Consider the following 72,089-nt stretch of genomic DNA (forward strand, 5'->3'; position numbering starts at 1 on the left):
ATGTTGAAGGTAGAGCCAAGCGAATTTGCAGATGGACTGGCTTTGTGGTGTAAGGCTCTTCTAGAAACACTTTCTGTCTTGGTTTGCAGGACAGTGCTCTCTCCTGGTGGTACCCCTACCATGCCGGCCACTCCTTCTCCCACTTCTTTCCTGAGTCCTCATCTTATCAACACCTACCCAGGGAATGCCCTGGAGCTTAAGTCCTCACACCCAGTCCTCGATCTGTTCCTTTCTCTAGCTGGTGGCTCTGCTCCCTAGGCAGAGGCAGCCGGTCCGTGGCTTGGATATCATCTCCAGACGGGCAATTCTCAGATAGACATCTGTGGCTGACCTCTCTCCTGAATTCCAGACTCAGTCATCTTCCTGCCTAGCTGGCATGCCCACATGGGTGTTTAATAGCCGTCTCAGGCTAAACACGTCCAACTCCTGCTCTTTCCACACTCATCTACACCTCAGTGAATGGCAACTCTGTTCTTGCAGTTGCTCAGGGCAGAGCCACTGGAGTCCTTCCTTGCTGCCTTTCTCTGCCTTGCTCTGTCAGCAAATCCTTTGAGCTCTACCTCACAGTATACCCAGATTCTAGCCTCTTCTCACCACTTCCACTTCAGCCACCCTCCTAAAAGCTTCCGACATCTCCCACTTGGCACATGACAAGATCTCTAAGGATTCTCTGCTTAGGCAGTGGCCCATCGCCCTACCCCTGTCTGTTCTTTGATCATGTAGCAGGTGGAGTGATCCTTCAGGACTTCTCAGCTCTGGTCATTCCCTTGCTAAAACCCTTCTGTGCTTCCCGTCTCCGCTGAAATAGAATCAGAATTCCTTACCGATCCTTACCAAGTCTTCATGTGACCTGTCTCCACCCACAGCCCTCAACTGCTACTCCACGATGCCCACTCTGTCCAGATAATGCTGACCTCCTTGCTGAACTTCAAACATGCCAAGCATGCTCCCATCTCAGGACCCTCCCACTTAGACTTCCCTCTCCCTGGTTTGCTCTTCCCTCCTCTGACCACTGGCTGCAAATAGCACTCCACCCTAACATCACTCTTGTTCCCCTTGCACTGCTTCGTTCTGTTCCATCGCACAGATTACATCCTGGCACATCACGTAGTTATCTTTTTTGTGTGTCAGGTTTGTAGTTTTTTTTTTTCAATTTTCGTGGGATCGGGGGCTTCGTCTTATTTTCTACCATGTCCATAGTACTAGTACAACAGTTCATAGGTAAGGATTCAACAGTGGTGGAATGAATGAATGAACGAATGAATGAATGAATGGATGGATGAATGAATGAATGGGGAGAGGTGACATGTGTCAGCCTCATAGTCAAATTAGACTTCTGTAAAAAGCACCAACGTTGGACAGCAAGCCTCGAATGTGCAAGTGGGCCTGTCCTGAGCCATTTGCACATTAAGGACTAAGGATACAGTCAGAAGAGGGAGAAAGCTAGAATCCTTGACTTAGGATCCAAGCAGCAGGATTGCTTTTAATACTACCATGGTCTGGAGAGGGTCTCTAAGGAAAGAAAGAAAGTCCTTACCAGTCTTACCTGTAACTGGGCCTAAAGCAGTGATTGCCACATCAACCAAATCCCACTCCTTCTCACCCCCAGAGATTTTCAGTTTAGCAAGGGAAGTAGAATGTGTTTGCAATGACCGTATATATGATGGATCAGAATGCCATAGGTATAAAGGAAATTCGGTATTGTGACTCGGTAGTGGCAGATCTTACCATTGCTCAACAGCCTACAATTTATATAATCTTACATCCTTCAACACAGTTGATTTTAGATCTTCTCAGTGTTGATCTGAGCACCTGCTGTATGCCAAGCTGTGCACTCGATACCGGCACACGCATTACGTAACTTAACCTCTCAACCAGTCTGTGAGAAGTGCCCTTTGTGTGGCCGTCTTACTGAGGCAGAAACCTAGGCCCAAGGAAGTGAATTTCGGTGTGTAAGACCAATCAGCCAGAAAGTAGCACCTGGGATTTAGGGACAGGGAAGATGAAAGCCCCCTCACTCAGAAGAAAGGTGACTGTCTTCTTTTTAGAAAGGTTATTATTTACTCTCAGAAAATCCTCTCTGGTTGGTTTTGTTAGGCTAGGAGAACACAAGACTCCAAGCTTATGCAGCTCTCATGCTCTTAGCATCAAGGAGAAGAAAAGAGCTCTCACGGTTCTTAGGAAAGGTAGCCTACTGTTTTCTCTTACGCTTGAGTTGTTTTGTAAAACACCACTAGACATGGGTCATAAATACAGCTAATGTGACAATAAAGATAATTAAAATTGTATCTGTTTTGGAAAAAAATCATGAATAAAAGGAACAGTTTCTTTTTTTAGGTGCATTGTTACATAAAATGTAAATACTGCAATAGAGACTCTGAACAGTTTGGGGACCTGATGTACTGGTATCATTTTGTTGCAACGGTTTTATAAAGAGAGTCCTGTCTGTAGGCTTTCCTTAAACCATGACACATCAGTTACCTCAAACTTTATTTACTGTTACCTGTAATTCGAGAGTTTCCCATGAATTGTCAGTAGATAAAATATCAACTTTAATATAGAAATTAAGAAATGAAGAGAATAAACAAAACTCAATCATGAATTCAACACTGTGCATGTGTCCCCTGGCCTCAATTTTCCACCCTTCCTGATTTACTTGGATCCCTGAATCAGATGCAGCCCATTCCAAAGAGCCACAATATAAAAAAACCCCAATTACTAGGCTGCATCGAGTCTGAAGTGATGCTTCATCCAAAAATTGCCTTTATTTATTTTAAATTACCTCTATTTCTTGTATATAAACTGTTACGGTAAATTAGAGTACTCAGTAGATATCATTCCTAAAATAATGCATTGATGTGACTTGGGTGAATAATTCTGGGATAGTATTAATATAGATACAGATAATACAATTGTGTCAAACAATGTAGATGGAAGATGGTATGCCCTGAAAAATAATTTTAGCTCAGAAGTTGAACCAGATGATATAAGATATTGATACAATGATCCATGAGCAAAAGCTTAAACAAAATTGTTTCATGAAATAGGAAAAGGCAATAGTACAGAATATTTTGTATATGATTTCATGTATCGATGTATAACCAAATTGCTGAAGTAAATATTGAAAGCTGGGTTCCCTCCTCCCAGATTACTATGTTTCTCTAGACTATATAGTCAGTCAGAGCCACTGGAGCCATCATTTCTCATTTCACCTTTGCCTCTATGAGACTCTCATTACCACTCAGTGCTTGAGGTATTTGAAGTATTTGGCTTCTTCCTCCACTATTCTTCTGCCTTCGGTTATTCCTGTTCTTCACCTGCTACCTCTTATGGTGCAGGCCCTCCTGGGACTTCTGGCGGTGGGGCCTCCGGGGGTGGTGGGGCCTCTGGGGGTGGGGCGGCCTCCGGGGGTGGTGGGGCCTCTGGGGGTGGAGGGGCCTCAGGGGGTGGGGCGGCCTCCAAGGGTGGGCCTTCCGGTTGGTGAGGAGCCTCCTGTGGTTGGGGGGCCTCCTGTGGTTGAGGGGCCTCCTGGGGTGGGGGGGCCTCCTCTGGTGGCAGGGCTTCCTTTGGAGCCTCTTCTGGACCCATGTCTGAAATATCCGCAGGATTCTTTCCTAAGTTCTGTATTTGGAGCTCCTCTGTGTCCTCAGTAGTCTCTGTGGACTCTGAAGTCTCCTCTGAGGAGCCTCCTGGCGTCTCTATTGACTCAATTCCAGCGTTAAGGCTAATGGAAATTATTAAAATCAACAATAATAGTAAAAGCAATGCGGGGAGTATGAAAATTATCTTGTTAAGAACATTCATTTCAGTCTTACGTTTAGTAGGAATGACACTTCCTCCTGCAATTAGATTTTCCTCAGGTGATTTGCTGGGGGTACCACTGTCCACACTACCCCCATTTCCTGGAGCTTTGCAGTCAGGGGGGGCATAGCCCTCCTCACAGTGGCAGTGCCTTAAATCGTTGCAAACTCCTCTCCCATTACACATTTCTTTTGGTTCACAGTCGTACCTAAACACGGCATGATCAATGCAGGAGTAATTCATGCAGACTTTGTATGGGGCACAAAGGGTACCAGTGTCCACATCTCCATCATCAGGGATATCAGTAAGGTTATAGGCATCCATGCTCCAGCAGAAGTCTTTTTCATGAGGGACCTGGATCACTGTATGGTGGCGTTTGATTGCTGGTATCTGTCTAATATTTGTACATACAAGTTTCCCACAAAATATATTCTCATCAGAACACTTAACATATTTTGAACGAGGTGAAGCCCCAAAGCCACAGTTGCCAAACCGGTCCCCTCTGGTGTTCATGGAAATATAACAGTCTTCTGGGGCAGACCTTGCAGGGAACCCATATATATCCATGCACTGAGTATCAGGGTTCTTACACCGGCCCATAAAACAATAGTGAATTACATCACACGCTGTACCATCTTGCTTATAGTGGTCTCTGGGGCATACTCCAGAAGTACCATCACAATACTCTGGGAGGTCACACTCTCCAGAAGCAGAGCGACACATGAATCCCTTATGTCTCAACCGGCAATTAAAACAGCATAGTCCTTCACTACACTGTGCATGCTCCTTCAGCCTACATGTTTGGTCACAGCATGGGTTACCACCACAGTCGGGTCCACAGTCACACTCCTCATTCTGCTCCAACACGCCATTTCCACAGGTGGCTTGCCTACGCAGGCGACCTTTGGGCCGAGGCTTGTTAAATAGGCAGGCCCCTTTGTGTTCCCGGAGGAACTGGTAAAAGTGGTCAGAGCTGCAGTTGCTGAAGCCACTTTCTTTAGTGATATTCTCATGCATGAGGCAAAAGCGTCTATCTTTACAAATGCAGGCCGAGTGGTCGTGCTGAATACCCAAGTTGTGCCCAAGCTCGTGGACCATGAGCGCTGCAAACAGGAGGACATCTTCATGATGGAAGGATTCAACAGCTGCTGCAAAGCCTCTTGAACAGGCACCATTGAGAAACGCCTGTCCCACATCCTCTCCAGGATGATGTCCCACGATCATGTGGGCAACATCGTGCTTCACACGATGGAAGAGCTTCTCCTGTCGCCAGCTATTGAAATTCCTGAGTGTAACTCGCAAGTCCGCTGGGACTTCTATGAGGTCCCCCTCGGTCCAAATCTCCATTCCAGCCAGCACCAGCTCGGTGTTTATTCCCCTAGTGAAGATGTTGGCCAGAGCGGTGATGTCCATTACTCTCTGGACTGTCTCATTGACGTTACTGCCCCACATTTGGAACCGCTGGTTGTTGACCACGACGAACATCTCCACGTACTTGGTGTGTGACCAAAAGGAGGACAGTGCCTGTAGACTGCGAGGCTTCCTGCTCCCTTGTTGCCGGCTGGTGGACACCGCTTGGCTGCCTTTGGAAGTGACACTACAGGAGACTCGAGCTTGGTGTGCCATGGTGTACAACACATGTTCAAACCGTTTTGAAGTGTCCATGGGCTCAATGCCATAGGGTTTCCCCTCCTTAATCAGGAAGCCCCTGAGGCCTGAACAGGTGTTGAGAGAAACAAAAGAACCTGGGACTCCTTCTATGTAGCCTTCATAGTGACAGTCATGGGAGACGAAAGGCATTTCTTGCCCCAGGACACCATTGTGGTAGCTGAAGACTGGAAAGTTATTCACAAAATAGTCTCTCTTCACCCTCAGGTGAATCACCTGTTTCTGGCCCTGCATTAATAGCGTATAGGATGTCTCTTTCACTGGGGTGTCCCTTTCCTGGACAGTCAGCTTCTTGGGGATGACTATTTCATAGAAAGTGTAATCTATAGAACCCAGATTACAGTACAAGCTTGGCAGGAAAATCACCAACAGCAACACAATCCCCAGCCTAACATATGAAGATTCCAGCACTGGCCCCAGCCTGAAGTCCCTCTTTCGCGGAGCCCAAGTCTGAAATGTTATCTTACCCTCTTTCAAGGCCCCTTGGTTTTTCCATAGCGAAGGCAGTATAGAGGCAGAGTTTCTCAAAGAGGCTACCATTGACATGGCCATTTGTCAATCAGTTGATGCTGTGTGGCCTATGTCCCACCGCAACAGCTCTCCCTGGCATGCTGAGACTCGGAGAGTCAGGTATTAGTCCCAGATCTAGGCTGGCTCCCTAAGGGGTGGCTGCTGTGCAGCTCTTGAGTAATACAGACTTTGGGGCTGTATTTCTATTGCTCTTGGCCTTTGGTGGTTCCCTTACCGTACGACTTCCTTCCAACAGAAGCTCTAATGTTCCTTGGGTAAGTTCCCTTTACCTTCACAGATATGCCATGTAAGCAGGCTGTAATGATTCAGACAGTACTATAACTCATAATTTGCCTTAAGTATCCTTATTCTCAGCCTAGGCCACACTACTCCTGATATCCGTTAATCTGCTCATTCTTTGAAACCCAACATTCTGGCAGGAGGTAGGGGGAGGGGACAGGGATTCTTTAGGAATCTCTGAGCAGAACAGAGTTCTCTGTACCCACTGCCTCTTTTCCTCATTTCTGTAGTATTCAGGATACTGTTTCTCAGCCCACCCCTCCTTTGTCAGCCTTTGTTCATAAAAGATGAGTTTAGACATTTTGTATCTGTATATAAACATAATTCTTCCCTACTATGAAATTTTCCTAATGCACATACTAAGTGATAAATGAAATAAAGCTTAGTTTTACCATAGAAGTACACAAGTGACTAGGATCAACATTCAATTCCTCCCAACTGCCCCAATATAAAAACAAACTCTGATTAGGTATCTAGTTACCATTTCATGAAGAAAATACAGAATGGACTGTATAAGAATTTTTTTAAGATTTCTTCACTCTTGTAACTAAAATTGAACTGTAACGTCTATATAAGTCCTTGGATTTGGTTTTGTGTCAATTTCCTGGCGTATTTAGCAGTACTTTCAAAAGGAAAAAAGAAGCACTACCTATCTACTTCCTTGCAGTTATTCTCCTGTACATTCAATGATGAACTAAAATAAGACTGTACATCTTTTATCCTGCACAAAAATTTTGTATCAAGTCAAATATTTACAATATAAAACCTTTAAAATAAAGGTTATGACTACAAGTAACACTAAAAAATGGGGATATGCCCTATCTAATTCAAAAAGGAATGGTACAGAGGCACCTGGGTGGCTCAGTCGGTTGAGTGTCCCGACTCCTGGTTTTGACTCAGGTCATGATCTCAGGGTTGTGAGATCGAGCCCTGCATCCAGCTCCGTGCTCAGCGAGGAGACTGCTTAAGATTCTTTCTTTCCCTCTGCTTCGGCCCCTCCCCCCACTCGCACTTGCTCTATCAAACAAATTAAAAAAAAATGGCTCAGTACCACAAGATCTCAGATATAAGCAGGAGAGCAGATCAACTCAATAATATTTAATTCCTAATACAGATTTTAAAATTTATCATTAGCATCTGGCAATAAGAACTGGTACTGTCATATCACGAATCTATTTAAAAATGTATAGCAAAAAAGGTAAAATGATTTCTAACTGGATTTCTTCTTGTATTTTATATTAGAGGAGAAAGCCTCTAAAAATTATATAATTTGGAAATTATCACAGATTTAAGGTATTTCCCTTATTTTAACAACAAACAGGCAGGGCAAGTTAGATTAAGTCATTTTGTAGGATAAAATAATCAAATCAATAATGAAAGAACACTTCTATTTTTTAAATAAATAAAAATATAACTGAGCATATCCAATTTTCCAATTTCAAATTGAAACATGTTTTCTTCAAAAAATACACATGCACATAAGCGTTCACACACAAGATCTGATTTAGATCAGTTGAGCTCTTTAAGCAATAATTCTTCAATTTGTTCTTTCTCACATGAATACAACAAGCTCTTTTTAAAAAGCTGTCTAGCTTTTTAAATTTTTTGTATTTAAGTAAGCTCTATGCCTATTGTGGGGTTTGAACTCATAACCCTGAGATCAAGAGTCTCTGGCTCCACCAACTGAGCCAGCAGGCACCCCTAAAAAGCATATCTATGTTTAGCTTTGAAGAGCTAAAAGCAGGGCACCTGGGTGGCTCAGTTGGTTAAGCATCTGACGCTTGATTTCTGCTCCGGTCATGTTCTCAGGGTCGAGGGATCCAGCCCTGTGTGGGGCTCAGCACAGAGTAGGCTTGTCCCTCTCCCTCTGCTCCTCCTCCTGCTTGGACTCTCTCTCTCTCTCAAATAAATAAATAAAATCTTTTTTTCAAAAAAAAAAAATCTATCCTCTTATGTTTCAAATAATAGATTTCTGACAGGTATTCTCCTATGCTCATACAATATATTAACCAGGAGATACACAAATTGTTTTACATCAAGCAGCTCTGTAACTATGGTGAAGTCGATAGGCATTTGAGTGAAAGTAATGGTTTTAGTTAAACAGAGGGTTGGCAAATCATGTGGGAAAACTGGGGACTCCAACCTCCCACCTACAAGAATTTTTCTTCACAATGTGAACTTCCTGCAGGTATAGGCATTTAGAGGCTGGAAGAGATGAGGACGATTTTGTTTCACCCCCAGTTACATGTAAAATTTGCCTTATCAGTCACCATGACTGGCATGTCAAAGAACAATTTGCTACTAGCCTACAAACTCCACAAATAAAACTCCACTTGGAAGACCAATAACAGTGTTGAGTCCTTTGGGAACTATTGTTTTTTCAAGAGTCCAGAGTAGGACCCACTTTTGTATTACAACAACTGGACCATCCTCCAGGGCATTCACAAACTTCCAGCATGGTACTCTCGTGTGGATGTGTCTGGACATAGTGCTTATTTTGGGGGCCAGATTAATTCAGCCTGCTTAGGCTAAGACACAGGCAACTGCTGCTCTGAGTAAAAGGAAGCACCATTTTGAATGTCCTTCTAGATCATGCCTAAAATTCACCACACACTAAAGGAAAAAAATCATCCTGAGCCTTTGGAAGACACTTAAGTAACAAATTGAGAAGGGAATGGTAGACTGGGCATACCAGGAGTTTCCTCTGAAGAAAAAGAGTAACAAGGCTAACTACGGCCTTCCTCTCTCCAGCCAATACTTCTGCCCTGAGAAAAACAACAGGTAAACATTCAGTTGTTCTAGAAATAAGTGCAGAGTTTTTCCTGATTGCAGTAAGCAATTTGTAAGACTCCATTTCACTAAAAAACAGTAATTTGATTCAACACTTAATTCAACTCTCAGCTAAGTCTTCTGACCAGTAAATAAGAAAACCTTTTGTTTTTCTCTGCTGCCTAACTCCTAGATTTTGCCATGTTTAAAAGTATTGAAGTCTCAGGGTGCCTGGGTGGTTCAGTCGGTTAAGCATCTGCCTTCGGCTCAGGTCATGATTCTAAGGTCCTGGGATCAAGCCTTGCATCGGGCTCCCTGCTCAGCGGGGAGTCTGCTTCTTCCTCTGCCCCTTCCCCTGCTCGTGCTCCCTCTCCCTCTCTCAAATAAATAAATAAAATATTTTAAAAAAAAAAGTACTGAATTCTCCTTATACAGTATCCATTTACAACAGTTATTCATTGCCTTAGATTAGGAAGCTTTACCTCAAAAAAAAAATCTATTACCCAATGTAATAAGGTAATTCTCACAAGATACTTTGTGTTTTTATCCTACATTTCCAGTCCATCACATACATATGGGGCATTCTAACAACACGTTATCCTGAAGACATGCTCAGCAAAGTAGAAGAGTTACAAAGTAAGTGAGCTCTGTGAGATCAATTTCAATTGAAGAGAATGTGATGGGATGAAAGTGAACTGTGCCTATAGATCATCTCCCTCTGCTCTGTAAATTAGAATTTGCCTGCTAGCCCCTCTATTTACCAACGCAGGCACCTACCAAAAACTGCTACAATAAATAAACAAATAAATAAAAATGGTTTATGGAAGCCCATGTGCACAACAGAAAGCTAAAAAAGCATCCAGCCTTGTTTTCTATTCAAACATCTGATCTCTGGGCCAAAACCACCCTTCCTGAAAACGAAGGGTACTGAACAAAATAAATGTAGCCCAGGGATGCCAACTTGAAGCGCAGGCCAAAACATTCGACACTAAAAGGGCAGCTTTAAGAGACAAAAACTGGACCACCTTGGGTGCTAACCCAATAGTTCAGTTTACATGATATAAAAAGAGCCAGGAGAACAAAGAAAAGGAAGGAAGAAGCAATGGAGCTTGTGAGGCCTGCGGGGAAGGGAAGAGGACTGAGCGGGACCTCAGATGAACAGAAAGAAGCTCTGGTTCTGCATGAAAAGAATAAACTCAAAATCCCACTAGATTTAAGAAACACACCAATACCTTTTAAAAGATATGACAAAAAAGAAATGTTACCACTTTTCACGAAAGAATTAGGGACAAAAAAAAAAAAAAAAAATGAGGACTTAGCTCCCTGCCTCTTCCATCATAGGAGCTGGCATCCTGTGGGTTCCAGCAGGCAGTCTGCAGTATGGCTCCACAAAGGTTTTTTGGCACCAGAGGTAATCTACCCATAGTGCAGAAAACAGATACACAGGGCAAGTGAAACCAGATTCCACAGTACTTGATTCAACTGTTTACTGAACAGAGAGGTCAGTATAGTCGGTCCTTTGTCTACCACTGGCAAATGGTTTTTGTACACTTTATTACAAATAAAACAATCTTGTTTGACAATACCGTCTGTCATCTTATAAACATATGAGAAAACAGTCCTAGAATAATAGTATATCTCTAGGAACTGAGCTTTTCTTAAAAACAAACAAATGAACTATACTATGAATAAGTCCTGTATCTAAATCTATACAGCGTCTTTAATGTGGAAATGAAATTATGATTTATTAATTTACATAAAAATTACTTTATACATTAAAGAATAATTTTTCAAATTGTTAAAAAAACAAAGTCTGAATCTGTCATTATTGGGATTCATGGGACATGGTTTGCTCTTCTATCACTTGCTTCACAATTTCTGCCAGTTTTAGTCGATCTACTTTATCTGTGAATCCACGACCTGAAATGCAAGAAAGAAAAAAGTCAGTCTCCAAATGTAGGTGAGATTCTTGACAGGGACCCAATTAGGTATCCATGTGGTATATGACAGGGGCTCTGTAGGTTGAATCTGCAGCACCCAGTTCATCTGAATTCTGGAAAACAAGTGAAAGGGCCAGATGTCCAGATATGCCTGTGCAGTTAATGTAGGAATAACCTCTATCCCATCATACCCCACTCATTCTCTAGCCTCACTTCACCTCAAAATAGCCCCAGCTCAGCCCTCAAAGATCCTCCATGTTCTACACATAATCACTTCTCTGTGTCCGTGGAGAAAGAAAGAAGTATTTTCCTACCATTCCAGCTGAAGCTTTGCAGAGTATCTCTTAAGAGTTTGCATTCCCGGTTATACTTCCAAGCCTCCTGCATTACTTCATTCAGCTTTTCATCTTCATTCTCTCCTGTTGATAAAGATGAAGAAGTTGTGTTTTCCAGTGGCATCATGGGATTTTAAGTGTCAGAGATGGAAGGACACAATCTCCAACTTCTTGAGAAGTGATGAGTAAAGGTGCAAACTTTTGACAGTGCTGTCACTACCAGTCCCTACATTAATGTAGGCCACTTCTGGGCTTTGCACTCTTCTACTCTGACAGCCTCACACAAATCCTCTGATGTCCCTGGGGTTTTACCACTAGGGAATGGGAAGTAGGCAGAGTCAGACTTTGCTGCTGGGCAAAAACACATGGTTAATCTAAGAGACCAAAAGAAGGGAGAACAAGGCTGAGTGGACCCCTTTCTTCCTCCTAGGCTCATTTCTTACTTTGGAAGCTATCTAAATACACTATTTGAATTCTCTGAAAACCCAAGAAATTTGGACATTTTTCTGGCTTCTCATTCATCTGCTGAGAAGAGCCCATTACACCCCACTAAGTGGAGAGAGACTATACTAAAAGGAACCTCTCACTCAAAAGGAGACACGTACAAGTCACACTCTGGCCATGATACACATAGCAGCAGGGGCCACTTCTGAACTTCTGGAAGGTGCTCTCTTTTATATTCACAAGTTAATGACAGCCTTGCACTCTAAAGGCTCTAGAAATGTCTCCTGACCTTCACAAGCTGATCCTGACCTGTCGACATCTTCCATTCTTCATCTTCTGTCCTGTGCCCTTGTTAACAAACTAAGAAAACACAAAATTGCATGCTGCACTAGACACTGGTAATTAAACCTCCACTAGCAGTTTCACAGAAAACCAAAGGAGGGGCAGAACTTACCACTTTTCTGAGTTCCCACTGCCCTCTCTTTTTAGTGGGCACAGAATAATTTATATAATGTACTTATTTTCTCATAACACAAAGGTGAGAAAGACAACCTCAGATTAAACTGCTCCTTCTACCATGTGCACACACACGTGTGCACGCATGCACACGCACGCACACACACACACACGCATGCAGAACATTCATAAATGGCGTGACCTTTACCAGCCTGGGGGAGAATACACTGAGCAATAACATCTCGGAGCTTTTCCAAGGCAACATTTGAATCCTCTGCTCCATTCTCACGGTCGTGGATATAAACACCGTCTTTTGGCTTGGTGCTTTAAAATTTTGGAAGAGAGGGAATAACAAGGTGAAACTCAAAAACCAACTCTTCACAGAAGTTAACTCTAAACATAAGGCAGCACATTTTTCAGATAAATAATGAACTACAGAGTGTCTCCAACTTCTGATGATATTTAAAGGGCTTATCCTTTCCACCCTCTTAAGAAGTAGCAAAAGGGCAAACCCCTGGCTGACCTTTCAGAACCCTGCACTCAGCCACACCAGCCATGAAGGAGAATCCACAGAATAAGCTCAGTTACCCAAGTAATTTCCTCTTCCTCAGAATGGGGTTGTTCACAGAGTGCAGGGGTTTGAGGCTGACTTTCAGATCCTGGATTCTCATGTTGGCCAACTGTTCCGCGTGAGCCTGCTGGATTCCTGCAACCACCGCCTGAATGTAAACACTGTCATCAGTTCTCACGCTCACTTCGGGGCACCTAAAAAGCTAATCTAACAAATTGTGAAGGAGAAGCTCCAAGAACGAAGAAGGCAATTTCACTGTTATGCTGGCAGTATACAAATTTTGATAAGCCAGAGCATTCTTCTCCACGATCAGCAAGCCCAGGGAATACCAGACAAACCAAGGGCCATACAACAGCTAGCCCTTCCTCTCTGCACAGGGACAGAAATGCAAGTAAGAAATACTAACAAGACTCACATTCACGGTCATTGGCAAGAGCAAGTGTAAAGAGAGGTCTTCATGTACACCAGGGAAAGGCTGGTAAGCTGCTGCCTAAAAAGCCTCCCACAGTGGCATTTATTCACTGCCCCCACTGTGTGGACAGTCATTTCAGTCCTGATGACTCAGAACCCCAACCAAGTCAGTCAATTAATTTACAATGAGAAATAACTGTCATGGAATCTAGACCTTTTGAAGTCTGTGTCTTTATGACTGACCAGTGCGGGCTCTTATTATGGGCAGACCAATTAAGGAAGGTAAAAAATCAGCAGAAAGCTTTCTAAGAACAAGATGATCCCATGTTTATATTTTAAAAAAGGACAAACTGTGCGTATATGTGTGTCTCCCAGGAAAAGATGAGGAAGGATACATTAAGCCAGAGATTACCCCATCCCTGAGGAGTGAGATTGAGGCAGAAATGAAAAGGAATTCATGCTTTTTTAAAATATATACCTCTGTATTGTTTTAATTTCAACAATAAAATTTGACAATTTTAAAAAGTAGTTCCCCGTGAAGCATGCGATTAGATCAGGTAGTGTTTGATCTCATTTAAAGGCTCTGGCTCTGGCTATGCTCTACCGGATCCTCACATCACCCTTATCAGTGATGGCACAACTGAAAAGATGAAAATAGCTCAAGGTTGTGAACTCAGGCTCCATGTCCTAGGCAGGGCTAAGATGGACACTGTTCAACATCTGCATATGTGGCCATTTTTCTACCCTTCAAAGTTAGCCAACTCACATCATGACCCCATAATTTCTTTAAAAATGGGAATACACTGTCAGCTTGCAGCTCCACCTTATAGGCCTAGGGGTCACTCTTTCTCATTAAGAATATTATGCATATCCATATTTGGCTTCATTATATACTAATTCTACAGTAACTCCAGAAAGGAATCTTATTTCTTCAATTCCAAGATCTTAAGGGAAGCCACACTGCAACCCCCATGTGCTGATATAAGCAATCCCTTAGGATTTTGGACTGAGCAAACCAATTTTGGACTACTAGACATATTTAAATCAGAAAGAGAACCACACACAAATGAGAGGTGGCAGAGAACTCTGTTCCTTCCAGCTCTTTCTTTCCCATACTCCAGCAAAACTAAGGGAGGTCTTAGCATTCTTTTTTCCTGGGACATCTGGCTCAGTCGGTTAAGCATCTGATTTCGGCTCCGATCATGATCTCAGGGTCCTGGGATTGAGGCCATGGTAGGCTCCCCACTCAGCGGGGAATCTGCTTGTCCCTTACCCTCTCCCTCTGCCCCTCCCTGTCCCTCGGCTCCTGCTCTCTTTCTCAAACAAATAAATAAAATCTTAAAAAAAAAAAAGAATTCTTTTTTCCTATTCCCTTACTCTTTCTCACACTTCAATCCCCCTCCCGTCTAAGTGGGTAAAATGTATGCCTGTGTCCCTGCGTTTACCTCTCAGCCACACTATGGTCCCACACAACACATCTCATTCATCTGCATGTCCGTCTAAGCAATATCTAAAACCTAAGACACTTCTCTTGACCTAAACCAGCCTCATTCCTGATTTCCCTCTATTTGTCAATAGTATCAGTGAATATGATACCCATTGTCTCCTTATTACCTAGTAAGTCACCCAAAATTGTAGAAATTTGTCTTCAAAAATATTGAACCTATTCACTCATCTCTACTACTCTGCTCCCAGAGCTGCTCTTGGGCTTGCCGATTACTGTGTAAGTCTTAGGTTGGCAAATCTGCAAGTCTGGCTGACTGTCCCTAAATACCTTCCCTTGTGGCAGATCTCTTCCCCAAAATTGACAATGGCTTCTCAGTTATGTCCTACTAAGACTTAAGCCCCTCTGTGTGCTTTCAAAGCCTGGTCCTGCCACATATATTTCACTGACTTCCCATTAATGAAGCCAGGTGGTTTTCCCCACAGATGCACTTTGGTCTATAATTCTTTGCTCCTGTTGTTCACTGCACTTGGCCATGTATGTTGCTTACTCATTTAAAGCAGTTCATGGCTAAACATGTGAACAGATTAAAAACTGCCATGCAGTAATTAATAAATATGAGGGGTTTTGCCTTCTCTTTGGGAACCCTTCCCTGATTACAGCCCTTCAAAGATGTTCTCTTTTTCTGAATTCCCACAGCATTTGTAGAAAATGTAGCATGCAAAGCTCTGATGTCTGAAAAGTTCCCTCCTTATTTCACATGAATTAGTCTTTCCAATCAGTCTTGTTTAAGCCCCTCAGGGGAAGGGAGGTTGTCTCATAGTACTCTGTGCCCCCCCAACCCTGAAGCACAAATATGGAAGATCTGAGTTTTCACTTAGTGCATATTTACTGGGCCTTGATCTGGTCTTTTACTCAAAGAAGCTTTTATTTCAGAACCTGATTTTCAGGAAAGCATGGATGTCTCTCTGGGAAAGACTGAGTTCTTTGCACTGCTCTGCCTTTGACCCCTCCCTGAGCCTTGTCCCAGCATTCCTTCTCAACACAGCCTTCTGATGAAAAAAGTAAGCATCATTCAAAACCTTATCCATCATCAGTTGAGCAGAGGGTAGCACATTATCCAAGGCCTCAGTCGAGTTGAGCCACGGGTGGTCCAATACTCCCTCGATGGTGAGTCTTTCCTCTGGTTTGACCTTCAAAAGCCTGTAGAGAAAAGGCCAACAGGGCTGTCGTGCACAGTTGCTTCCAGAAGGCCAGGAAGTTCCTGGGTCTGGTTCTAACCAGGTCCAACTTCTGACTTTCTACCTACTCCTACAAGCCTAGGCTTTCCATCTATAGGCAGGGGTGGGGATCTAGTACCTAACCCCTGGTGGTGAGGGCACTTTGTCCTTTGGTAGTCCTTTCTACACTAGACAGAGTGAGATAAAAATGGTAGAATAAGGCTTAATCCAGTGATACTTCGGACTGAGTTCAAGATTCAATAAGCCTGCATACAGTTTATAGCTCCTGAGACTTGAATCTCCACATCCATGTCTTTAGGACAGTGGGCTCCAATTTCCAAAAGGGACTCAAAGTGCCCTTTTGGCTGACAGTGTCTACAAAATTAGTTAAGGGGTCATGTGGTTATGAAAATCCAGGTTGCTAATTGTGGTAAAACTGTTAGATGTCACCAAATGGCAGGAGGTGAACCCTTTATTCTAGAAACATTCAAAAGCCAAAAATCTAAAGTCTCTGGTAAGGGGATGGCATTTCCTTCTAAGCCGAATGTTTTGCTCTGTACCATCTACTTTTTGACCCTACTTCTTCACATCTCGTCCATTCATGCTGATGCAACTCTTGGCCCACCTCAGCATGTACCCGGGCTTTTTAGTCCCTCTTCCAACTACACATCCTCCCACTGTAAACATCAGTCAGGACAACATGCATACTTGCTCTTTCAGGTTCTCCGTAACCTTCTGGATCATTCTGAACAAACAGCTTCAGATTCTGAAGAAATGATTATTTAGAAAAGAATCCCAGGGGTGCCTGGGTGGCTCAGTCGGTTGGGCGTCTGCCTTCGGCTCGGGTCATGATCCCACGGTCCTGGGATCAAGCCCCATATCGGGTTCCTTGCTCACCAGGGAGCCTGCTTCTCCCTCTGCCTGCTTCTGCCTGTCACTCCCCCTGCTTGTGCTTACTCTCTCTTTCTGGCAGATAAATAAATCTTTAAAAAAAAAGAAAGAAAGAAAGAAAAGAATCCCAATGCTGAAAGAAGATAACCAATATTGCTCTAGGGACAAGAAATATATTCTATAGAACTGACAAAGAACCACTTAGAGGATATTGATGTTTTGGTTACGTAGCAATACAGTGTGGAAACAGCATGGGAAGACAAGTGATGCTTTAAATATTACCCCTCCCCTCCTAAAAACTTTCACTTGTATATTTAAGAAACTAGTCCGTCTTTATATACATAGATCCTTAACCAACAGGACAAGCTCTCTATTGAAAGGGCGTAATCTCTATAAAGAAATGGCTGTACTGTTAGGAGAAAGCTCCCAGGCACTCCCCCTTTAAAGCTTATCTTCATCATATTACAGATGAAGAAACTGAAGCCAAAAGAGGAAAAATTACTCAGTGAACACCAAGCAGTAGGAGTACCAGAAGAGTGCCCAAATCCCAGGCAGCTGAGCCTCCCACACAGGTGGGCAGGAAAAGCGAATATACGTCAAATTTAGGTCTGACTTCTTACCTAGTCCTTCAGCTACCAAAGGACTCTGTCAACTCTCCCTCACCCACTCACTAGCACTAAATCTTCTAAATCTATCTTAGCAGTGGGGAGGCTAGAGGCCCACACAATCAGCCACCTACCCCCCACAGCAGCCAAGGAATGAAAAGCCAAAATGTCATTGTCATCTTAGCCTGAGTTCAGTTCCTGATGCCATGTCTGTTCCACATGACTGGCTAACATGCAGGAAGGGCGCAACATGGGGCTTACCAATTAAGGTCCTAAATTAATACTCCAAGGTACCTGGGTTCACAACCCTGGGGACAAATTCTAAGAATGCAACAAGAGGGAGCAAAGCTCCATTTTCACCAAGGTGTGGACATGAAGCGCTCTCATCTCAGGCTCCAGGGATAAGATTTCTACGATGTGCCAACGGGAAGGAGCATGCCTGGGAAACTAATGACTTTTCCCTTGTGATCCACCACCTTAAGGCCTCCTTGGCCTCCCCACCCCACAGCCTGGGGACTCACTTCCTCACAACATCTTTGGCCATCTCTGAAATCTGGCTCCACTCTTCTTCTGGGAACTCAAAACTGCCTGTCATGATCTTTCTCCGCATATCCTTTGGGATAGTCCGGCTGTGGTGTTTGGAGTAAAAAGGAGGGTATCCGCACAACATCACGTAGATAATCACCCCTAGGGACCACAAGTCACAGCTCTGAAAGGAAAATGAAAATAGTCACTTACAGCAGAGGCACAGCCCCAAAATAAAGCCCCCAGAAACAGCAAATAACATACACAGGCGGGTATCTCCAAAAATCACTTAATAGAGACTGGAAAAGTTTCAGGAAGTCTTAAGGGAACCAACCTTTCTATCAGAGGCTTTCTATGCCCCCAACACTACATATATGCACACCAGCATATGATGCCAATCTAGGGCGAACTAAACGGTCACTTTTATCCTCACTGCTCAGGCCCAAGCTACTAGCTGATCCTTGGGTATAGGTACAGGGTACTTCATCTCCAGCCAGAGGAACGACAGATATAAGCCAGCTGGTTGGGAAACATGTACACTGTCGATCTGGGCAGGGTTGAAGGTGCAGGCACAAAGCAGCTGAGACACAGGTAGGCTGACCCCATAACACAGCATAAGTCATTTTGCAAAGACCAAAGCAGTTTGACACAGATCAGGAAGAGGCAGGAGAGGGAAGAACAGGAGGTCTAAAAGCACTCCTCTGGCCACAGATGATTCACTACACCCATTTGCAGGACCAGACACCATTCTTGGAGAAGATACTCTGAAAGAAAGAAAACTGCCACCAACTATTTTGTCTGTGGCATTAGGTGCCTTCATGGGCTACGGTCACAGCATGATTATTAATAAAGGACTCCTAATTTAGTTAAATGCAGCTCTACCTGCCTCAGAAACTGGATCCTCAGAAGCTTCAGATCAAGCCTGTCTTGAATCACAGGACAAAAGCAGAGTCTGCCTGAGAAAGGCAGCAGGGAGCCTGCCATTACGGCCACATCTTGTGTCCTGCTGATAGAAGCCTAGAAAATGGGAGGTCTCAGGTACTCCCACCCATGTTTTGGCATCATACTAATGGGTATTTGTAGATGACACGACCCCGGCTACAAAACATAATTATAAAATTATAGAGGTGAGGTGCCTGCATGGCTCAGTTGGTTAAGTGTCTGCCTTTGGCTCAGATCATGATCCCAGGGTCCTGCTCAGCGGGGAGTCTGCTTCTCCCTCTACCCCTCACCCCGCTCATGCTCTCTCTCTCAAGTAAATGAATGAAATCTTTAAAAAAAATTACAGAGGTGAAAGTAATATTAAAAACAGTTCAAATCCCTCACTTTCCACATGAGGAAACTGATACTACAGTTTTTAAATTAAGATTGATGTATTATTTAACTTTTACAAAATTTAATTACATCCTATTACATATTTTTGTTAAAAAAATTATGTGCAGGGGCACCTGGGTGACTCAAATGGTTAAGGATCTGTCTTCGACTCAGGTCATGATCCCAGGGTCCTGGGATTGAGCCCCACATCGGGCTCCCAGCTCAGCGGGGAGACTGCTTCTCCCTCTCCCTCTACTATTCCCCCTGCTTGTGCTCTCTCACTCTCTCTGTCAAATAAATAAATAAAATCTTTAAAAAAAATTATTTGCAAATGTAGCTTTCGGTGTTCATTTAGCTGCCAATAAAAAGAGGATTATCTCTAGACTAACATACATACACATTCAAAAGTAGTATGAGCTGTTTATTATTTCAACATGCTGTTCATCTACAGTGTGTAATTTTTATGAATGCCATGCTAATTCATGAGCACCACTAGGTTCACAAAATGGAACAGGAAAAGAAGACAAAAATACTACTGGAAAATAATATATCACACAAGAATCCATTGCATTCATGCTGAGAAAATTTTAGCAAGTAAATTAATGTCATCTAAGTGCTTCTACCACTCACTTCCTGCATGCATCAAGAAGCAGAAAGCAGTTTCTGACTCTGATGCTATAATCGGCACAGCCCTCAAACCTTCGCTACATTAGGAGAGAGATGACTATGGTTTTGAGTTTGTAGGGTAAGAAGGTGTGGAGCAGTGATTTCCTGGGGACTGACCAGTGTTAAATATGAAAGTAGGTGTTTAAGGTTCTTGGTTACAATGTGCCAGTGACAGTGTGGAGCACAGGGTCCTGAGTGGCAGAGAAGCCTGTGTGTTCTTTCTTATGTATGCCTGTGTGTACGTGTGTGCGTGCTATAGGAATATGTGGGGCCCTCTACAGTGTGGGACCCAAGAAGAGCCAATCTACTGCCTTTTCACCACCCTCAGGTCCCTCTCTGTCATCTGTATTCAGCCGTGAGTCCCCAGGCAGCATGATTTTTTTTTTTCTGATCTACCCAGCGACTCCAGGACCTGCTTTAAGAGGCCCTTAATCTTACTCTTGTGTTTTAGAACAGAGACGCTTGATGTGTAGGCTACAGACTGAGAGCTAGAAGACCAGGAACACTTGCTGTGTGTCGTAGACACTGTGCTAAGTTGGGTATTTTATGGGAAGAAAGAATGGTACCGTAAATGGCCATGGAATGTTCTCAGAAATGGCCTCCACCTCAAAAAAAGCAAGACAACCACGTCTTTTAAATGTGGTCAAATGTGGTCAGTGGACTACAACTATCCAAATAACCTACAGGTGACCACTGCCCTTGGTTCCTGCTGCAAAACCTCAGTTGTTAAGAACCTTATTTCATATTTCATCAGACAAAAAACCTGAATTCCAAGGAATCTTCCGCATGTGTGGCTGCTGCCAGCCTTTTGGGCAGGAATATTGAGGGATAAGAATTCCCAAGAATTCATTCCCAAAGAACCACAAACACCTCAAAGGAGAAGAGGGGCTACACCTGAACGGTGTAGGTAAGTATCTCTTCCCCTACCTTGTTATAAGTGTAGGGTGTTGGCGAGGTAGGTATGATGCCAGATTTTTCCTTCTGATGCCTTCTCTGTGCCTCCAGTACCTGTCAGAGTCAGACCAAAGGGGACAATTTACTGAAAACCACACCAATGACCTACAACTTGAGAAAGAATGTTGAAAAAGAATGCTGAAAGAGAGCAGACACTGGCAGTTAACAATTAAAAACAAAAAACAACCATCCAGAAAACACAAACTTTCAAAAACCTTTTTTCCCCTCTTATAACCAGCAATTTATCAGTTTTTGCCCAGGTCAAGGACATGAAGAGCAAGTCCTTGGAAGAGATTTAACTCTTCTTCCTGCCCATCAAGGTATCCAAGATCATGGACTTTTTCCTGGAGACACAGATATCCCTTACACCTGTATAAAAGCAAACCAGTGCTGGCCAGTGGATCAGGTTCAAGGTACTTGTTGCTATCAAGGACTATAACAGTCATGTTTGTCTGGGTATTAAGTGTTGAAGGAGGCGACCACTGCCATCCATGGGGCCATCATCCTGGCCAAGTTCTCCACCGTCTTGTGCAGCGAGACCCCTGGGGGAACAATACTGGCATACCCTGCAGATTCCTTGCAAGGTGACAGGATGCTGCGACTCTGCGCTGGTCTGTTTCCTCCTCACACGCAGACCCACGCTATGATCTTAGCCCCACGCCCATGAAGCTGCTGATGGCAGTTGATGACAGCTGCCACACCTCAGCGAGGGGCTGCAATGTCACCTGGGGCAACTTAGACAAAGCAACCTTCGATGCCATCTCCAAGACCTACAGCTGCCTTACCCTAACTCTCTGGAAAGAGACTGTGTTCACCAAGTCTCCCTGTCAGGAATTCACTGACCATCTTGTAAAGACCCACATCAGAGTCTCCATGCGGAGGACCCAGGCTCCAGCTATGGCCACCACATAGTGTTTTTATACAAGAAGAGTAAAGTGAATTAATTAAACCTGAAAAAGAAAATACCATTTATAACAGAACCATAGAATAAATCTAACAGAGACGGGAAAGACCTGTACACTAAAAACCACACAAATATTGCTGAGAAAAACTAAAGGCAAAAATATATAGAGCAATACAGCTTCCTCATGGGCTAGAAGCCTCAGTATTGTTCAGATGTCAGTGTCCCCATACTGAACCATACCTCTAAAACAACCCCAGTCAAAATCCCAACAGGCTTTTCTGTAGAAATTAACAGCTGATTCTAAAGTTTATATGGAAATGCAAAGAAATTAGAATAGCCAAAACAACTATGAAAAAGAACTACGTTGGAGGGCTAACACTACCTTACCTCAATAGTTATTATAAAGCCACAGTAATCAAGACAGTACAGTATTGGTGTAAAGACAAAGAGATCACTGGAACAGAACAGAAAATCCAAAATTAAACCCACACACATACATTCAATTGATCTTTGACGAAGATTCAAAAGCAATGCAATGGAGAAAAGATAGCCTTTTCAACAAATGGTCCTGGATCCGGATATCCAAATGCTAAAAAGTGAACTTAGATCCATACTCATACATTATACAAAAATTAAATCAAAATGGATCATGCATATAAATGTAAAACCTAAAACTATAAAACTTGTAGGAGGAAATCTCGGGTGATCTTGGGTTAGACGAAGATTTCTTACATAGGAAACCAAAAGCTGAGTCCATAAAATATTTTTAAAAATTGATAAATTGTGGGGCGCCTGGGTGGCTCAGTCGGTTAAGCGTCCGCCTTCAGCTCAGGCCATGATTCCAGGGTCCTGGGATCGAGTCCCGCATCGGGCTCCTTGCTCAGCGGGGAGCCTGCTTCTCCCTCTGCCTGCCGCTCCCCCTGCTCGTGCTCTCTCTCTCTCTCTGACAAATAAATAAATAAAATCTTTAAAAAAAAATCTTTAAAAAATCAATTAATTCATCATATTAACAAAATAAAGAAGAAAAATATATTATCAGCCCACCAGATACAGAAAAAGCATTGGACAAAATTTAACACATTCCCTTTCAGTAAACTAGGAATAGAAGGAAACTTCCCCAACCTGAAAAAGGGCATCTACAAAAAATGTAACAATTAATATGCTTAACGGTAAAAGATTGCACATTTTTTCTAAGATCAGGAATGAGGCAAGGGTATCTGCTCTAATCCCTTACAATCAGCCAGTGGTCCCAGCCACCACAATAAGGCAAAGAAAATAAATAAAAGGCAGACATACTGGAAAGAGCAAAGTGAAACTGTCATTATTCACAGACAACATGATTTTGCATGTAGGAAATCTTAACAAATCTACAAAAAATCTATAATTGATAATTGAATTTAGCAAGATACAAGGGATCAAAAGTCATTCGTACTTCTACAAACTAGCAACAAACAATTGGAAAATGAAATTGTTAAAAATATAATTTTCAACAGCATCCAAAAAAATAAAATACAGGAATAAACTTAAGAAAGTATGTATAAAACCTATACACTAAGAAATATAAACATTTCTGAGAAAAATTAAAGACCTAAATAGAGAGATCTACCATGTTCACTGATTGGAAGACTTAATAATGTTAAGAGGTTAACTCTCTCCAAATTCATCAGCAGATTAAACACAATCCAAATCAAATCCCAGGAGATTTTTCCATTATATATAGAGAAGTGAATTCTAAAATTTACAGAAAAGTGCAAAGGATTCAGAATAATCAAAACAATTTTGAAAAAGAATAAATTTGAAGAACTTATACTATCTGATATCTGAGGTCAAGACTTAATAAAAAGCTACAGTAATCACATGATATAGCTGTAAGGATAGACAAATAAGCAGAATAGAATAGAATAGACTAACAGATACATGGTCAATTAATTTTAACATTTTTATTTATTTATTTATTTATTTGTTTGTTTATTTATTTGAGTTGGGGAGGGGCAGAAGGAGGGGCAGAAGGAGAGGCAGAAAGAAAATCTCAAGCAGACTCTGTGCTGAGTCCAAAGTCTATTGCAGGGCTCTATCCCACGACCCTGAGATCATGACCGGATCTGAAATCAAGAGTCGGATGCTTAACTTCGGACTGAGCCACCCACGCGCCCCTGTCAATTGATTTTTGACAAAACTGCAAGATAATTCAGTTCAACAAAACTGTAAGGTAATTCAGTGATACAAGGCTATTCTTTTCAACAAATGATTTGGAAACTTGATATCCATAAGGAAAAAAAAAACTTGACCCTTATTTTACACACATACACACACACCACCCCTCAAATGAATCACAGTCCAAAAGGTTAAAAGCTAAAACTAGAGGGGCACCTAGGTGGCTCAATGGGTTAAGCATCTGACTTCCGATCTCAGCTCAGGTCTTGATCTCAGGGTCATGAGTTCAAATCCTGCACTGGGCTCAATACTAAGCATGGAGCCTACTTTAAAAAAGGGTGGGGGGTACCTGGGTGGCTCAGTCAGTTAAATATCTAACTCTTACCTCGGCTCCAGTCATAATCTCAGGGTCATGGGATCAAGCCCTGAGTCAGGCCCCACGCTCAGTGGGGAGTCTGCTTCTCTCCCTCTGCCCCTCCCCCTGCTTGCTCATGCTGTTTCTAAAATAAATAAATAAAACTTAAAAAAAAAAAAAAGCTAAAACTATAAACTTTAATAAGAAACCATGAGAAAAATCTTCACGTACATCGGTATGGAAAGACCTCTTAGGAACAAAATCACCAACCATTTAAAAAAAATGGGTGAGGGGCGCCTGGGTGGCTCAGTCAGTTAAGCATCCAACTCTCGTTTTCAGCTCAGGTCATGATCTCAGGGTTGTGAGATCAAGCCTTGTGTCAGGCTCCATGCTGGACATGGAGCCTGCTTAGAATTCTCTCTCTCCCTCTCTCTCTGCCCCTCTTCTCTCTCCCTCTCTCTCTCTCTCTCACCCTCCTTCTCAAAAAAAAAAAAAAAAAAAAAAAAGGATGGACTGGATTTGATCAAAACAAAAAACTTCTAGGGTGCCTGGCTGGCTCAGTCAGTGGAACATGAGACTCTTGATCTCTGGGTTGTGAGTTCAAGCCCCACACCGGGGGTGGCAATTACTTAAATAAATAAATAAACTTAAACGAAAATTTAAAATTAAAAAAAAAGTAAAAAACTGCTGCTATTCTGAAAAGCAAGCCACAGTCTGAGAGAAATATTCGTAATATATGTGGTGGGCAGAATAATGGCTTCCCAAAGATGTCCATGTTCTAATCCCTGGAATCTGTGCATATGTTACCCTACACAGCAAAAGGGACTTTGCAGATTTTATAAAATGGAGGATCTTGAGATGGGGAAGTATCCTGGATTACTTGGGTGTATCTAATGTAATCACAATTATGAAAGGGAAGCAAGAGGGTCAGAGTCAGAGACAGAAAGACGGGATGCCTGGGTGGCTCAGTCAGTTAAGCGTCTGCCTTTGGCTCAGGTCATGATCCCAGGGTCCTGGGATCGAGTCCCACATTGGGCTCTCTGCCCCCTCTGCCTGCCGCTCCCCCTGCTTGTGCTCTCTCTGACAAATAAATAAAATCTTTTTAAAAAACAAAGAAAGAAAAAATGGAGAAAGAGGCCACAAACCAAAGAATGCAGGTGCCTCTTGAAGTTGGAAAAGGCAAGGGAATGGATTCTCCCCTAGAGCGTCCAATAGGAACACAGTCCTGCCAACACCTTGAACCATTTCAGACTTCTAACCTCCAAAACTGTGAGGAAATAAATGTGTTGCTTTAAGGCACTAAGTCTGTGGCAATTCATCACAGTAGCAATAAAAAGTAATACACATATACGACAAAGAACTTGTATCCAGAAAATAATAACTTTTTATACCTCACAATTATAAAACCAAAAACGGGCAAAAGATTTATACCTGTACTTCACAAGAGAATGTTGTACCCATATTTCACAGTAGAATGTCTAATAAACACATGAAAAAATACTCAACAGTAGCCATTAAGAAAATGTTATAATTAAATCCATAATGAAATAATACTATGGACATACCCGAAGGACTAAGATTATAAATACTAAAAAACATGAGTTGATGGTAAGAACATGAAGCAACTGGAACTCTTATATATTACTGGGGACTAGGTAAAGTGGTAAAACCATTTTAGAAAAGATGTCTCCCAAAACTTGTAAATGAATATTCCAGCAGCTTTATTCATAATAGCCAAAAATGGAAAACCCAAAATGGCCATCAGTCAATGAATGGATAAACAAACATGGCTTCGTCCTCTATGACAGAATACTACTTAACAACAAAAAGGAACTAACCGCTGATATATGTAGCAACATGGATGAATTTCAAACACATGATGAGCAAAAGAAGTGAAACACAACAGGTACGTGAGTTCCACTCATATGAATTTCTACAACAGGCAAAACTAACCCGGAACGACAGAAAGCAGATCAGTGGTTGCCTGGGGCCAGGGGTTGACGGGGAGCAGACTGACGACAAAGATGCACAAGAGCTCCTCACGTGATGGAAATGTTTTGTATCTTGACTGTGGTGGTGAACGTGCAGGAGTGTGTTTGTCAAAACTCCTGAAACCACACTTAAACTAGGAGTATTTTATTGTACACAAGTCATACCTTGTTTTCAAAAGAAGTTGATTTTAAAATAAAATGCGTGCACCTAATTAAGCAGACTAGGTTTCTGAAGCTGAGATCTCCCCTTCCCACTGGTAATACACGCCCACTTGTGCTGCCGAAGAGAAGAACGTGTCTACAGACAGCCCGGTGATACATCCTGCGGCAGAAACAGCAAGTGCTTACCTGAGGTGCAACATAATAAGGGGTGAATTGGGGTGTCATCAAGTCACCTTGGTCAATTTTAGCAAATCCAAAGTCACACAACTTCACTGGGGCATCCTGAAATAAAACAAATGGAAGTCATTGCTCCAGAGTTCTCAGTAAACACTAAAGGAAAATCCAGGTGGAAGGCAGGTTACCTTGAGCTCTCTCTCACGAGTTTCTGGCTGACACCCAAGCCTATGAATAGCATATCCTCACATCTGGAGAAATGATTCATACTGAGAAATTTTTCTTAGTAACAGAGAGGTAAAGAATTTCTACCTACTCACAGTTGGCCTTGTTTCATGACTGGTATTGCAGTACTAAAATCAAGATTTTAGCCAAGTGTCCCCTGACTCTATCTACTGGCCCATCATCTCCAATCCAGGGCGTGATTTCACTTTTAGCATCAGCTTCAAGATTGCCAGAGCAACTTATTTGGTGGGACATGGTACATGGGGCAGGGAGTGAGACTGGAGGGAAAAAAACACCTTATCAGTATTAACGAATGGCAAATACAACTATTACACTTCAAGGTAATATTTAAGAGCATATAGATTGCTGCCCCTTTCCAAAGAACCTCTAAATCATATCCAAAATCTTAAGTCTTACAAATGCATATCAGTACCATCCAAAATTATCAATGCCAAGGGCATAGCAGAATGTCTCTGAACTTCTAGCAAGGAAACAAGTGGGGAAAGTAAGCTGCTGGAAGCACTTTGGCTTAGAACCTCTTCACCAAGGATTCAGAGAACTCTGAATCCACACCTACACACCCGTTCCCGAACTGTGTTGAGAGTGGCGCGCTAAAATGCAGAAAAACAAGTCATCTCACCAAAGAGTTATCCTTGAAGAGCAGATTTTCAGGCTTGAGGTCTCTGTGAGCGATGTTTAACAAGTGACAGTGCTGTAGAGCCAAAGCTATCTGGAAAAGGACATAATGGAGCAACCATATCTTAGAAAAGATAGCTCTTTAATGCCCCTGGCTTAGAGAACTCAGGATATTAAAAAAAAAAAATCCTTAACTAAGTCAATTAAGACTGTGGCTGGTTTTCAATTTTACAGCAGAAATTAAGTAAGACTTTGGGTACCAAGAAATAGAAATGAATTCAACTTAGTTTAGCTGCAACCTGTATTTCATTAAACAAAAAATAAATAAATAAAGTTTACTTTGTTCAAGTAAACTGATGGTTAAATCCTGTACGAAATGGGAAGAATAAAATGCTTCCAATTCCACTCCTCTGAGATGCAACCAGCACGGCAGAGTAAGTGCTGTGCAGGGCAGTCTTCAGCAGGCCTGGGTTCCCCCAGCAGGGCAGCGGGCGCTAACGCCTGGCTCCGGAGAGAACCACACTGTCGGGGGGCGGGACCTCAACTCCAGGCTCTGCCTTCAAGAAAAATAGAAAGCCACTAACTTCATTTTTCCACCTGATGTTCCAATTTGCACATCCCATTCGCTGAAATGGAATGTCGCCTGTTTAGGTGGGTTGGAAGGGTTTTTGTTTTATACAAGATTCTCAAAGCACATCCTAATATTTGAAATCTTTGAAAAATACAAGATGTAATTTTTAAAATTAAATAGAACAAATTCTACCAGTTCTTCAACTCTCAGTATGGAATTGTCTTGGCATTCCAAATATCAGTTCCTCCCTACCAGAAAGGAGGCATACTAAAATGCCTGAGGCTCCCGCACACTTAGCGCTTGAAGCTGAGGCCGCTGGCTGGCGGCGTGCTCACGGACACAGCCAGTGCACGACCTGAGCGGCAAGTCTCCGCTAACACCACAAGGGTTCTGGCCCAGTGAGCAGACTTTGATAGGAATTCTTGCTATAAGTGAGAGAAAAATGCTTGAGGCTCATGGAAAATTTGGAAGAATTTTGTATTTAGAACCAATTGAGCTCTGATTCCTGCTTTTTGCTTTGCCTGCTTGGCCTGAAGATAAGCCTTGTGGAGTTGGCTTTTCACCTCCTCACGAGGTTATTTCCAGTTAGATTCCTAGTATTGTTTGTGACATAAATAGAATTGTTTGTGACAAAAAAATTTTCTAGCAATAAAATGTGATGTCAAAATAGACTATAACCAGGAATAGCCCAGAATTACAAAGATCTTAGAATTCTATTAAAATCTGATGAGGTGACTCATAAGCAAAAAGTATCTTGTATACAATTGTCCCAGAAGATATTTTTATCCCACACAATCTTTCAGGTGTTATCAGCAGCAATTCATCTCAAATCTAACAACAGTGCTTGGACACTACATGCTCAAAGATATCTACAGTCTACACAGGAATTAAAAGATTACCTTCCTTCCAGAGTTTATTTAAATCTTTTAACAGGCAGCAACTGACAACCACTTAAAAATATAGTCCCCCTCCCAAAGCATTAAAGGGGTCACAATTCTCCTGTCAAAGCATCTTTTCTGATTACATAACAAAGCAGGCAATGAGAGATCAAATAGAGCTTTTCTTCAAGCTTTCTTTTATTCCCCCCAATGTAATTGTGCTTGTTAACCAACATTGTTGGCAGTTTGATTGGTACCCGGGGTTAACTTGCCTGCTTTGTTACTTGGCTGGCTTGCTTCTCTGTAAAGTGCCGGTGCTGGCTGATTCTGTGAAATAGCTCTCCCCCTTCCATCATCTCCATTACAATTAAGAGTCGAGCCCTGTTTGAAAGCATTTGATTTTGTTAAGTTAAAAAAAAAAAACTGAAACATCAAATAAGCTAACCTAAAGATACCTCATCTACAAAGTGTGTAACTACTTCCTAAGTCTAGCCCTACTGTTCCCCTTGGAGTTGGACCCCTTGTCACTATCAACTGGGCACTACAGATAAGGAATATCCCTCACCTAAAATTTTCTAAGAAGCTAAAATGGGAGTAAAATAATTAAGTTTTGAAAACAATGATCCCTTTGAAGATGCTGTACTTAACTTGTTATTACTAGGTGTTAAAGGGGGGAGTTGATCTTTTAAATGACATGTTTTTGTATCGTATTTAGGGCAGCTAGATGGAAAGTGTATTGAAAACAGAATATAACTTTGTGTAGGACGTGAATTTCAAGTCACTTGGCTGGTGTTGGGCTACCCTGGTTATTCACTCTCATTCTGTGACTCTATGGGTCTGTGTCTATGTCTGTGTCTATGTCTGTGTGTCTCTGTCCACTCCTTCTCCCCATTACACTAGTTTTTCATGTGACCCACAGCATACCCAGCAAGACAGCTGGACAGGGTTACACAGCTACTAAAGAAAGGCAAAAATTCTCATATTGTAAAAAAAGAAAAAAAAGAAAAAAAAATCTAAAAATCGGAATTCTGGTTACCATTCTTTGATATAAATGCTTCCAGCTTCTATCCAAATGCTTTCACCAACAGAGCACAGTTGTAAGAAATAGTCATTATTTCCCATCTCTTTTTACAAATCCATCTTCTTTCTCCACCTGGAAGATTCCTACCCACCCGCTTCAAGTCCTAGCCCCCACATAACCACTCTGTGAGACATCTCACCTCCCCAGCCTCCAGTTAGCAGCTCTCTTCTCCTTTGTAAGCTCAAAATATCTTATGGATGCTTCTCCTTGGTCCCTATCACATTGCTATGATGACAGGTTTACATCTCAGTCCCCAGTAGAAATCATACCTTATTTAACTTTCAATTCCCTGGAAGACACTTAGAATGCCACCCAGTGGGCCTGCCAAACATTTGCCAAACAGCTAAAAGAATAATGTTGATTTCTTCTTTTAAAAAGGAATGTCAGATTAAGCAATAAGGGCTTTTTGCCATATCAACTCTAAGCCAGTGCCTAGTAATATCTGGTCCCCTTTCACTAATCTGATATAGAATCTGTTTTAATTCCATATTACATACTTTTTTTTTTTTTAGAGAAAGTAATCACAATTATCGGGGGGTCCCAGAGAGTGGGTGGGGCATAGATGAAACAAGACTGGCAATGAGTTGGCAACTCTTGGTGTTGCATGATTGGGTACCTGAGGATTCATTACATAATTCTGTCTGCTTTTACAAATGTTTGAAATTTTCCAAAATAAAAAGAAGTGAAGAGAGAAAGAGAGAGGGAAGCAGGCAGGGAGAGAGGGAGGGATGGAGAGAAAGCAGGAGAGGGAAAAAACAGCACAAAAGAGAGGCAAACCCCACTACACCTTGACCTACATGTGGAGAGGTGGACATGCGGTGATGACCCCCATGTAGTCTTACCTGGGGCTGGACTCGTGAGGAAACTGTACACTGTTAGCAAACACTTCAATGATTTGAACTATATTTGGGTGTGTGGCACACATCATGTGCAGACGTACCTTAAAGAGAACAGCGGAAACGTATCACCTCACCAACAGATTCACTTTCTGCTGCCCCATCCATTAGCAAATGAAAAATCTGGCAAATAACTCATTTTGTTTCAGAAATTATTCCTATATCTCCAAACAAAAGACTACGTTCTCCACTGCACATGTTACTAGTATGTCATCACCACACCCAGATGATTTAAAACAAGTGTGTATTTTTTAGAACTAGAAACACATCCTCACAGCCCTCCTGCAGCACACTTACAAGACACTAGTCACCATTCTCCACTCTTCAAGGACCTTGTCCAATAAGTATAAGCTGAGGTAAACCTGAATACTTCAGGGCATAAGAACCACATTAATTGAAAAAGAACAAGAGGTGGTCGAAAGGAAGTAAGACTGACAGCCTTTGTTACTGCTAGATGTGGGACTGCTTTGTAATGATAACAGGAATAGGGAAAAGGGGTAAATACCAATATAAAATTCTTTGTGCATCTCTGTATTCCCCCCAGGAAGCTATCTTACTTGTATAAAGAAAAATTCTTAGGCACTTCCAATATTTAGGCAAATCAAGGCAATAAAGAGTCATACCTCATTTCTAGCTTTTGGACGATCAAAAAGAATTTTCAGTGCAAACCGTTCTTGAGTAGATTTCTTTACACAGACTCTAGATTTGAAGGAAAAAAATTCTATCAGAAATCATCTCTGTTACACTGAAAACTAATTTAACCAGTTTGTTCTTTTAGAATTGTACTTCTAATCAAGAATATATCTGGGTGCATCCAAACAAACTTGTCCCTAGGGCTAGCAGGTGGAGAGGCAGAAAAGCCATCTCACCCTCCCCGCACAGGCCTCAGCTTCTGAGCCATGTGGGAGCAACCTGAGGATGGCCAAGGAAGGAATGGCCAGGGATGGCCTCTGCTGGCTACAGGTGACTCTCACAGTAGCTCCAGTTTCAATATCTTTTTCTTGCTTGCTTGCTTTCTTTCTTTCTTTCTTTCTTTCTTTTTTTTTTTTTTTTTTGAGAGCGTGCGAGAGAATGAGGGGGTGGGGGCAGAGGGAGATGGAGAGATCTTAAGCAGGCTCCATGCCTAGCACAAGCCCAATATAGGGCTCGATCTCACAACCCTGAGATCATGACCTGAGCCGAAATCAAGAGTCAAACACTTAATCAACTGAGTCACCCAGGTGCCCCAGTCTCGATATTTTAAATGATTCTATGTTACAGATTATGTGACTCAGTCACTTAAATATATTTCTAAATGGATGAGGAAAAGCCTAACATAAATACCTCCACTTAGATTACAGCTATTTCACAAATCTGGCACACCTGATGCTTCTAATGGACGATGTATGCCAAATGGCCCTTTGCAGAGTAATTTTGCCATAGTTTGCATGTGGGTCTCTTACCTAACTGGACCACTAATTCCAGCTCCCAGCTTCTGAGTCCAATTGATATTGTATTCCTCTAAAATGGAGGTTTCCTATTAAAACAGAAAAGGGTGGGGCAAAGATTCTCCAATTAAAAAGCTGAATAATTGAGCAGGGTGGGACAACACAAAATCTTGGCACTCAGTATCTCATCTTCTAAGAGAAACTGGTAAGCAGGGCTTTGCATTCTTTTGGCTTTATAATTAGGTATTTCTTCTAAATGACCAAGTTAGGCACTGTTTTCCAGGAAAAGAGAAAGCAAACACTTTTAGGTAAGAAGAAATTCGTCACCTCATCCACAAAGTCCATTTGAGTAGATACTCAATGTTTTTCAGGGCCGGGGGGAGTGTGAGAGGGAGATACTCTGTCAAAATGCTTCACTACTGAATATTCAGTTGCTAAAATAAAATGGTCAGGATATTTTCTGAGGTTCCAGAAGACTGCTCTGATACGTGCTTCTATGATATAGAGGCCTACACCCTTGAAGAAATTGATCAAATTGTTGAAATAACTGAATAAATTGAGACTTAAAAGTTCAAATAAGGTAGTAGTGAATATAATACTAAACTTATCTAATTTTCAACAGCATCATTTTGAGTACAAAGATATTGTCATATTCATTATGTAACTACATTTTTTATAGTTTTCAATTGTTTTATTTACAGTTTTAATAGCTTTCAATAATTCCCGATACAGCCTCTATGATTTAGTGTAAGTTTTTATGGAATTTCTGTCTAATCACTGTATGTTGAGCTTTGTTGCCATAGGCTTTCAGGCATGAAAGCCACATATTTAAGTTATGGCAGGCTAAAATTCATTTTTCAGGGTTCCACAGGAAGAAAAGGAAACCAAATGGAGACCTTGAAAAATTAGGCTAGACCACATGAGATTTTCAAATTGTTCTGTTGCAATGAGAATCTAATAGGACCCCAATTCCCAGTATATGGGAACAGGTATCTGTCCATATAACACACACTCATTGAGTGGTTGGTATGTGCCAGACACCAGGCTAAGTTCAGAGACAGAAAAACAGAGCTTCTGCCCAATTCCTATGGAAGCATACAAAATAAGCTTACAATAGTCGTCATTTCCACTTTTCTGCTGCCCCGTTCTTGATAAAGGTTCTCATCAGATAATAAACGCTCAGTAACTGTGGAATGAGACTAGAAAGGTAGACTAAAGCTGGATGATAGAGGGATATTGACTTGGGAAAGATCAGTTAGATCATTACACAAACTCCCTTCTGAAAAACCATACATTGGGGTTAAGGAGCTTGTCATGGTCACACAGTGAGTTACAGGGACTAGTAAGACTAGATTCTATGGCTTTGGCCTCTTCCTTAGCACCATTCCAGCTATCAAAGTTAACTACCTTACACTGAAGATTAGGGACAGATCTTGCCCAATCAGGGAGATCCCAGGCTCTGTCCCCAATCACCACCCCCTAAACAGAATTCAGACCTACCCACTTAACTTGCCTACCTCCTTCATGTTTCCACTGCACGGCCTGTTGGACTCAGAAGTGTTTGAGAAGACAGGGAGGAATACAGGATTGGGAAAGAGGGAGTTGGAAGCATATTCTAAGCTTCATGGTAGAGTAAAATCATTTGCTAAACCCCTCCTCCTCCTCGACTCCAGTGAAAACTACACTCATATTAGATTCATGGAAAAGAGAGCTTTGTTCCATGGAATTATCTGTCATGAACAGATCAAAGGACTGTTCATTCACCCAGTTCCTGGGATGTGGAGATATCAGACCAAATTCTTCACTGTGCTGGTGCTTATTCAGATGGTACTCTATCTGATACACAGCCAAGACCACTCAACTTGTAGAGGCTTGATGAGGCTCTGACAGGAGTTTTAACACTTGATGTTTCAGAAGGTAAGAGAGGCACTACCACGCCTCTCTACAGCCCTGATTTCTGAGCCGCTTTCCTTACACCTCTTGTCCTCTTTTCCAGGTTTTGTTCTTGCACCTTTGTTGATGGTGCCATAAACACTAACCAGTCTAAGGCTTCAAGAAGCCTGGATGGGGAGGAGAAGTAACGCTCTCACATCTGTCACCTCTTCTATGTGTAGATGGCCTATTTTCTCACATATTTTAATGACAATGAGAATATAGGAAGGCATGGGTCAATTAAAACACTTCACTGAAGTAAATTATGGACTACTTCAAAGGCTGACAAATACACTGACTGAATTCTGCTAAAGAAATATATATACTGCCTTAAATTAATAAGGATATAGGTACATGGAATGAAGTAATTCTTCAGAATCCTAGACCAAAGGTCAGGAAATCACAACCCACAGGCAAATCTATCCATTGTCTGTTTTTGTAAATAATAAACAAAATATATTTGTGATAGATATAAAAATGATATAGTAAAAAAGTTAATATTTACCGGATTAAAAAAAGATCCAACCATAGCTGTCTATAAGAGATATACACTGGATTCACAGAAGCAAACAAGTTAAAAATCAAAGCATTTCAATAATTATGCTGCATAGACTGGGTATCCACATGCAAAAGGACAAAGCTGGACCCTTAACCCCATATACAAAAACTCAAAATGGATCAAAGACCTTAATGTAAGACCTAAAACAATAAAATTCTTAGAAGAAAACACAGGACATGAGTTTTGTAACATTGTATTTGGCAATGACTTCTTGAATAAGACACCAAAGGAACAGGCAACAAAAGAAAAACTAGACAAGATGAACATGAAAAATTTTTTAATTTTGTGCATCATAAAACACTATTAACAGAGTAGAAAAGGCAACTCACATAATGGAAGAAAATATTTACAGATCAAGTATCTGAAAAGGGATTAATATCCAGAATATATAAGAACTCCTAAAACTCAAAAACAACCTGATTCAAAAAACGGGCTAAGAAGTTGAATAGACATCCCAAAGATACACAAATGGCCAATAAACACATGAAAAGATGCTCAGCATCACTAATCATGAAGAAATGCAAATCAAAATTCCAATGAAATATAACCTCACACCATTAGGATAGCTACTATCAAAAAACAAATAGGGGTGCTTGAGTGGTTCTAAGTGTCAGACTCTTGCTCTCAGCTCAGGTCTTAATCTCAGAATTGTGAGTTCAAGGTCCACATTGGGTGTGGAGACTAATTAAAAAACAAACAGAAAATCAAGTGTTGGTAAGGATATGGAGAAATTGGAACCCTTGTGCACTGCTGGTGGGAATGTACAATGATACATTTCCAATGCCATGAAAAACAGTATGGCAGCTCAACAAAAAAGTTAAAAGTAGAATTACCATATGTTCCAGCAATTCCACTTCTGGGTATATACCCAAAAGAACTGAAAACAGGGTCTTCAAGAGATATTTGTACATCCATGTTCATAACAACTATTCACAATAGCTAAAACATGGAAGGGACATAAGTGTCCATATACATATGATGGAATATCAGTCAGCCTTAAAAAGTAAGGAAATTCAGAAATATGCTACAAAATGGATGAACCATGAGAATATTATGCTAAATGAAATAAGGCAGTCACAAAAAGACAAATACTATATGCTTCTATTTTTCTGAGGTGCTTAAGAGTAGTCAATATTATCGAGATAGAAAGTAGAATGGTGGTTGGTAGAGGCTGTGGAGAAGAAGGCAGAGGAGTTACTGTTTAATGGGCACAGAGTTTCAGTGTTACAAGATCAAAAGAAGTATATGGATGGATGGTGGTGATGGTTGCACAACATTGTAAATATATTTAATACCAGTGAAGTGTACATTTAAAAATGGTTAAGATGGTAAATTTCATGTTATGAGCAATTTTATTACAATTTTTTAAATGGAGAAAAAAGTAAAAGGATGGAAAAAGATATACCATGAGTAACTATAAGAGAGCTGAAGTAGCTATACAGACAATAGACAAAATAGACTTTAAAACAAAAGATGTTAATAAAGAGAGAGACACTTTTTATAAGGATGAAAAGGTCAATTCAACAGGAAGACATGATGATTATAAACATATGCAGGCACTTAACAACAGAGTCCAAAAATACATGAAGCAAAAATTGACAGAATATAGGAGAAAAATAGATAATTCAAAAATAATAGTTGGAGATTCCAATACCGCCACTCTCAATAATAGAAAAGCTAAACAGAAAATCAGCAAGATGTAGAAGATAACGCTGTCAACCAACTTGACCTGACATCTATACAACACTGCATCCAACAACAGAAAAATACACATTCTTCCCAAGTACACATGGAATATTCTTCAGGATAAATCATATGCTGGATCCCAGTCTCAATAAATTTTTAAAGACTGAAATTATATAAAGTTCTTCAACCATAATGGAATTAAGCTAGAAATCAACAAAAATTTTAAAATTACATAATACTTCTAAATAATCAGTGGGTCAAAGAAAAAAAACAGGGAAACTAGAAAATATTTTGATCTGAATTAAAAACACGATACAGTTGTCCCACTTTGTCTGCGTGGGGTACATTCCAAGACTCCCAAGGAATGCCTGAAATCAGAGCTGGTACCAAATCTTATATACACTATGTTTTTCCTGCACATGCATACCTCTGATAAAGTTTAATAATTTAAAATTTATATAACTTAACATTATAATTTATAAATTAGGCACAGGTAAGAGGCTAATAATTAATAATAAAATAGAACAATTATAACAATATACCGTAATAAGAGTTAGGTGAATGTGATCTCTCTCTCTCACACAGTATCTTTTTTTTTTTTTTTAAAGATTTTTATTTATTTGACAGAGAGAGCGAGAGAGCATAAGCAGGCGGAACAGCAGAAGGAAGGGAGAAGCAGGATCCCCGCTGAGCAGGGAGCCCGATGTGGGGCTCGATCCCAGGACCCTGGGATCATGACCAGAGCAGAAGGCAGACGTTTAACCATCTGAGCCATCCAGGCGCCCCCACACAAATATTTTTTTGTACCACACTCACCCTTCCTCTTCTTGTGATGTGAGATGACAAAGTCCCTATGTAATGAGGTGAATAACATAGGTCTTGTGAAAAGGCATTAGGCTACTAATGACCTGATGATTTAGAAGGATCATCTGCTTCCAGACCATGGTTAACCATGGGTAACTAAAACCACAGAAAGCAAAATTGTGGCTATAAGGGGACTATATGATAAAATTTATGATGTGTAGTTAAAGTGGTGTTTAGATGTAAATTTATAGCTATAAATCCCTACATAAGAAAGATTACAAGTCAATAACCTAAGTTTCTACCTTAAAAAACTAGAGAAAAAAGAAATAAACTCAAAGCTAGCAGAAATAATAAAAACTAGGGCAGAAATCAATAAAACAGAAGACTGAAGATTCAAAACCAAAAGTTGATTCTTCAAGATAACAAAATTAACAAACCTTCAGCTAGACTGAAAAGAGAAAAAAACACAAATTGTTAATATTAGAAATGAAAGAGGGGACATCACAACTGTCCTTAGAGGACTCAAAGCATTATAAAGGATCACCATAAACAACTTTATGGCAAGAAATTAGAACACTAGATGAAATGGATAAATTCCAGGAAGACATAAATTACCAAAACTCACTCATGAAGAAATAGAAAATCTGAATAAATCTGTAACAAGAAAGTGAATTAATAACAACAAAAAAATCTTCCCATGAAGCAAAGCCTAGGCCCACAGTTTTGGTAGTAAATTCTACCAAATCATTTAAAGTGCAGTTTCTCAATCTTAGCAACGCTGACATTTTGAAGCAGATAGTTCTTTGTTGTGAGATTGTCCTGTGAATTAAGATGTTCAGGAACATTCCTGGCCTCTACCTGCTAGGTGCCAGAAGCATTCCCTATCTGCACTGAATAACCATAATGTCTCAAAACACTCCCAAATGTCTTATGAGAGACAAAAATTGCCCCCTATTGAGAACTATTGACTTAGTGAATGAAATAATACCAACCCTCCACACAAATTCTTCCAGAAAATAAAGGAGGGTATACTTCCCAATTCATTCTGAGGCATGTATTACCCTCATACCAAAGCTAGACAAAGGCATCACAAGAAAACTATAGACCTATATCTCTCATGAATACAGATGCAAAAATCCTCAGCAAAATTATTAGCAAACTGAATACAGAAACATACAGGAATAATTTTATATCAGACTAAGTGGGGTTTATACCAAGAATGCAAGATTGGTTTAATATCTGAAAATCAATTAATGTTTCTATATGCATCATTAAGAATAAAGAACAAAAACTATCAATAGGTGAAGAAAAAGCATTTAACAAAAACTCAATACCTATTTCTGATAAAAACTCTCAGCAAACAAGGAATAGAAGGAAACTCCTCAACTGAACAAAGGACATCTACAAAACCACTTACTTAGTGATAAGTCTTTAATGCTTTCCCCCTGAGATCAGGAACAAGGCAAGATGTCCACTTTTGCCACTTTCATTCAACACTGTACCTGAGGTTCTACCCATGGAATAAGACAAGAAAACAAAATTAAGAGCGTATTTCCTGTAAAGGAAGAAGTAAAACGGTATTTATTCACTGATGACATGATTTTTATACACAGAAAATCCTAAAGAACCTACAAAACAACACCAACAAAAATCTAGAATGCAGCAAATGTGGTAAGGATGCAAAACACGTTATTAAAATACAGAAATGAACTGTATTTCTATACACTAGTGACAAACAATCCAGAGAATGAAATCACATAATTCTTAATAGCATCATATAGAATAAAATATGAGGAATAAATTTATTAAAGGGTACAAGATCCATACACTGAAAACTACAAATACATTGCTAAGAGAAACAGGAGAAGCCCTAATGAAATGGACAGTTATACCATGTTCATGGATTAGAAGACAATATTGTTAAGATGGCAACTGTCCCCAAATTGACCTATAGATTCAATGGAACCCCTGTCAAAATCCCAGAAAACTTTTTTGTAGAAATAGACAAGCTGATTCTAAAATTTATTTGAAAATACAAAGAACCTGAAGAGCCAACTTATTCTTGAAAAAGAGAAACCAAGTTTGTTCTCACACTACCCAATTTTGAAAATTTACTATAAAGCTTCAGTAATCAAATTAAGTATGATACTAGCATAAGGACAGTCATATTGATCAATAGAACAGAACAGAGAATCCAGAAATAAACTTGCTCACTTATGATCAACTGATTCTCAAAAAAGGTAACCAAAGTAATTCAATGGGCAAAAGACAGTGTTTTGAACAAGTTGTCCTGGAACAACTGGATATCCATATAAACGACAAACAAACAAAACCTTAGACCTTTATGTAACACCACAAACAAAAGTTAATTCCAAATGGATATTAGACCTAAAAAAAAAAGAACTAAAAATTGTAAAACTTCCAGAAGAAAATATAGTTGAAAATTCTTGTAACCTGAGATTAAGCAAAGATTTCTTAGCTATGACACCATAAGCACAATCCATAAGAAAAAGAAAAAAAGATAAACTGGACTTCATCAAAATTAAAACCATTGAAAGTGAAAAGATAAGCCACAGACTGGGAAAAATATTTGCTGATCATATGTCTGATAAATCACTTTTATTCAGAGTTTAGAGAGAACTCTTACAACTCAATAATAAGACAACTCAATTTAAAAATGAGTAAAAGATTTTAATAGAGTTAAATACCAGGGGAAAAAAATTGCATGAATGGCAAACACATGAGAAGATGCTCAATAGCATTAGAATTGGTTTTTACTCAAAGTATATAAAGAACCCTTACAACTCAATAAGACAAATAACCCAATTTAAAAATGGGCAAATGATTTGAATAGACATTTCACCAGAAAAGATACACAAATGGCAAATAAGCACATGGGAAGTTGACCAACAATATTAGTCATTAGGGAAATGCACATTAAAATCATAATCAGAACCACCATACAACCACCAGGATGGCTAAAATAGAAAGACTAACAATACCAAATATCTGTCAGGCGGGAAACAAAAACAAAAATAAAAACAAAGACAAAAACAAAAACAAAAAACAACAGACCCCTCAAATACTACAGGTGGGAATGAATAATGATAAAGCTCATTTGGAAAAGTTTAACAGTTTCTTAAAAAATTAAACATAAACTTACCATGCCACCCAGTAATTCCATACCTAGGTATATACCCAGAAGAAATTAAAACTAATATTTACACAAAAACTTGTATAAGCAAGTTTTATTTATCATTTTGTTCATATTAGCTAAAACTGGAAACAATCTAAATGTCCATCAACTGGGGATGAATAAACAATAAAAAGATTACTCAACAGTAAAAAAGAAATAAACTCCTAATATATGCACTAACATGGATGAACCTCAAAAGTATTATAAGTAAAAGAAGCCAAATATGTAAGACTATGTATTATACAATTCCATTAATTTGGAATTTCTAGAGACAAAACTTAGTGGCAAAAGTAGATCAGTAATTGTCTGGAGTGGGGAGTGGGAGTAGAGGCTGACTAAAGAGGTGAAAGGAACTTTCTAGGGAGGATGCAAATATTCTTTTAAAAAAAGATTTTATCCATTTGAGAAAGAGAGAGAATGTGATGGGGTTTGGGGGGGGCAGAGAGAGAGGGAGAGAATCTCAAGCAGGCTCCACACCCAGCACGGAGACCAATGTGGGGCTTGATCTCGAGCCAAAACGGAGTCAGACACCCAACCCACTGAACCACCCAGGTGCCCCAGGATGGATCTATTCTAAACGTGGATTGTGATGAAAGTTGCACAACTCTGTAAACTTACTAAAAATTCTTGAACTTACACACTTATATTTTGTGAATTTTATGGTATGTAAATCATACTGCATTTAAACAATATTTTTACAACTAAGGAAATGAATTTTCACTAAGTGCATCAAATATTAAGAACTCTGCCATATACAATAGAAGGCAAATATGTAAGCAATCCGTAATCCCCAAATGCTCTTTCTCCAGGTTTAGCTAAGTGCCTTAGGAACAGTGAAGTCATGGGGCTAAGGGAGAAGAGACAGAAATGAGAAGACAGAGCCTATGGTTGTTGCCTTGGCCTTATCCTAATTATTTTGAAGAGTAATAGGATGAGATGTTAAAGTCTAATCAGACTGCTCTTAGGTAGTCAGGCAGCAGAGGTTTAAATGGTCTGATCAGAGCCCAGGAAAACAGCTTTTCCAGCTGAACTCCACTGGTCTCAGACTTCACCATTGAGGGACATCCTCAAGAAAGCAAAACAATGAATACAACACAATGCCATGGAGCAGAAGTTTTATTTGATGTGATGCTGGCTTGCTTCCAAGCGAGTATATCCTAGTCAGTAGTGGCTGTCAATCAGATATTTTCAACTTCACTTATTTGTATTCGTTGGACACACCCAAACTAGTAGGCAGACTCACCAATGACCTGTCAAGTACATGAAGAAAAGCTAAAAAAAATTCAAGAAAGTCAGATTGGGCAATAGTGACCAAGTGAAGAAATTATGACTTTCTTAAATGACTCTTCAGCTATGAACTAACTAACATTCATCAAGTTCCTACTAAATGTTAGGTATTTTTGTAAGCACATTTAGATACAGCTGTTCATTAAATCCTCAAAAAACCCAATGAGCTGTGGAGTGTTTTTATCTCCTTTCTATGAGTGGGGAAAGTAAGGGACAGAGAAGTGAAGTGACTTACTCAAGGACACTGCTAATGAATGGCAAGGCTGAGATTTTAACCTGAGTCTACCTAGAGAAACTATGGTAACCACTATGTAACATTGCTTCCCATTTATATATTTACCCTCTAGAACTCTGTCCCTCTTCTGTTCAAAACTCCCTAGCATTCCTCTGCTACTCAAGTTCAAAGCTGAAGTCCCTATGATGGTCTACAAGTCCCTTTGTGCTCTAGTTTCCCATTACCTCCCTAAAACATAATCTACACTGACCCACTGCATTCACTTTGCTGTTCCTGGATCACACAAGACTTGTACCTACTTCAGTACCTTTCTATCTGCTGTTCCTACTGCCTGTAATACTCTTCTCTGAGACAGTGGAGGTTTCCTCCCTCGTCCCTTTCAGACCTCTACACAAATGTCAGCTCTTCAGAGAGGCCTTCCCTGACTACTTTTCCTAAAATAGTACTCCCCACCCTTTTTATACTTAATTTTAAGCACCCGGCAATGTTTATTACCTAACTCCACCATCTAGAATATTAGCTCCTTGAGAGCAGGGACATCTGGGAGTTTGGCTTTGCACCACCAATGCCTAAGACAGCACCTGGTTTAAAAAATACAAAAAAAAAACCACGGACAATACTTGATTCACAACCCAGGCATATAACTTTAGGTAACAACTCATGACCCTGTACCAATAAAATCCAAACCAAAAGAAAAAATACAGTCTTTTAGAACCTTTATTTCTATTATTTAAAATTTGATCTTTCTTAATGTGTATGTATATTTTCATGCCTCCTTTAAAAGGTGAAGTTTCTTTGGAATGACTGATAACGTCTATAAACTTTGCTACACAAAAAATTATTAGAAGCGTAACTTCTTAACTGTGTCTCGAAGGGGAAAATAACCCCAAGTTGCCAAATGGATGCCTGTCCCTCAAGAGAAAATGGAATTCTTAAATGGACTGACTTAATACTGCAAAATAAGTAAATAATACATATCGAACTTCGGGCTCAATTTACACAAGACTCTAATTTCCTAGCTACAGCTAAATGACTTTCTAACTATTAGTACCTCCAACGTTTGCCTGTTTAAAAAAAAAATAAAAGAATAAAAAGCAGATTTTTGAAAACTTTTCACTTTATTTGGGTCATTTTAGAACACACATATTTGCTTTGTTGTTGTTGCTGTTGTTGTTAACAGTGGCAGTAAGTCACAGAACACCATGAGCTCTTCCTCAATAAATTAAATGCTCCCTAGGAGGAGAGGAAAGAGGAAAAGGTGAGGGAACATACGCAAAAGAAAGAACAATACGTGCCAAAAGACAGATTTTGTGAGAAGGCGAGCCACCCCTTTTGAAACTGCAGGTTTCCAGGAGGCTGGTTTCAAACAAATAGAGAGCGATGGGTAAAGTCCAACTCTCCAAGTACTGTTGCAGATCATCCGGAAACATATACTGGCGGCACCTGGGGAGTGACTGAAAGTAGAGTCGTAGGGCCCCCTCTGTCCCACTCATATCAAGTATCTCCACGCCACTCACCTTCCGTTTTAGATGAGCACAAATCACATCCCTACTTTAATCAGGGAAGTCAGAGGGAGTCGGACATCCCTCCCTACACAGACACAAACCATTCGCCCCAGGGCTGTAAAACGCAGTCCACGGAATCTGGGAAGACCGAAACCGGGAGTCGCTGGAATCTCTCACTCCAAGTTCTCTCCGCTCTCTGAGGCTGAGCCCAGAGGAATGCCACAGGGACAAAGCGGGGAGGAAGGGGGCATCTCCCCCTTACCTTGATGGCTTTCTCCATGTCGCTCTCCTCGGACATGCTCCGTAGGGCCTCTACGGCCGCGAGCGGCGGAGGCTGCGCAGCTGCCCGGTCCCACCGTAGCCGAGGGAGCAAGGGGCTCGGCGCTCGGGCCCCTGGGCCTCGGGGAGACCGGCAGCAGCCGCCCCCAGGGGCCGGCGGGGATGAGGGCCCCGGCGCCGGCTCCGCTTCGGCGGGCGGCTCTAGGCTGGCGGCGGCGGCCCCCAGGGACAAGCCTTTGTGCTGCGCCCCGCGCGGCCGCCTCCTGGCTTCATCCCCGGCCGGGGAGGCAGGCTCCCGGGGCAGGGCGAGGCGGGTCGGGTCCCCGTCCGGGGCGCTATGCAGAGGCCTCGCGGGGCCGCCGATTAGGCCTGGGCTCGCCAGGTCCTAATGAGGAACCTGCGCCTCCGTCTCCGCCGCCGGCACCGCTGCGAAGCCGAGGCCGAGCCCGCCGCCGCTGCTGCTCCCGATGCCGCTTCAGCGCCACACATCGCCGGGACACCCGCGCCGGGCAGCCCCGCCGGCCGCCCGCCCGCCGGCGCTCTGTCCCGCCTGAGCTCCGGGCCGCCCCTCCTGCCGCCCGACTCCTTGCCCCCACGGCTCCACGCGCCCCTCGCCGCCGTCCGCTGGGGTTTCCGAGGTCCCCCAAACCACGCAGTTGATTTGCAGGCCTCCGCCAGGGCCTCCCCAAGCTGCGCCGCACTCGGCACAGGCCCCGGGGCCCTCCGCAGCGCTGGCGCCGCGCTGATGACGTAACGTGCCGTTTTCCTCCCCCCCCCCCCCCCCCCCGACGGGGTGGATCCACTGGAGAACGGCACCTGACTGAGTGGTGCTCGGGCCCCTTATTTTCTCGCCGGCGCCGGGAAGGAGGTTCGTTCCGCCAGGAACAGCCTGCGCGAAGGACCCGGGGGTTTCAACTCGTGATGAAGAAGAGGAAACGGAAGTCCCGGGCGGGTGCAGCGGTAAGAGAACAGAATTGTGTGTAATAATAGTAGTAATAGTTGTGTATTCAGAGGGTTAATTTTACGTGAGGCTCTTTTGCCCCATCAGGTTCTTTCTGCTATACAAAGCAGGCATTTGGCGCTGCGAGGTAAGTATGTTCTTATCTCCGCGTTCCCAGGTTAGGTAATTAAGGCTCTGAGAGCCCAACTCTCTAGGGCACAGCTGAGAAGTGGTCAAGTCAATTGGAACCCACGTTTGTGCTCCTTCCACTACACCAATTACCTATCCAAGGACCTTGAACGAGCTGTTGGTGGATCTTCATTCGTTCAGTTATGTACTGAGCACCACCGTGTGTCAGGCCTACTTAACACTTGGGAAACAATAGGAACAAGAGTCGGTACCTACTCAGTGGATCTTACTTTCAGGAAAGGTAAGAAGCAAATAAGCAGAGGGAAACACGGAGTTTGTGGATGCTAAGAAGAACGTGAACAGGATGCTGAGATAAGAGAATAACTGGATGTAGGGATTTTTCTTAGCAGATGATCAGGGAAGGTTTCCCAGGAGGTAACACTGAGGCTGAGACCTCTGAGGAATGAGAAGGAGCTGACTGTTGGAAATCTGAGGAGAAGATATCTGGGCGGATGGAACAGCAGGTGCAAAAATCTTAAAGTGGAAATAAGCCAAGTATGTTCAAGAAGCAGCAGAATGTTCATTGTAGCTGGAGCAGAGCAAGTAGAAAGAGAAAAGTAGAAAGAGAAAGAATGTGGTTGGAGAGGTGGACAGGGGCTGTTTCATACACCCTAGGGTCATGGAAATGACTTTTGGTTTTTTTCTATGTCATCGGAAGGTTTTAAACCAAAGAGTGATGCGATCAAAGTTATGTTTTGAAAGATCATTCTGCTAGACAGAGAAATACGAGCAAACAAGATAGGAGACCGGTGAGCTGTTAAGAGGCTATTGGAATAATCCAGATAAGAGATGATTCTGATGCTTGAACAAGGCAGTGGCAGCAAAGGTGGGGTAGATAGATTTATGATATATTTTGGGAGTAGAGTTGACAGTATTTCCTGAGGATTCCATGTGGAAGGTAAGAATAAGAAATGAGTCAGGAGTAACTTCCCTGAGTCTGGCTTCAGCAACTGGAGGGATGATGATGCCATTCAGTGATTGAAGGACTTGATGCAGGTGAAGGTGGGGAATTCACGGTTTTTTTCTGTCGAGAATAATTTGAGGATTTTGTGTGACATACCAGAGGATAAGTCAAGTAACTGGATATACGTTGTGGTGCAGATGTAGTTGTCCTCTTTGTTGGCCATACACCTACAGTACATTCCTCAGCCCCCTTAAAGTAGGTGTGGCCATGTGCCTATGCTCTCCTACGGAAAGTGAACAGAAGAGATGTGCACAGTTTCCAGGCTCGGCCCAGAAAATTTGTCAACAGGTGCTCTTACTTGCTCTGCCAGCTGGACGATGATAAGAAGGTTCTGGAGAAGGCAAGGCTTCAAGATGGAAGATTCCTGAGTAGAGGAGAACCTCAGCTCCATGGACTTATATATCCACCTAGCACTGTTATATGAGAAAAAAAATAAACCTTTGTTGTTTTGAGCTTTTATGTATTTGAGTCTTTTTGTACTAGCAACTTTGCCTGTGCTATCTAATACAAATAAGAGCAGTGATCCAGCAGTAAATTTTGGGAGAAAATTTCTAGATGAATTGACATTATCTATAACAGGAAATAAAAGGTGCATCGGATTTATTCATTCATTGATTCCATAATAATTTATCAGGTGCCTCTCCGTGCCAGGCACTGTGTTATGTAATAGAAATGCAGAGATGAAGAACTCAGTATACGCTGAGTCTGGCAGCTCACCTTATTGGCTGTTGTCTGCATGTGCTTTCCCTCTCCCTAGAAACAATCTCCCCTCTCAAGACACACACACACACACACACACACACACAGAGCCTAATTTCTACATGTTCTTCAACCACACTCTAGATACCATGTTAGGGGCACCGGGATGGCTCAGTCAGTTGAATGGCCAACTCTCAGTTTCACCTCAGGTCATGATCTCAGGGTCATGGGATGGAGCTCCATGTTAGGCTTTAGGCTCAGTGCAGTTTGCTTGAGAGTCTGTCCCTCTAGCTCACACTCTCTGTCTCTCAAATAAATAAAAATAAAATCTTAAAAAATTTTCATTGGAAAGACATGTCTAATTCTTATCCCCAATCTAAGTCAGATATTCCTGTTGTCTCATAACTTACTTTCTTGTACTTATCACAGTTTTTATTTATGCATTTATTGTTTGTTATTCTTTAGTGTTCTTTCCCCAACTAGACCATAAATATTAATCTCAAGGGAAAGAATCTTACCTGTATTAGTGGCCACATCCTCAAGACTTAGCCCACTGCAGGTGTTTAATAAATATTTGCTGAAGGAATCAATGAATGGAGAAGGCAGAGCCCAGAGGAAGGAGAAGCTTCCTCCATTTTTTGCTGGGGGGAGGCTGTGGTAGGCAGCCTCTAAGGTAGCCATCAGTGATGCCCACTTCTAGGTATTCATGATCTTGTGTAATCCCTTCACCCTGATTGTGGGCTAATCCTAGGGACTTGCTTCTAATGATGAGATGTCATGTCTCAAGTTGCATTACAGAAAGACTTTGTCTTCCATCTTGGGCACCCTCTCTTACTCTCTTCGTCATTTGCTCTGAAGGAAGCCAGCTCAAATGTAAGGTTCTTTGTTAGTTTCCTGGGGGTGCCATAATAAATTACCATAAACTGGGTGACTCAAAACAACAGAAATTTTTTCTCACAATTCTGGAAACCCGGAGTCTGAAATCCATGTGTTAGCAGGGCTGTGCTCCCTCTGAAAGTTCTAGGGGAGAATCCTTGCTTACCTCTTCGAGCTTCTGGTGGCTCCCAGCAGTCCTCAGCTTTCCTTGGGCGAAAGGAGTGCATTACTCCAGTCTCTGCCTCTGTCTTCACATGGCCTTCTTCTCAGTGTCTTCTCCTCTTATGAAGACACTATCATTGTATTTAGGGCCCACCCTAATCCAGTATGATTTTATCTTAATTACATTTGCAAAGACACTGTTTCTAAATAAGGTCACGTTCTGAGGTTCCATGTGTACATGAATTTGGAGGGGAGGATACTAATCAGCCCACTATAGTTGCCTAGTAGAGGGGCCCACCTGTCAAGGAACTAATGTCTCTTGCCAACTGCCAGTGAGAACCTGAGACCTGCCGAAGGCCACATAAATGACCTTAGAATGGATCCTCCCCCAGTTGAGCCTTGAGATGATTGCAGCCTTCTGTGCCAGGAAGAGGCACCCAGCTAAACTGTGCCCAAATTCCTGACCCACAGAAACTGAGATAACAGGTGGTTTTAGGGCACTGAATTTGGGGTAATTTGTCATGCACCAAAGATAAACTAATACAGATTTTGGTGCCTGAAAGTGGGATGCTGCCCTAACAGCTACCTAAAATGTGGGAGTGGCTTAGAACCAGGCAGTGGACAGAGGCTGGAAAGATTTTGAGGAGTGCATTAGAGAAAGCCTACGTTATCTTGAACAAACTTAGTAGAGATCTGGACTTTGGGGGTGCCTTAGTGGCTCCTTCAGCTCGGGTCATGATCCCAGAATCCCAGGATCGAGCCCCGCATCTGGCTCCCTGCTCAGCAGAGAACCTGCTTCTCCCTCTGCCCCTCACCCCGCTCGTGCGTGCGCTCTCTCTCTCTCTCTCTCTCTCAAATAAATAAATAAAATCATTAAAAAAAATCTGCACTTTAAAGATGCTGTCAGTGAGGCCTCAAATGGAAGTAAGGAATGTGTTATTGGAAACTGGAGGAAAGAGGATCCTGGTTATGAAGTAACACAGGGTTTATAGCAACACTGTCTTCAGCAATTATGTGGAAAGGGAGAGTGTTCCCAATGAAGTGCGTGATCTAATTAGGCAGTTTCTAAGCAGAAGGTGCTGCCTGGTTTTTTTCTCACTCCTTGTAGTAAAATGTGAGAAGAGAAGTAAATTATTAAACAGGAAGGAGCCAGGACTTGATAGTTTTGTGATTTTAGTTTCTCTAGATGGCAACCAGTGCTAAAATTTAGCAGTGACTTTCAAGCAAGGATCAAACCCAGAGTACTGCAGGGAAATGTGGTCTTTGTTCGGGCTGCTATAACAAAATACCTGGCCCCCCAAATTCATGTCCTGGCATGCAAAATACATTCATTCCATTTCAACAGCCTCAAAAGTTACCTTTCCTACCTCAGCTCCAATGTCCAAAGAACCTAAATATCATCTAAATCAAATGTGGGTGAGAGTATAGAGATGTGATTCATCTTGAAACAAAATTCCTCTGTGAAATCAGGTAAGTTATGTGCTTCCAAAATATAGTGGTAGGACAGGCATAGGATAGCCATTCCCATTCCAAAAGGGAGAAATCAGAAGGAGGAAAGGGGCGATGGGTCCCAAGCAAGTCCAAAACCTAGTAAGGCAAATACCATTAGATTTTAAGGCTGGAGAATAATCCTCTTTGGTTTGATATTCTGCCCTCTGGACCCATTTGGGTTGCAGTCCTACCCCTGTAGCTTTGACAGGCGAGTCCCACTCACATGGCTCTACGAGGTGGCCCTGCCACCAGGCCTCAGATGAAACCTCTCCAGCCTGTTGAAACCAAGGCATTGGCCCTGATGATTTTCTGAATTGCCTTTGGGATCATCCTTCTTTTTTCTTGAATAGTGCACATTCATAGCCACTTAACTTTGTTGCCCTGTTTTGTAGAATCTAAGAAGTCCAGAAGCCTTCCTTCATTTCTTCCTGTCTTGGTTCCCTTCAATTCAAACAAGCAGTGTTTCTGCTCCTATGATCCAATGCTCTCTATCATGTGATGGTCCAACGACATCCTTCAGTGTTCTCTTCCAAACACACTTTTCTAATTCTTTGGAATATGGACGGGCTGAGAATTTTCTAAATCCTTAAGGTCTGGTTTCTTTTGGTTTAACAGTTCTTTCTTAGGCTCATCTCTTTCCTTTCACATTTTATCATAAGCAGTCAGGAGAAAACAAGCTGCTCTTCAAATACTTCTTAGAAATCTCTGCTGAATATCCAGTTTCATTGCTCACAAGTTCTGCCTTGCAAAAGCACTAGGACACGGTTCAGCCAAGTTCTTTGCCATTTTGCAATAAGGATCACCCTTTCTTCAGTGTCCAACAACATGCTCCCCATTTTCCTCTAAGGCCTCACCAAAATGGACCTTCCCATCCACATTTCTAGCATGCACTGCTAAACTCTTCCAGCCTCTCCCCATTACCGAGTTCCAAAGCCACTTCCACGTTTTGAGGTATTTGTTACGGCAGCACCCTTACTTCTCAGAACCAAAATCTGTCTTTGTCTGCTTGGGCTGCTTAACAAAATACCATAGACTGGGCATCCTAAAAATAGACATTTATTCCTCACAGTTCTGGAGGCTGAAGTCCATCAAGATGTGGACAGATTTGATTCCTGACAAGGCCCTCTTCCTGGCTTGCGGACAGCCACCCTCTTGATGTGTCCCTCACATGGTAGAGAGAAAGCCACCTTAAGTCTCTTCCTTTTCTTATAAGGACACTAATCCCATCATGACACCCTCATCCTCACGACCTCATCTAAGTCTAGTGACGACCCAAAGGCCCCACCTCCAAATAGCATCATGGTGGGGGTTGGAGCTTCAACATATGGCTTTGGTGGGGAATATAGCATGGCCTGAAGGTAAAGTAGAAGGTGTGACTGTAATAGTTTGTGAATACCTCAATCAAAGGTGGTACCTCAGAAGACTGTTCAGTCATGGGAAAGATTCTGTACAGAGACTCGGTGCATCTCGCAAATCCTGTCAATCAAACATAAGGCCTCTAGGATGCTTGACGTCATCGTCCTGCAGCAGTCACAGCGGAAACAGAAAGTAGAGGAGGACTTTGTTCAGGGAGATTTGTGGATGTGGCTTTAGTCTAATGGTGTGAACACCCAGTAAGTTTCCCAGGAAGCCCACAGAGTTCTTGAAAGAGTCATATTTGGACTCTTGGACTGAAGGAGAAAGGACAGTACAGGCTGAAAAGAGGCCTTTAGACCTCCAGGATTCTGGCAGGAAGCCAACTGAGCTGCCCAGCTGCACATATGTGCTACTTTTTATGAAATAGGATGACTCAGAGTGGAGCCAAGAGCCATGCGAGTGAGCTGGGAAGTAGATCCTCCACCCTGGAATGACTGCAGCCCCAGCCAACGCCATGATTACTGTGAGGTTGTGAATCCGAGCCCCATACCAGGTGTAGAGATTACTAAAGGAAAAAAATTGTGGGTTTTAAGCTGACACATTTGTAGTCAGATCTATTCTGTAGCAATCGATAACTGATACAGGTGGTTAAGAAGAAGAGAAGGCATGTAGGTGAGAGGTCATGTTGAGCTGGACTGGGATGATTGCAGCAGACCTCAGGGAGAAGTAAACAGATCTGAGATGTATTTTGCATGTGGAATCAGCAGGAGTTGGTGATGGATTGGATGCGGGGGATGCAGGGGAAGGCAGTGGCAAGGGTCATGCCCAGGTTACCCCAGGGCACAAGCTCCCAACAGGCAGGAGTGACTTACTAAGAGCAAACTCCCTGTGGGTAAAGAAATACTTGTAGGGGCTCAATGAGTTCAATGTAAGGGTGGATGGATAAAAACCTGCAGTCAGATGACACCGCGTGTCATTTTCTCTGATGCATAAGTGCCCTTCATCAGTTTCGGAAGAGTGACCCTGCTTGACAAGGGTTGTCAAGGATGTGGAGAACCTGGAACCCTCATATAGTCTCATACTTTTTATACTGGTGAGTGTGTAAGATGATATACAGCAGTGGGAAACAGTTTGGCAGTTCCTCTGAAGGCTAAACAGAATTCCCACGTGCTCCAGCAATTGTCTCCTAGATGTATACCCCAAAGAATCAAAAATAGGTATTCAAACAAATACTTGTAAATAAGTGTTCATAGCAGCACCATTCACAATGGCCAGAGATGGAAACATCCCAGATGTCTATCAACACGTGAGCGGATGAACGAAATGTGGTATATCCATATAATGGAATATTATTCAGTCATGAAAAGGAAAGAGGCACTGATTTGTGCTACCACGTGGATAAACCTGAAAGACATCTTGCTGAACGAGAGAAGCCAGAACAAAAGTTCACATATTGTGTGATATCATGCATATGAAATTTCCAGAATAGGCAAACCCACAGAGACGAAAAGCAGACCAGTGGTTGCCAGGGCCTGGGTGGAGAAGGGAATTGGGAGTAACTGTTTCATTGATAGAGAGTTCCCTTTTGGGGTGATGAAAATGTTTTGAGATTAGATGGAGGTAGTAGTCGTACAGCATTGAGAATGTGCTGAATGCCACTGAATTGTAAGGTTTAAAATAGTTAGTGGTCAATTTTATGTTCTGTGATTTGACCTTAATTAAAAGACCAATATGACAATTAGCCCCATTACTCTCAAAAGGATCTTTCCTTTTCAAACTGAATTATTTCATAACACAGTTAAAGGTCCACTTAAAGTATTAACAGACCCAAGCTACTAGATGAATTTTCTAAGTGCTTAGAGCAAGGGTGGTGAACCTGTGAGTCTGACATGTTTAGTCGTCTCACTTATTGGATAATCTGCTCGAGTAATTGCCAGGCAGGCATGTTCGCTTTCTTTTCCCGTGGTGGCTTGGGATAGCTCTCATTCCAAGTGGGGACTTTTAACGATTTGAGACAAGAAGACAGTTGAAAACCGTATAGCCTACCTGCCCCTTTTTTCCCTCTAGTTGGAGTTTCTTTTCCGATTTCAGAAGCATTGTGTATGTCATTAGTTTTTAAGAGTTGAACAGTATATAGGACCCCTGGGTGGCTCAGTCAGTCAGTCCTGGGCTCAAGCCCCATATGGGGCTCCCTGCTTTTCCCTCTCCTTCCTCTGCAGCTCCCCCTGCTTGTGCTCTCGCGCTCTGTCAAATAAATAAATAAAATCTTAAAAAAAAAAAAAAAAGTTGAACAGTACAGCAGTTAATGTAGACAGTGGAAATCTATGAACTCACCACCAGAAGCAGCCTTTGTTAACTCTTTCCTGCTGCCCTTCTCTGAAACCAAGTTTGCATTTACCCGCCCCTAGCACAGCACCTGTAACAGCAGCTGGCTTTTGGGGAAACACAGCTTACCTCCTTTCCAAAAACTCTGCAGAAACCCAAGCTCTATTCTGTGATAGGAACTTACACCTCTAAGGTAACCTTCACCTACCCTTACCTCATTTAACCTCCTAGAAGCCCTGGGAGGTGGGCACAGTGACTGTCGTCATCCCCACTTTACAGATGAGGAAACAGACTAAGAGAGGTTACCTAGGCTTAACCAGTCTTCAGTAATTCATCCAAAAACATTTATTGAGGACCTACTGCGTGTCCAGCAACGGGCCGAATCACCCTGCTCGTTAAGTGGCAGGTCATCCTGGACCCGAGGACAGGCCTGATTCTGGTACCATAGCCCCATTTCCCACCCACGCACCCCACGACCTGGCTGAGGCGAGGGTTGCTGCAATGTGCCACCCACTGCACCTTCTCCAGAAGTCTTCCCACGTACTCAGGACGAGAATAAATCAGTTGGTCTGAAGGCCTGGCAACACCTCTTCTAGCACAGTACTTCCAGAACCTTAAGGTGCAGACAAATCCCCCGGGGATCTTATTCAAATGCACAATCAGGTTCACTCTGCCTGAGCTGGGGCCTGAGATTCTCTATTTCACACAAGTACACAAGCGAGGTCGATGCTGCTGGTTTATGACTCATGCTTGACTCAGCCACCCTCTTCAACCTTGAGAGGCCATTTTCCATGCCTCCATGTCCCAGGCCCATGTTCCTGAGTATAGAATAATGCAACCCTTCAGTGGCACCCCAATTCAGTTTCTTAATAGATCCCTTCAGGTATTGTAACACACATTTATCAGCTCCTACTCTAGTAGCACTCCCCACTCAGAGAATTCAGAGTCTAAAGAAGGAAACAGATCAAGTACAGCATAATATAGGCAACACGTAAGTCTGGGCTAAGTACAAAGTGCACTTGCGACTGGGAGGAGAATACCAGCTCCTAAAGGCAATGAGCTGAGTAAACATTCCAGAGAAGACCTGGGGTAGGGACCAGCGCTGATGATTTAAGACATTGTAGCGAGTGAAGGGACCAATAGCATGTTTGCCAGAGCAAGTAAAATGAATGAGAGGCTCCAGGATTCAGTGCTCAAGAGTTGTGGGGTTTTGAGATCCAAGGATAGCTGATTCTCCATTGCAGTCAAGCTCTGCTCGTTTGAACAAGTCGTGGAATCCCTCTGGGCAGTTAGAGACTGTTGAACGACTCATCATCAATCAGAGCAGAAATGCTTTGCTCAGTTTTGGAGAAATAACATTCCCAGAGGCCCACCAATCCTCACACCCCAGGGGGGCTCCTCCTCCAGGTGACATGAAAGTTCCAGTAACAAACTGGGAACCAGCAGGAGAAACCACTGGAACCACTGGTTTTCTGTTGCGGTGGCGTCTTCGTTTTTTAACTGTGATTTTTTCTAAATTATATTCTCCTTGTTGTGTTTGCTGGTTATAAAAGTAATATTACCTGAATATCCATTAGTAGGGGCTTGTTCAATAGCTTATAAACACACATTAAGTAATAGGGTAGCCATTGGACGAGAGGCCTATTATATGCCCCGAAATGAAAGATGCTCATAGTAGAACAAGTAAAAAATAGTAAGATACTAAACATTCTGGTTAAAGGCAATGCTTCTCATAATTAATAACAAAGGATTGTATAAAAGAAAGTAAAGATTTATTGACACACACAATTTTCTCTACTTCAGATGTTTTTATATGCTCTTGTAAATGTGTGCTTGTTGTGAGGTAGTCGGGGATGTGTAGACCAGCAGGAATTGGAGTTGTGACAGGAGGATGATTTATCAGTTACCACCGCCACTAGTCTCCAGGAAAGGCTCTTGATTTGCTGACCGAGGTCGGGGGTGGGTGAGAGGGAGCAGATCATACCCAGCTGCTTTGCTGTGTGGTAAAAAAGGATGAGGCAGGGGAGTGCAGGGAGAGAGGAAGAGGAGGGGCCATGGAGGGTGAAGAACCAGAGAAAAGGGAAGGCCTGAGCTAGGGGAAGGGGATGATCTTGATGGGAAGATGCGTGTCGGGGTGGGAAAGGGCTGGGCTGATAGTTCAAACGTGTGTGATGTGTCACTCCACCTTGTCCCTCTGAGAAGCTTCAGTAAGGTTTGCTTTCAGGCACGTATTTGCTTCGGAGCAGTTCTACACAGTTCTGAGTCCTGTTTCGAGATTAGCACTGGGTGATATCAGAAGCTGCCCAGCAGGGCCCAGTCACACCTGAGTTTGTGATGCGATTTTTTTCCCTACAAAAATGGAAGTCTAACCCAAGAGAAATGAAAATATGTCCACCCAAAAACTTATGCATGAATGTTTCTAGCAGCATGATTCATAATAGCCAAAAAATGGAAACAGCAGATGAATAGATAGACCAAATGTGATCTGTCCCTATGCTGGAATAGTATTCGGCCATACAACAGCATGAAGTACCGACACGTGCTACACTGTGCATGAATCTTGAAAAAATTACACTAAGTGAAAGACGCCAGACAGAAGAGGCCACATACTGTATGACTCCACTTATATGAAATGCCCACAACAGGCAGATCTTTAGAGACAAAGTAGATTAGTGATTTCCAGGGAGGAGGGTGATTGGGGGGACGGCGGGGATTGGGAGATGAAAGCCAAGGAATATGGGTTTCTTTTTTGGACAATGAAAGTGTTCTACAATCAGCTGTGGTGTTGTGAACATACTAAAAAATTTGAATTATTCACTTTAAAAAGGTGAACTCTATGGTATGTGTAATACACAGCAATAAAATTGTTTGAAGAAGGGAGGGAGGAAAGGAAGGAAGGAAATGAGGAAACAAACCTGAGAGCCAACTTTCCTTTCTTGTGATAAACCAGTGTCTGTCAAACTTTAATAGACATACCGACCAATGATTCCTAGGTGTGGGGTAGAACCTGGGATTCTGCATTGCTTCGAAGCTGCCTGGTGATGCAGTTGCTTCCAGCTGGTCCTAGATCGCTCTGAGCTAATGTAGACACCCTGAGAACGCCCATCACTCCACAGCCCCTGCCTAGGAGATGGGCGTAACTACAAGCGAGTGCCATAGGACCCCATCCTCCAGCCACAGGTGACTGGCTCAGGAAGGGGCATCTGACCCAAGCCGGGCCCACAGGAGGCTCCTGGGAATTGAGACTGGAACGTTAAGCCAGTAAAGGGTCATGGTGTCCAGGCTGAGGCATTCATTGTCTGTCCCATGAATATTAAAGTGGGGAAAGCCCGTCTGCAGAGAGAGGAGAAGGCTGTGGAGAGAAGCAGAAAGGAGCAGTATTTGTGTCTCACTGCACTTCCTGTCCCACATCCTTCCCCAAACATCTCCCTTTTGCTTAGGGTGGCACCTCGTCCCTCTGAATGCCGTCAAATGGCCACTGTTTTTTTTTTTTTTTTTAAGATTTTATTTACTTATTTATTTGACAGAGATAGAGACAGCCAGCGAGAGAGGGAACACAAGCAGGGGGAGTGGGAGAGGAAGAAGCAGGCTCATAGCTGAGGAGCCTGATGCGGGGCTCGATCCCAGAACGCTGGGATCACGTCCTGAGCCGAAGGCAGACGCTTAACCGCTGTGCCACCCAGGCGCCCCCACTGTTTTTTTTTTTAATGGACATTTAAGTTGTTTGATGTTTTCTGCTATTACAAATAGCAATGACGTGCTTTTCACGCTTGTCCAGTTGTTTTCCTGGATACATTTTTAACAGTGGATTCCTACCAGAAAGGTTGTATTTGGTTATATTCTCCCTTAGTGCAAAAGCACACACTGTTGTTGTGGTTGTTTTTTACCTAAACTTCTTTTCTTCAAATATATCACAATAAGATTTTACAGTCTGTGAATGGAAAATTCTAGTATTTGCAGAATTTGACTCAGTTCCCATCCTTCAGCCTCTCAGAGTTAGAAAGAACCCTAGCAATCATCAAGGCCAACCCTGTACTCACGGTACTGCCCTGCATTTCCATAGCGTCCTGCTGGAACACTTCCCTTGACCTGGTCTGAACCATCCCTCATGCAGCCTTTTCTGCCCATTGTGAGAGGACTCCCACTGGCTTCCCTCACTGTTTGCCAATGGCCCGGGTCTCTGCTTTGGGAGCCACAGAAACATCATCCCTCTCCTGGGATAGCTTTTCAGATGTCTTACTTCGCAACCTTTTTAAAAAAATGATTTTCTTACTGTGATAAAAAACATATAACAAAATTTACCATCATAACCATTTCTAAGTGTACAGTTCAGATTTAAGTATATTCACATTGGTGTACAATCAGTCTCCATAGCTTTCTTATCCCTCAACTCTGAAACTGTATACTTACTAAACAACAGCTTCACTCGGTAGCCTCTTGAAGCCCAAATGGAAAAGTGGATTCGGAAAAAGCACACTTCCTAAAGAATTATAATATCTCACTAGACAGCCGTGATTTCCACTTTCCTGCTGAGAAATAAGACACAGAGGTTACCTCAGATGTACAGGTATATGGGGGCACCTGGGTGGCGCAGTCGTTGGGCGCCTGCCTTCCGCTCAGGGCGTGATCCTGGCGTTATGGGATCGAGCCCCACATCAGGCTCCTTCACTATGAGCCTGCTTCTTCCTCTCCCACTCCCCCTGCTTGTGTTCCCTCTCTCGCTGGCTGTCTCTATCTCTGTCAAATAAATAAATAAAATCTTTATAAAAAAATGTACAGGTATATGACACTTTGATGTAGCTTAAAAATAAACTGTCAAACTTTCCATTTTTATCATCATCATCATGTACCATCCCCAGGTAATATACAGAACTGCCATCCTTTCCCCCACCCCTGGCAATGGCATTAAAGAGAGGAGTCAGCAGGAGTCAGGAATGAGTGGAGGTCCAGCGCTGTCTTAGTCTGTTCCGGCTGCTATAATGAAATGCCACAGACTAATGGCTTACAAACAGTGGAAATGATTTCTCACGGTTCTGGAAGCTGGAAGTGTGAGATCTAGGTGCCAGTGTGGTTGGGTGAGGGCCCTCTTCTGGTTCATAGCTAGTGTATGAGTCTCCAGGGAGGCAGACCAGGACCAAGAATTGTCACCTGCTTCCCCCAGGATAATCCTGATCCTCAGATGTTTCCAGGGTATTGTCAAAAGCTCCCATAAATATTGTATTGATATGTATCCAATTAAATTACCCAAATAGTACATAACTGTGGTTATGTAAGATAATATCCAAGGTAAAAGTCCAAACACAATAAAGTATTAAGAGGTAAATGGGCATGATGCCTGCAAGCTACTCCTAGAAGGTCCAGTAACAAGGGAAATATATACAGGAGGAGAGAAGTGGGAGGAGGAGAGGTAGAGCCAATGAGGAAACTGCTACATGTGGTTGAATCTGGGTAAAAAGTATATGGGAGCTTGTTGTACTACCCTTAAAACTTCTGTTAAGTCTGAAACAGAATAAAAAGCAAAAAGCAGGGCTCCCTGCTCAGCGGGGAGCCTGCTTCTCCCTCTCCCTCTGCTGCTCCCCCTGCTTGTTCTCTCTCTGTAAAATAAGTAAATAAAATCTTAAAAAAAAAAAAAGAGGCAGAAAGCATCAAACACAAATATTTCTGAAGGAAGCTCTGTCCCTCCCTTATTAAATGCGGCCCCCAGAGCAGCAGTAGCAGCGTCACCTGGCACTTAGCAGGTACTCCTTAAATATTTCTTCTTGGGGCCGCAAGAGTGGGAGCCAGATTTATATTTCACTGATTTTTTTTTTTTACCATGTGTATTTCCTTTTGAAAAAAGGTGAATAAAATCAGTATGAATCAATAAATATCAGTTCCCTTTTATTCACAAAATTGCAGAATCAGAGCTGGAAGTAACCATAGGGGTTATGTGTCTTGCCTGAGTTACCCCAAACAGCTCTGTGACTTTGGCTGCTTTATTTTTTTTAATTGAGGGGAAATTCACGTAACATAACATTGGCCATTTGAAGGTAAACAATTACGTGGCATTTGTTACGTTCACAGTGACATGCACCTATCATCACTGTCTACTTCCAAAACGTTTTTATCACCCAGAAAGGAAACCCCATGCCCATTAAGTAGTCACTCCCCAACCCCCAGCCTCTGGTAACCACCAGTCTACTCTCCATCTCTATGGACTTGCATGTTCTGGACATTGACATTTCATATACATGGAACCCTACACTATGTGGCCTTCTGTGTCTGGCTTCTTTCTCTCAGCCTCAGGTCTTTGAGGTTCGTCTATGTTGCACCATGTGTCAGTGCTTCACTTCTTTTCATGGTTGAATATATTCCATTATGTGGATAGACCACATTCGGTTTATCCTTTTATCTGGTGATGGACATTTGGATTGTTTCCACCTTTTGGCTACTGCGAATAGTACTGCTGTGAACATTTGTGTATAAGTTTTTGCTGGAGTCCCTGTTTTCAGTTATTTGGGGTATGTGACCCTGGCTTCTTGATTCCTTCATTGCATGGCCTGCCAGACATAACCAGTGTACAGTTGTGTTGTAACACTGTCTTTGAAAGATCCCCGCAGGCAGGTCTCTCCCATCAGCTCTTGGAGAGGATGGCACTGCAGTTGTACTTATCGCCCACGGGGTGGCGCGTAAACTTAAAAAAAAACAAAACAAAACCAAACCATCTCATCAACCAAATTCTACAGCCTACCTGAAAAGTTCCCTTTGTCCTTTATTCAACCAGAAGTGGAGCATTTCCTCTTGGACACTCAGCAAGACTAAAGTCAGAAACAGCAGCTTTACACCCAATACTCCTGTGACTGACCCATATACAAATACCCAGAGAGATTAGGTTGTTCATAACCTGAGAACTTTGTGTTTTTTTCAGACAGCTACTTATGGTTCAAATTGGTTCCTGTCACTGAAAACACAAGGAGATAAGTAAGTGTCTAGGATGTCAAAGTCAACATTATATGGTATAGTTTTGGAATACAGGTGAGGTTTGGCGGGGTGAGGTCCAGAGCCAACAATCAAGAGAGAATTCTTGAGACATCTTTGATGCAAAATGGGGTTTTCTTAAAGTACAAGGACAGGACCCGTGGGCAGAAAGAGCTGCTGCCCCAGGATTGTGAGGGGTGACGGATTATATATTTGGTAGTTGAGGGAGGTAAGGAAAAGGGAGGTTTTCAAAAGAACTTTCATATGCTAAAGAGGACCTGCAAGACACTGGAGGCCTTGCCATTATCAAGTTAAGGTGGTTTTTTCCTCCAGCAGGCATTAACATTAAGACACTCCAGGAGCTTCCTGGAGGAACATTATACTCTGCCTTCCTCAAGTATTTGTCAATGGACTGCAGATTATAAGGGCATTTAATTTTTTTTTTTTTAAGATTTTATTTATTTATTTGACACACAGAGAGCAAGCAGAGCAGGGGAACAGCAGAGGGAGAGGGAGAAACAGACTCCCCACCAAGCAGGGAGCCCGACACTGGGCTCAATTCCAGACCCCTGGGATCATGACCTGAGCCAAAAGCAGACACTCAACCAACTGAGCCACCCAGGCACCCCAAGGGCATTTAATTTTATCTACGTTTCCTTCTGGAAGTTAAGTTATTGATAAGAATGCTTTTTTCTTGTAAATCACTAAGACATTTATAAACTGAGGGAGACTCCTGTCTTGCAGGACTATAATCTCTATAAATTAACCATTTGTTGTTGCTTCCCTTAGCTTTAGGACAGCCAGGAGTGCCTGAGGAATGTCAACACAGGTCCCACCCAGGAGTGGGGTAGGGGGGTGCGGGGTGTCAGCTTGTGCTTTGTCCTCAGCTTGCCATCTGCTCCCTCATAATTATAGACATGTCTTCATAGCTAGCATTTCCTTGTTTTTCATCTGTTTAAAGACTGGATGCTCTTAAAATTACAGTAAGTTTGATTCACAGGACCCAAGGGGCAAGAAACTTTACATTTCTCTTTTTTCAGTACATTCCTAAAAGGGTTCTTGGCAACATTGTTTGGAGTACTAAAAGGTTGATGATAACTCAGAAGGGAACATTCCAGTCTCTATGTCCCCTACTTTTTCTGTGTCCCCACAATTTTCTTTTGGGGATCTAATCCTCTCTCTTTCTTAGCCCAGGTTGGACTGGAGGGGGGACACTCTTGGCTACAAGGGTGGACCATTATGACTCAGGTCTAAGTGAATCACATCTCATCCCTCTGGGCACAGTGATTGGTCAGGGGAGACATGGGATGTCTCGTCAAGAGAACCAATCAGCATGAACCTAGGGCTTCTTGCAGGAGCCAGCAAAGATGGGTTTTCTCGTAGCCAGTGGATTTGAGCCAGCAGAGTGTGAGGTTAGAGTTCTTGAGGGTACTTGGCTCTTCTAAGGATCCAGACCCACCAGAACTAAAATGGATATGGCCTGAAAATAGAGCCCACATGGCAGAGGTGGAGCCAAGAGGTGGAAACTTTTCAGACTTCTGAATCAAGCCATGGCAAAGCCATGATGCTAGGATTTTGGAATATTTTTTACAGTAGTTGGAATTTGGTTTTTGGACACTTGCAACTAAAATATTCTTAAATGGTACACTGTATAGAAAACCTTCCCAGAAGTAATCTCACCCTACATCATGAGATTTGGAGTAAGTTGGTGGTAAAGTTAGGCATTGGGAGGTATCACTCTAAAAAGGAGTTTTCTTTAGCTTAGAGAATATGACAAGAAAGCATTGCCTTGATGACTGTCAACTCACAGGGTAGTATTTCACAACATGGTAGGGATTTCTATTTGCCCCTAATCCATCTTCCTTTTCTTCTTTAGAATGAAGAACTTCAGTTTTAACTAGGCACACAGATACCCAGCTAAAAGAGAGAAAATGCCTCTTCCTTTGCAGCTAGATGTGGCCATGTATCTAAATTTTGTCCAAAGACATAAAAATGGAAGTATTGTATGCAACCTCTGGGAAGTCTCCATAATTATAGGGAAGAGGGTACCCCCTTTCTTTATCCTTTTTACCATCCTGCTACCTGAAATATTGATGTAATGACTGGAATGTCAGCAGCCACATTAAACCTTGAGGATGGGCCATACCCTAGGGGTGATGGAACATTGCAATAATAGGAGCCCTGGTCCCTTAAAGAGTTTGTGGGTTCACTTTAACAGCCCTTCACTGCCCACCTCTAGACTTTTTTTACGTGAGAGAAAAATTAACTTTTATCCTTGTTTGAACTATTTTGCCACACATGTGGACTGGGAACAAAATCAAGGAGTGAAAGAGTCAGAATCTTGTAATCAGTGAGAGACACCAAAGTAGCTAAATAAACATTAGCTTTCCTTCCATAATTCCTAATACATTGTTCCTTCTAAGCAGTAAAACCAAACATTAACTGCGTTTAGTCCATGGAAGGTGATGCAAGCCCCACACAGTATAATCCCACAATCTGGGGATGTCTGTCATCCTATTGTGACACTTCACTTGATTGCATTCACTCGTTTCATTATTGCCACGGCTGGACTGTACTTGCTGGGGGCAGGTCACGTGCCTAGCTTGCTCGCTGTGGAAGCAGTGCCTAGCACAGTACCTGGCCTAGGAAATGTGCTACTGAAGACTTACCGAAACAAGGAATAGATGAATGGATGGGAAAAAGTAAACTTTAAAAGCTCTTAACAAACCCAGCATTCTTTGTGAGTGTTGCTGCAGAGGGATGCCAATCTCCTCATGTACCTCCACCCACGTTGGCTTGGGCAGGTCTCCAATCTTATCATAGGTAGAAAAGAAGTAGTGAACCAAAGGTTAGGAGTTTGTTTAATCTGAACTGCTGGCGGGACAGTCTTGGAACCGTGGGAGCAAGTAATCCTGTTTCCCAAAGTAAGCTTCACCCAGTGGTGGTGTTAGAGGGATAGTTGGGCAAGCTTTGTTTTGATGATTGTGTATTAAGCAAATTACCTAAAACTTGCGAATGTGGCCAGAAGAGCAATGTTATGCCAAAACGGTTTAATAGGCCTACCCAATGATCTCATTCTCTAAACAAAGGTCACCAAACTATGGCCAAGGGCCAAATCCAGCCTGTGGCCAGTTTCATAGGGCCCTTGAGCTAACAACGGTTTTTCTATTTTTAAAGGCTTATAAAAAACAAAAATAAAAACAACAAAAGAATATGTGACAAAGGTGTGAAGTACCCTACAAAGTCTAGCACGTTTATCTTGGTCTTTTACTGAAAAAGCTTGCCACCTCTGCCCTAGGAGATTTTAGCATTTTTTTAACTTGGTCTTTACTAATTAAGAGTTCCCACTCTGTGAAGTGACCTGTAACATGTAGGTTTACGCACATGATGTCTAGCTGGTAAAAACAAAATGCTTGTGGTTACCTGTTTCTTACTCGGTAAGACTTTAACCAGTTTTGTATCTAACCTATTAGTCTTACTCTCACATTCCTTTACTAAAATGCCACAGCCAGTTCGTCAAAGTGATTTTTGAACCTGCTTCATCTTACTGGTTCCCTCATTAATTAATGAGTGAAGTTTTGACCTATCTTATTTTACATTTGTTCGGGAGTCATGTTGTTTGTTAACTTGTGAAAATCAGACTTTCGATGTCGTTTCTGGAGTGTGTTGTTGGGGTCCGGAGCTGATGGCTAAGAAAGAATTCTCGAGAGGTCTTTGGTGCAAAAAAAGGTGATTTTATTAAAGCACAGGGACAGGACCCCTGGGCAGAAAGAGCTGCTGCTCCAGGATTGTGAAGGGCAACTGATTATATACTTTGGGGTTGGGGGAAGTAAAGCTAAGGAAAGTTCCAAAAGGATTTCGTATGCTGAAGAAGACTCACAGCATCCTGGAGATCTTGTTATTATCAGGCTAAGGTAGATTTTCCCTCCAGCAAAACATTAACATTGAGACAGTTGGGAGTTTCCTGGAGGAAGGTGTTTCTCTGCCTGCCTCAAGTATTTGTCAGTGGGCTGCAGGTTATTAAGGACATTTACTTTTATCTACATTTCCTTCTGCCTTTGTTTCCCACATCATTCCTCCCTGAACAGTTTGACCCTTAAATCTTTAAGGTTGCTGAGGGTGGAAGGTCTTCTCTTCTGTAACTTCTTCCTACAAAATAGGGGCATAGAGATGTATGTACCTGTGGGTCAACACTGGTCAGTTGGGGCGTTAGTATATTTAGGCGTTACCAAAGGCAGAGGCAGCCAGTCCAAGGCAGACAACATAGATGAGCCTCCTTGAGTAGAAAGGATCGTCTGTCAGCTGGAGGGTATGACAGTGAAGGAGCCTTGGCACCAGGCAGGGAGACACCAGAAAAGACAACAAAATAAGGTTAATCTTATAATGAGAAAGAAAAAGCCTGAATAAAAGACCTATGATAGTTGACCATAATTTTCCTCCAGTCCAGGAATTTTAACCAATCACTAAAGGAAAGTGAGAAGTCGTTTAAAGTGCCAGTTTGAATATTCATCATGTCAGTTAGAAACCCACAGATATTTTTGTGGTAATCTGGACTGTATACGCAACATTCTGTTTTTATGATAGCACCTCGTGCAGCAGTTAAAACATCTGATGCAATTCTATTCTATAGAATCGCTTTACACATTCGTGTCATTTCCGTATTTAATAGAGAAATGCTATTTTGAGTGTCATTTAGGGCTTTGACTCTGTACCAATGAAGAGCTTCCATGTGCCAAATGACATCCCCCAGTCCTAAAGAAGGAATAAAGATGGATGCTAGGAGGTCATACCAATGAAACCCAGAACGCGCCCACCATTGTTTTAAATTTGGAAGGTTGGCTGGTTTGGTAATGGCTTTAATAATGTGTCTGTGCATCCAAGCAAAACCCAGAGAACAGCAGCCTATCCAGCCTGGGGGAAGCCATGGCCACAAGATAGAGGCGCATAGCCATTGGGTCCCATTAGGAGCCAACCTCTAATTCTGGGCCTCCTTGAATTGCAGCCAGTATATCAAAGGCTATTCAGTTTTAGAGGGACACCTTTTGAATTTGTGGGTGACTGCATGGCAAGCTTAGTTAAAGGTGGTCACTGTATGCTCTGCTAAAGCCTCTACTTGCAATTTTACATCAATAGAGGTGACTTCTAAGATACATATTACTAAGGAATAAAACCTTCAAGAAGCCCTCTTTATCTGAAGTCTAGCCTTAACAATATCCTAATCACAAGGAATCACTGGCAAGTGGGAGACTTGTCTCAGGAGATAAGGGCATCCCCAAGTGCATCATCTAATTCAGTCATAGGGAAAGTGGGACCATCCATTATCTCCACAGAATAATAAGCATGAAGATTGTCTATACATGAGTTATTGTGGCAATTTCTCTTAAGTTTATCTCAAGTTGTCCAGCGTCAGTTTTTAGGACTTTTAAGAAAAAGGCAGTTTTAGTTTTTAATGTCTTTTAAGCCAAGAAAATGGAGTTCCAAGTAGATTGGAAACCCTAGTTGGAGATCCGTAGTCAAATGTTTGAGGAAACCAGAAGAATTCAGGATCTAATCTGGTTTATAAGAAATAGTATTAAAATTTAAAATTTACAAAGGTGTTATTGAAACATTTTTTCTCTATAAAAACCCTCACTTCTAATCAGATAGCAAATCAAGACTAAGTGTATTTGAAAAACAAGTCCAGTTTATCAGGTCATGGTGCTGGGGTCCTGGGATTGAGCCCGGAGTCAGGCTCCTTGCTCAGCGGTGAGTCTGCTTCTCCCTCTTCCCTTCCCCCTCCCCTTGCTCATGCTTGCGTGTTCTGTCTCTCCTCTCTCTCTCTCTCTCTGAAATAAATAAAATAAAATCTTAAGAGAGAAAGAAAAACAAGTCCAGTTTTAACAAACTTGGCCTAATTATTTACATAAGCTCAGCAAAAACAGTGATTGATCACATAGATCTTTCAAATTTTGCTTTGCTGGAACTTTCATAAAGAGTCTAGATTGAACAGATTCTCATTGAATTTATGCAAATGACTAGGACTGCCATGGAAGAAAGACTGCTTACTGGTAAAGACCTTTTGAATTTCAGAGGGTTCAGACAGAGAGAAAAGTTAAAGGCTTCATTTTCTTCACAGAGGAATATTTTATCTTATTTTTGTATATCATGGAATTCTTGAAAGAAAGTTTCCTTAATCTGGAAGAACAAACATTAGGGAACCAACAATGTTTCAAACAAGAGTCACAAAAATTATAATCTTCCTCAGTTTAGTTAGTTCTGGAAATTCTTGTCAGTTTTAGTTTTATAATTTTAAAGATATTGAATACCTGTAATTGTCAAAAGCCCCTTTTCTTGAATCTCCTCGAAGATGAACTATGTTTCACAAGAGAATAAGAAGAATAACTATAGATGACGAAAGACTCAAAAATGGACATGGTTAAAGATCTGGTGAGAGGTTACAACAGAGCTGGCAAGGAAATCCGGGTATTTCTGGGACACACAGCACTTCAACTATCAATATCAAGTGATGACCTTATACCAGAACGTATTAAAACTTTAGGGATTGCATACGATCTCTAGAATAGTTACAGCATTTTTACCCAAGCGGAACCTAAGGCTTATTATTGTTTGTTTGACAGCGCTTTTCAAGTAACTTCACATACCGAATAAACAAGCCCAGTTGGTCAAAAAGACTTCATTTGCAATTTAAATCTTGGGGAAGTTTGTTTAAATCCCTCAGAAAGTTGTAGAGCACATGCCTAAATAGGATTACAGATTATTATAAAACGAAAAATTTATTTAACCAAGGTGACAATAAAAGATTCCAAAGGCAAATATGTGGGGTTATATAATTGTTAGCAAAACTTAGCTCTTTTAATATTGAGAAATTTTAACTAAGTAATCAAAGACCTGATAAAGACAAAACAGACCAAAGGGGGAAAAAAACCTTTGTTTACATTTTCCTTCTGAGAGCAGACCAATAATCCAAGGAAGCTTTGACTTTTGAACAGAGAGAAAAGCAGACTTTCAATCTTATACCAGTGTACTTTTTTAAAAAGATTTATTTATTTATTTGAGAGAGATGCACAAGCAGGGGGTGGGGAGTGGTGGAGGGGGAAGGGAGAGAGAGAAAACCTCAAGCTGTCTCCCCGCTGAGCACTGAGCCTGATGCAGGGCTCAGTCTCACAACGCTGAGATCCTGACCTGAGCCGAAATCAAGAGCCAGCCACCCAACCGACTAAGCCACCCAGGCACCCCACAGTGTACTTTTTAGAATCCACTAATTTTAACGTTCGTCTGTCCTAAATACATATAAAATTCCTTTCCAAAGATTTCCCTTCACAAACCTTCTACAACTTTCTTTTGTATTTAGACTTTGTCCCAAGTCATTTCTCTGCAAACAACCAGTCTGATTTTAGGACAAAATTACCTTTTACCTTCAAGAAAAAAATGTATTCTCATTTCTTATATCTTTCATACATATCTCCAGCTTTCCTATATACAGAGTTGCTTCCCTTATTTCCATCAGTCTTAATTACATGTAGCAGAATTTTAACTCTTAGAAACCTTAGTCTCCAGTGAAAACTAAATAGTAACCGATTATAAACTGTTACATCAGAATTCTTTAGATGGCAAATGTGTGAATCAATTAAGCACAAAGCATATTTTCCAACAGACTCAAATATTCTGTTTCTCTGCAAGTCAGAAGCACAAACCTATGCTCAGTAATTAATGCTTTAGCACTTTATTTGGAAAAGACCTACATGTCCAACAAATTTAATCCCATGTTTCATCCAAGCAAAACTTTAAAGTTTCAGGTTACTAAAGACTTTGAAAGCTATCTTAACAATTACCCATGAAAACTCTGAGACAGACAAAATTAACCATTATTTTTTTAAAGATTTTATTTATTTATTTGAGAGAGAGAGACCACATGCACACGCATGAACACGTACAGCGGGAAGCAGCAGAGGGAGAGGGAGAAGCAAGCTCCCTGCTGAGCAGGGACCCTGACATCTGGCTCAATCCCAGGACCCTGAGATCATGACCTGAGCTGAAAGGCAGACGCTTAACCGACTGAGCCACCCAGACACCCCAAAAATAACCATTATCTTAAGTCTTCTTTTTGCTGACAAATTGCAACAGAGAGAACATGAGCTTATTTGACCTTCAGTAAACCTTGGTAGAATAAAAGTTTCATATTTAATGCTGATAACTCTAAAGACATGTCTATCTTAATTAAACCAACAAACTTAAATTAGCTTAAATACTGAATTAGGTTCCACCTGGATTCTCTTTTAAAAGTCAATCAGTTTATTACCCACTGTCAATTTTTACCTAAGACGCTGGTGGGGAAATCTGGAGTGGGTCGTGTTAGGTCCAGGGGGTCCTATTCTTCGCTCCTTGACATTGAAGGGAGGAGGAGCCAATGGTACCAGAGGCACGGAGGATGCTTTAGAAAGAAGCCAGTTATGCAGGCTGCACCCAAGATGGTGCAGAAACAGGAGAAGGGGGAGACAGAAGGGGTGAAGTGCTGCCAGAAGGCAGAGAAAGAGTTCCTGGTTCTAAACCTGGTCAGGTCGGGCAGATGAGTGGTCGCCATGTGGTTGGTTTGTTTTCTGTTTTTCCACCAAAGTGGAAATATGCAGTCCATGTCAGCCCAGAGAAGACAGGGAATTTCCCCGAAACAAGTTTCAGCAGCTGCTTGGGAATATTCCTTAAAGTCCCCGTTCTGAGGTAGACTAACCACAGTTAGCTCTTATTATAGCCATTGACCCCGGGAAATGAGGGAGAAGCCCCCACATCTATTAGGATAAACAGTGAGAGAGAAAGTCAGTGTCCCTTTCATCAGGGATAGCCTGTGTTTTTCCTCCAGCAACCTGGGTTCATTCAGAGGCCTAGTTAGATAATTATCCAGTGTATGGGGAGGGAGTTCACATTCTGCAGGAGGTCCTTAGCTTGGGGTCCTGATGTAGAGCACCAAAGGACTGGACCTAGGAGGGTACCTCTGTCCATTTGCCCTGTTTCCTACAGAAGAAATCTGATAGGTCCTACGGAGACCATGTAGTGTTATAGGAGATCAATCCTCTTTTAAATTTTTGCAATTGGAATTGTTTTCCAGTGGGATAAAAGTCATCTCAAGGGAGAATCCTTGGGCACTGAAGAAGAGAGAAGGTCCATTACCAGTAATGCTCCCTGACTCCCTGGTGACTCCCGTGCAAGGTATGTCAGAGGTTCCAGGTGTCAAAAGCGACTGGAGGCATCCCTCAAACGAAAAGTGCTACTGATCACCATCCTGCCTTGTCATGAAGGCAGGCCTGCTGTGAAAGGCCCTGTAGGAGGGATGCTAGCATCCCCCCACTTCCCCATTGCATCCTAGGCTACAGACGGGTGCCTGGCATATGGACTGAGTAACCTGCCATTTTTAACCCATGGAAATCATAAGGAAAGTTTTACAAGGGGGAAATTACCCCATTTTGTAGTTTAAGTAGTCAGTAGAGGACCTTGACAGAAAACAGTAAAGACAGAAATCCATCATGATCTAAATGATATTCCAACACATGTAGTCTTTATAGCCAGCTTCTCTAGGAAGCAGTCCCCAGTTGGGCTTCAATTCAGTTGGATACTAATCTCAGCCAGCTCTGGGTGGAGGTCTCACGCCCAGAAGCAGCTGCGGAGGGGATCAACCAGAGTTCTGGAAGGGATCACATTAGACCAATGAGGAGGAAACCTCACATGGGAGTCTTGAGGTTGGCAGCTGTTCTAGTCACTTAGGTGACTGTCCCATGCCCAAGACAGACAACTCTGTATAAGGACAGGAATAAAGAGAGGGCATCAAGTTTCCGGATCTTATTACCATCCTGGCTAGGGTGTTAACTTCCAGCCAAAAGGCAGGCTTTTTTCCTCCCCGTAGAGTAGGCACAGGCTAGAGGATTGCAGCCTGAGCGATCCATATGGAAGTGTTCCAGTAAGACCATACTGCTTGAGAAGCCCCTGAGAGTAAAGGAAGAGGAGGAAAGTACTCACCAAGTTCACACCAAGGTTCAGAGTCCGGATGAAAAGACTTAAAGCCCCATTTGGGTGCCAAATGATGTAGTTTCTGAGTAGCGCGCTTTTGGGGGCCTGCCCGAGCCAACGGCCAAGAATTCTTGAGACATCTTGGTGCAAAAATGGTGGTTCTATTAAAGCACACGGACAGGACCCTTGGGCAGAAAGAGCTGCTGCCCCAGGATTGTGAAGGGCAACTGATTATATATATATACTTTGGGGTTGGGGAAATTAAACCTAAGGGAAGTTCCAAAAGGGTTTTCATATGCTGAAGACTCACAGCATCCTGGAGGCCTTGCCACTGTCAAGCTGAGGTAGTTTTTCCCTCTCGCAAAGCACTAATGTTAGGACAGCTGGGAGTTTCCTGGAGGAACGTTATACTCCACCTGCCTCCAGTATTTGTCAGGCTGCAGGTTAGAAGGTATTTAATTTTATCCACATTTCCTTCTGCCTTTGTGTCCCCCATTACTTTCACATGCCTTTATTTAGCTTAGGGTAAATATTAAGCAGATAGGAGTGGTACTGCCACTTACATAAGGGGCATAAGTTATAAGGAAATAACCCAGGCTCAAGCCTTCAGGAACTGAACCTCTGCTAAGAGGCCTGGAGAATAAATAAAGGACAGTGTGAGTACCCTCTAGGGAGGCTCTCTTCTGAGCCTGCAGTCAGCAGGGGCCTTCCTTGGCCTTCCATGACACCATTACCTTATCACTGTCACTGCACCTGGCACCTATATTGTAGTATAATCACCTCTTTTGAGAGTCTGACTTGCCTCACCAGTTTCTGAGCTTCTGGAGGTATAAATGTGCCTGATTCATTCTTGCATCGTCAGTACCTAACTCTCAGTAACCTCCCAAGAAATGTTTACAGACGATGAAGGTTAAGTGTGAAGGTGTGTGATCTTTTCCTGAAGGTGTGGCATCTTTTCCTCCAGCTGGCTGGCTTAAGCCAAGCATCTCCCTTTTCACACTCTCAAAACACCCTCTTCCTTTTTTGTTCCTATGTTTACTGCCACTTCCCGTGGTAGAGCAGGTGTGCGTGCCCTGAGGGCGGGGACGGATGGCTCAGCAGACCAGCCCATCCCAGCTACAGCGGGCCACCCTCAGCCTGGGAGGCCGCAAAGCAGAATGGGAGAACAGGCACGGGTTCAAAGTTCTGCCCTATGCCACTAGCCTCATGTGTTGTGACACTGTTGTCGCCGGTTAGCATCAAAGCTAAAATACAGAATCATTTTATTGGCAGTGAACCCCATCTCATTCTGAAGCAACGAGAAGGGGAATGTTTCTGCCCACTGGTCCTAAAGTCCTAGGCTCCTCATTGTGGCGCACTGATTTCAGGTATGAACAACTGTGGAATGAGTAGATTTATTTGTATATATGTAACAATACATACATAATCTAAATGATTAAGTTTATTCATATTTCCTTATTTTAAATTTAGTAACATTGTTTTGCTTTCCTCTTTTTTACGGTGCCTTCTATTTATGGCAGTTAAATGCAGTTTTTCTATGTATGGCAACAAGGTGCTTAATTTTTTATCTAAATAAGAGTCAATTTAAAGAAAAAAGTAAACGATACAGGTATCTGCATACATGACAAAAATTATGAAGCACTATTCAAACAAGTCAGATTGGTCTTTAGTGGAATAGGGATTGTTGACCAAGATGTGGCTTAGTCTGAGAGAAGTAAGGCAGGGTCAGCCAGCGTGCTTCACCACTCCCAGGACACTGCAAAAATGACACAGAAGGTGGATTTTCCTTAGGAGAGGATCAGACTTTTTCTCAAATTGTGACCCAAATATGTACACAACCTTCACAAACTCCTACAGCTGTTCAGCTTTTTGCTGATTCCATTGCTTACCAAGGAATCTGCGGATTCCTGATTTACTAATAATCCTAATTACAGGTCCCTTAACTAAAATAAGGCAATGTTCTGGATGGGAGATTCACAAGGTCTGGTTACAGGAATACAGGCCTCACTTAAGATGAATAAACAGACATCTGGTTTCCAAATTAATCTCATGAGATTCATCAGCATGAACCTGTCTCATTTAGTCTGACCCAAGTTTTTTAACTTAAAACAAGGACAAATAACCTTGGACATGAAGTGTGTCTTTTCTGGTTGACCAGCCCCTCTCTGAGGGCAGATCCTGGCAGTGCTGTTTCAGTGACTTCCCTAGGGCTTAGTACAGGGCCAGCCACAACGAGGGAGGTAGGAAACGAAAGCTATTTCCCCACAGGAGGGGAGGGGCAATAGCCGTATATAGTGTGACATACACACACAGTGGGGACAACATCCCTCTGTGGTGGTATTTCCTTGGGTTACTGAGATGGACGAAGAGTTA

The 72,089-nt window shown here is 42.1% G+C and overlaps 2 protein-coding genes and 1 long non-coding RNA gene across 5 annotated transcripts; 1 reads left to right on the top strand and 2 right to left on the bottom strand.

The window, feature by feature from the left end:
• Positions 1-990: 990 nt before the first annotated feature.
• Positions 991-10,460, bottom strand: LOC125283032 (disintegrin and metalloproteinase domain-containing protein 1a-like). Its single transcript, XM_048221453.2, has one exon. The coding sequence runs from the start codon at positions 6,019-6,021 to the stop codon at positions 3,328-3,330; it is 2,694 nt and encodes an 897-aa protein (XP_048077410.1). The 5' UTR covers positions 6,022-10,460; the 3' UTR covers positions 991-3,327.
• A 106-nt stretch (positions 10,461-10,566) lies between these two features.
• On the bottom strand, positions 10,567-44,461 carry MAPKAPK5 (MAPK activated protein kinase 5). Of its 3 annotated transcripts, none has more exons than XM_026514893.4 (14): positions 43,745-44,459; positions 32,294-32,367; positions 31,475-31,550; positions 30,798-30,895; positions 29,147-29,255; positions 27,430-27,519; positions 26,577-26,672; positions 20,798-20,878; positions 17,887-18,074; positions 15,732-15,852; positions 12,812-12,942; positions 12,426-12,547; positions 11,303-11,407; positions 10,567-10,968 (listed from the first exon to the last, which is right to left on the bottom strand). In XM_026514893.4, the coding sequence occupies exons 1-14, from the start codon at positions 43,778-43,780 to the stop codon at positions 10,874-10,876; spliced, it is 1,422 nt and encodes a 473-aa protein (XP_026370678.1). In that variant the 5' UTR covers positions 43,781-44,459; the 3' UTR covers positions 10,567-10,873. The 3 variants fall into 3 exon arrangements, with proteins under 3 accessions (XP_026370678.1, XP_026370679.1, XP_026370680.1); XM_026514894.4 differs by having other exon boundaries at positions 12,432-12,547; positions 43,745-44,458; XM_026514895.4 differs by lacking the exon at positions 20,798-20,878 and having other exon boundaries at positions 43,745-44,461.
• Positions 44,462-44,556: 95 nt separating this feature from the next.
• On the top strand, positions 44,557-46,304 carry LOC130542468 (uncharacterized). The gene is made up of 2 exons (XR_008957041.1): positions 44,557-44,721; positions 44,810-46,304. It is a non-coding gene; the product is annotated as an uncharacterized LOC130542468 (long non-coding RNA).
• The last annotated feature ends 25,785 nt before the right edge of the window (positions 46,305-72,089 follow it).

Source organism: Ursus arctos, unplaced genomic scaffold (assembly GCF_023065955.2).
Source record: "Ursus arctos isolate Adak ecotype North America unplaced genomic scaffold, UrsArc2.0 scaffold_34, whole genome shotgun sequence".
NCBI classification, from domain to species: Eukaryota; Metazoa; Chordata; class Mammalia; order Carnivora; family Ursidae; genus Ursus; species Ursus arctos.

Bases quoted from the DNA above. Each gene is read 5' to 3' on its own strand.
- LOC125283032 (XM_048221453.2), bottom strand. From the start codon at position 6,021: ATGGCCATGTCAATGGTAGCCTCTTTGAGAAACTCTGCCTCTATACTG.
- MAPKAPK5 (XM_026514893.4), bottom strand. From the start codon at position 43,780: ATGTCCGAGGAGAGCGACATGGAGAAAGCCATCAAG. The intron at 32,368-43,744 runs GTAAGGGGGAGA...CTGTTTTAATAG, and splicing joins ACATGGAGAAAGCCATCAAG to GAAACCTCCATTTTAGAGGA. The intron at 12,943-15,731 runs GTTTTGAATGAT...GTTTACATTCAG, and splicing joins CTCAACTGATGATGGATAAG to GCGGTGGTTGCAGGAATCCA.